The sequence below is a fragment of the Podarcis pityusensis genome (genome assembly GCF_964106645.2).
Source record: "Podarcis pityusensis genome assembly, chromosome: Z".
Taxonomy (NCBI): Eukaryota; Metazoa; Chordata; class Lepidosauria; order Squamata; family Lacertidae; genus Podarcis; species Podarcis pityusensis.
In genome coordinates this window covers 6731496-6803584 of record NC_138044.1, presented here as the reverse complement: position 1 = coordinate 6803584, position 72089 = coordinate 6731496, and the positions used below count along the sequence as shown (strand labels likewise).

The window sequence follows — 72089 nt, the reverse complement described above, 5'->3', positions numbered from 1 at the left end:
GAATCAGTGTGTTTTTACATGAGTAGAATGTGTCATTTTATTTAAAATGCATCTCTGGGTTATTTGTGGGACCAGTCTGATGTTTTTACATGAGTAGAATGTGTGTTTTATTTAAAATGCATCTCTGGGTTATTCGTTGATCCCCCCCCCCCAAAAATATAGTCCAGCCCACCACATGGTCTGAGGGATGGTGGACTGGCTCATGGCTGAAAATGGTTGCTGACCCCTGATCTAGAGTGTCATGCCCTCTTTCAGGTAGGAATGGATGGATCTGTCAATTTTGGTTCTCTTGGTTTTCATTTTTCCAATCTTATAGTCACTCCTCCACATTTCTGCAGCAATTTTTTGATTAATAAAGGGAAAAGAATGAAGATTTCTTAGCATTTAGTGCAAAGTTCACGTAATGAACACATCTATATAAGCAAATTTTGCTTAACACACATTCTTTTGCAAATAATTTCCCCTAATGTACTGCATTTTTGTATGTTATTTTCACTAATATCAACATTTTAATGCACAATTTCCCCGAGTTATACACACTTTTGTACACAAGGTTTGGGCTGAGGAGCTGCACTGCAATATTCAGGGAAGTGCAAATTTCAAACGATGGCTGCATTTCGCTTCACACATTATGTCAGGAAGTGTAACTTTGGTAGGTTATGGGATACTCCCTATCCCCCTTCCCAACTGACATTTTTGTTGTTGTTTAGTCGTTTAGTCGTGTCCGACCCTTCGTGACCCCACGGACCAGAGCACGCCAGGCACTCCTTTCTTCCACTGCCTCCGACAGTTTGGTCAAACTCAGGCTGGTAGCTTCGAGAACACTGTCCAACCATCTCGTCCTCTGTCGTCCCCTTCTCCTTGTGCCCTCCATCTTTCCCAACATCAGGGTCTTTCCCAAAGAGTCTTCTCTTCTCATGAGGTGGCCAAAGTATTGGAGCCTCAGCTTCACGATCTGTCCTTCCAGGGAGCACTCAGGGCTGATTTCCTTAGTACCCACCTATTTTAGGGCTCCCCCCTTTCCTGCTGTGTGTAGACCGATTACTGTCTTGTGGCCCTCTAGAACGGTTGGACACCCGCTCCCAACATTCCTGACTACTGGCTATGAAGTAAAGGTAAAGGTAAAGGGACCCCTGACCATTAGGTCCAGTTGTGACCGACCCTGGGGTTGTGGCGCTCATCTCGCTTTATTGGCCGAGAGAGCTGGCGTACAGCTTCCAGGTCATGTGGCCAGCATGACTAAGCCGCTTCTGGCAAACCAGAGCATCACACGGAAACGCCGTTTACCTTCCTGCCAGAGCGGTACCTATTTATCTACTTGCACTTTGACATGCTTTCAAACTGCTAGGTTGGCAGGAGCAGGAACCGAGCAACGGGAGCTCACCCCATCACAGGGATTCGAACCACCAACCTTCTAATCGGCAAATCCTAGCCTCTGTGGTTTAACCCACAGTGCCACCTGCATCCCTTCTGGCTATGAAGTATGAGGCTGATGAAAGCTGGAGTCCAATGACATCTGGAGCACTGCAGGTTCCCCACCTCAGGTTTATACTATACTGAATTCAGACAAACCCATGGTTTCAGTACCCCTTTGCACACCTATGGTGCAATGGACAAGTTCCCACCTGCCAGCTTAGTCTACCTTGCAGGTTAGTTGTGATGATAAGATGAGAAAGAGAGAGAACTGTTTACTCCCATTGAGTCCTAAGAGCCACTTGAGAAGATGGAGGGGAGGGGAGTGAGAAAGAGAAGTGGAAACAGCTAATTAACTTGGATAGGTGGTAAAAAAAAAAATGCGCACAGATAGATGCACAGGCCTCATAATTATAGAAGAACAACCAGGGCTTAATGAAGAAGCCTGTTGGGAGGGCACCAAAGAGGGCAGTTAGCGCTTTGTTCCATTAATTACACACCTCCCCCCCCCCCGCAATGAAACACCAACATCTTTTAAAACATTGTGGATGAAAAAGAATCACAGCCGCTTTTATTTAAATAAATACGATGGATGAAAGCAAACAAGAACCTGACGCGAAAGCAATAAAAACAGTTTCAGGACATTAGATTTTCTGTTTGGGATGATGAATGGTTAGCATTATTGGCAAAATGAATTGTGGAATTTTTCATCCTGGATTTTTCTTCTTCTGAGAGAGAGAGAGGGGGAGAGAGAGAGAGAGAGAGAGAGAGAGAGAGAGAGAGAGAGAAACGAAACACCAAACCTGACAGTGTCCCTTGAGATCCATCTTTGTTTCCTCTTCCCTCCATTATTGGGCAGCAGGGTTTTTTATTATTACTATAAAAAAAGAAAAGAACTGGCACTCAAGTGGTCTGGCCTGCATCAAGTTATTGATCTGTTTTTGTTTTTTTTTAAAATGCTATCCAAAAGTATTTGACTATTTTTAAAATGGCTTGCTTTGGGAATGCTACATGAGAAAGTGTGAGATGGTAGCAGTGGTGGAGGTGGAAAACCCACAGGTTTTAACTAAGGAATTGAGTTTTCCAGTCCCTGTCTGTTTCTCTCTATTTATTGGCTAGATAGTAGGCTATACACTTTAGAATACAACTGCCATTGTTGGTTGGGTGGTTTGTTGTCCTTAGGGCAGAAGTGAATTTAGGAAAGTGCAACTGGTTTGCCTACACTGGGCACTGAGCCAAGAAAGCGCTGCAGAGTGTGCTGCAGCAACAACGAACAATGGAAGATGGAGGCAGGGGGCGCCAAATTTAGGCATCGCACAGTGCACTGCCGAAACTTTAAGGCCCAAAGTCTGCCACCCCTCAGGGCAACCAGGGATTTAAAGTAGACTTGTTTTGCATGTTTACTCAGAAGCAAGTACTTCTCCCAGATAGATGTGCATACCATTGCATGAAGAACGTCTCAGGCTGTCTACACACCATATATTGAAAGCACACACCCCTAGGAGAAAAATATTCCTCACAGAGCTGCAATTCCCAGCATCCTTAACAAATTCGTTCCCAGGATTATTTAGGCAGCGTGTGGGCAGAGTACAGTGGTGCCCCGCAAGACAAATGCCTCGCAAGACGGAAAACTCGCTAGACGAAAGGGTTTTCTGTTTTCTGAGCTGCTTTGCAAGACGAATTTCCCTATGGGCTTGCTTCGCAAGACGAAAACGTCTTGCAAGTTTGTTTCCTTTTTCTTAAAACCGTTAATACAGTTGCGACTTGACTTCGAGGAGCAACACATTGCACGCGGTGTGGTAGCCTTTTCTGAGGTTTTTGAGGACTTTGCTGATTTTTGAAGCTTTTCCAAAACTTCTTTTGCAGCTGTTTGGTAAGTTAAACTTTTAAAACTTTTTTTGGGGGTTTTGGATTTTGGGTTGGGGTGTTTGGAATTCAAGGACTTGGTGTTGGGGAGAGGTTTGCAAGAATCTGGGAGCTTGTGTGGTTTTCTTCTGCATTTTTATGATTTTTTGTGACCATTGGGGCACTCTGCTGGTTTTTTTAAAAAAAAATCTGGGTTTGAATTTCTGTGTGGTGGGTGGCTGGGAGGACAGCTGAGGAGGGGTTTGCAAGAATCTGGGAGCTTGTGTGGGTTTTTTTTTTAATTTTTATGATTTTCTGTGACCATTGGGCCATGTTGTTTTTTTTAAAAAAAATTCTGAGTTTGAATTTCTGTGTGGTGGGTGGCTGGGGGGACAGTTGGGGAGGGGTTTGCAAGAATCTGGGAGCTTGTGTGGGTTTTTTTTTTAATTTTTATGATTTTCTGTGACCATTGGGCCATGTTGTTTTTTTTAAAAAAAATTCTGAGTTTTAATTTCTGTGTGGTGGGTGGCTGGGGGGACAGTTGGGGAGGGGTTTGCAAGAATCTGGGAGCTTGTGTGGTTTTTTTCTTCATTTTTATGATTTTCTGTGACCATTGGGCCATGTTGTTTTTTTTAAAAAAAATTTCCTGAGTTTGAATTTCTGTGTGGTGAGTGGCTGGGGGAGCAGTTGTGGAGGGGTTTGCAACAGTTGGGGAGGGGTTTGCAATTTCTGTGTGGTGGGTGGGTGGCTGGGGAAACAGTTGAGGTTTTTGAAGACTTTGGTGATTTTTAAAGCTTTTCCAAAACTTCTTTTGCAGCCATTTGAGGATTTGAAGACTTTGGTGATTTGCAGCCATTTCGTAAGTTAAATTTTTAAAACTTTTTTGGGGGTTTTTGGATTTTGGGTTGGGTGCTTGGAATTCAAGGACTTGGTTCAGGGTTTGAATTCCTGTGTGGTGGGTGGCTGGGTGCTTTTGAATTTTTTGGGTCTGAATCACTGATTATTATTTTTTTTCTGAGTTTACGAACGTAGGAGCTGTGCTGCCATGGGACCCAAGAAGACTGCTGCTGCAGAGGCCGGCGAGAGGAAGAAGGAGAAGGTGACGCTGGAAATGAAGAAGGAGATCATCTGGAAGCACGACGGTGGAATGCGTGTGACGGACCTCGCCAGAGAGTACGGCAGGAACCCATCGACCATCGGCACCATCCTGAAGATGAGGGAGAAGATCCTTGCGACTGATGCAGCCAAGGGAGTCACCAGGATCGTGAAGAACCGCCCAGCTGTTCTGGAGGAGGTCGAGAAGTTGCTCCTCATCTGGTTAGAAGAGAAGCAGCGTGCAGGGGACACAGTGACTGAGGCCGTGATTTGTGAGAAGGCCAAGGCCTTGCACGCAGACCTCATCCAGGAACAGCCAGGAACCTCAGGCGAGCCAGAAGTCTTCAAGGCAAGCAGAGGCTGGTTTGACTGGTTCAAGACGAGATCTGGAATCCACAGCGTGGTCAGGCATGGAGAGGCTGCCAGTTCTGATGTTCCTGCGGCTGAAGACTTTGCTTTGGAGTTCCTGGAGGTTGTGAAGACGGAGGGCTACGTTCCACAGCAGGTCTTCAACTGCGACGAGACCGGGCTGCTTTGGAAGAGGATGCCCAAAAGGACTTTCATCACTCAGGAGGAAGCCAAGTTGCCTGGCCACAAGCCCATGAAGGACCGTCTGATCCTGCTCTTCTGTGCCAACGCAAGCGGCGACCTGAAGATCAAGCCCCTGCTGGTGTACCACTCGGAGAACCCACGGGCCTTCAAGAAACACAAGGTCGACAAGGAGCAGCTGAGTGTCATGTGGCGATCCAACAGTAAGGCTTGGGTCACACGTGTGCTGTTTGTGGACTGGGTCAATCTTGCTTTTGGCCCTGCTGTCAAACAGTACCTGCTGGACAACGACCTGCCGCTGAAGGCTTTGCTTCTGATGGACAATGCTCCTGCTCATCCTAAAGGCCTTGAGGAGGACTTGTTGAAGGAGTTCAGCTTCATCAACATCATGTTCCTGCCGCCTAACACCACGCCACTGCTTCAGCCGATGGATCAGCAGGTCATCGCCAGTTTCAAAAAACTCTACACCAAGGAGCTTTTCAGGCGATGCTTCGAGGTGACTGATTGCACCACCATCACCCTGCGGGAATTCTGGAAGGACCACTTCGACATCGTCACCTGCTTGAAGATGATCACCACGGCCTGGAAAGGGATCAGCCAAAGAAATTTGAATTGCGCTTGGCGCAGCCTGCGGCCGGACTGTGTGGCACCAAGTGACTCTGATGCACCAGAGTCAACAGTGGTGCAGGACATTGTTGCCTTGGGGAGGACCATGGGCCTGGAGGTCACAGAGGAGGACATCAGCGAGCTGGTGGAGGAGCACGACCACGAGCTGACCACCCAGGAGCTGGTTGAACTGCAGGCAGAGGCTGCACAGGAGCAGGCCTCGCTGGAAGAGGAGGAAGCAACTGAGGAACGGCTGTCCTCCAAAGAACTGAGGGACATTTGCCTGAAGTGGAAGGATGTGCAGGCTTTTGCAGAGCGGAACCACCCTAACAAGCACGTGACACGTGACCTTGCGAACACTTTTGATACAAGGGTCATGTCGTCTTTCAGGGAGGTGCTGAAAAGGCGGATGAAGCAGCAGACAATGGACAGGTTCTTAAGCAAGAAGCAAAGAGTGGAAGAGGAACCTTCTTCGAGTGGTCCCCCAGAGTCTTAGAAAATGTAATGTACACTTTGTTGATTTTTAAATGTTTTTCCTGTCATGTTTAGAAACTTAATTTATTGTTCCTTCAATTTTTGAAATGCTCTTTACAGTATGTGTGACTTAAAAGAGCAGTTAATAAACTCTTGTTGTACTAAATTTGGCTTTGTTTGGACTTTTTTTGACCATAAGAACACATTAATTGGATTTCAATGCATTCCTATGGGATTTCGTGCTTCGCAAGACGAAAAATTCGCTAGACGAAAAAACTCGCGGAACAAATTAATTTCGTCTTGCGAGGCACCACTGTAGCTAAACTGCAGCTAGGAAGCCAAATCATGTGCAATACTGACTCTTTTCTTGAAACTAAAACAATGTCCTAACACTTGTTAAAATATTCAAAAGCTATTACTTGCATAACATATAGCTAAAGAAGAATATGTGCAAAGTATTTTCATTTGGATACAATAAAGGAACTGGAGGCCCCTTGACTGTCCTTGGGTCCAGTATTGGACCACTTTGACCGGATATCCCCAGCCGATGTGGACAGACTCCTCCGAGCTGGAAAGCCCACCACCTGTCCTCTCGACCCGTGCCCGTCTTGGCTGATTAGAGCGTGTCCAGACGAGGTGCGAGCCCCCCTGGGGGATATCATCAATTTGTCCCTTGGCACCGGGATATTCCCAGGGGAACTGAAGGAGGCAGTGGTGCGCCCACTCTTAAAGAAAACATCATTAGATCCCTTAGATCTATCCAATTACCGCCCGGTTTCAAATCTTCCATTCCTGGGTAAGGTGATTGAGAGAGCGGTTGCTGAACAGCTTGGCAGGTTTCTGGATGAAACATCGGCTCTGGATCCATTCCAGTCCGGATTCCGCGCTGGCCATGGGACCGAGACGGCTCTGGTTGCCTTAACAGATGATCTACGCAGGCAGCTGGATCGAGGCTGGTCGGGGCTGCTGATTCTTCTAGACCTGTCAGCAGCCTTCGACATGGTCGATCACGAACTCCTGGACCACCGCCTTGCCGACCTGGGGATCCAGGGCACAGTCCTTCAATGGCTGCACTCGTTTCTCTCTGGTCGGGGACAGAGGGTGGCGCTTGGGGGGGAATTGTCATCGCGCCACTCTTTGGTGTGTGGAGTGCCTCAGGGTGCGATACTCTCCCTGATGCTTTTTAACATCTTTATGCGCCCCCTCGCCCAGCTTGTCCGGAGTTTTGGGCTGGGTTGCCATCAGTATGCCGATGACACCCAACTCTATCTGTTGATGGATGGCCATCCTGACTCGGCCCCAGACACACTGACCAGATTTCTGGAAGCTGTGGCTGGATGGTTACGTGGGAGCCGGTTGAAGTTAAATCCTTCGAAGACAGAGGTCCTCTGGCTGGCACGGGACGATATGGGATTGAGGGGGCAACTCCCATCTCTTGCGGGGGTGCACTTAGTGCCAGCACCGTCCATCAAGAGTTTGGGTGTAATCTTCGATACCTCCCTCTCTATGGAGGCACAGATTACAGCTATAACAAAGGCGGCATTTTTTCATCTCCGCCAAGCTAAGCAGTTGGCTCCTTATCTCTCTCGCCCTGACCTAGCCATTGTGATCCACGTGGCGGTCACCTCCAGACTGGATTATTGTAACTCGCTCTACGTGGGGCTGCCCTTGAGACTGACCCAGAAGCTCCAGCGGGTGTAGAATGCTGCGGCGAGACTCCTTATGGGGTCTTCGCTGCGAGATCACATTCATCTGGTACTATACCAGCTGCACTGGCTCCCGGTGGAGTATAGGATCAGGTTTAAGGTGCTGTTTTTAACCTTTAAAGCCCTATACGGCCTAGGACCCTCGTACGTACGGGACTGCCTCTCCTGGTATGCCCCACAGAGGAACCTACGGTCTGCGAATAAAAACATCCTGAAGGTCCCAGGCCACAGAGAGGTTAGGCTGGCCTCAACTAGAGCCAGGGCTTTCTCGGCTGCGGCTCCAACCTGGTGGAACGCTCTGTCACAAGAGACTAGGGCCCTGCGGGACCCGACATCTTTCCGCAGGGCCTGCAAGACAGAGCTGTTCCACCAGGCCTTTGGTCAGGGCGCAGCCTGACTCCCTCCTCTGGCAACCTTGCACAGAATTTTGCTTAACGGTTGCCATCAATTTGATTTTAATTAATTTTTATAATGAAATGTTTTTAGAATGTTGGATTATTTGATTGTTGTTAGCTGCCCTGAGCCCAGCTTCGGCTGGGGAGGGCGGGATATAAATAAAAATTATTATTATTATTATTATTATTATTATTATTATTCACATGCTTATACAAGCATGGGCTTATTTTTTCTTAGTTGAAGATTACAGCTTCTTCCTTAAACCTTCAAACAAATGGTGTACAGTATTTCTCTTTTTCCAGACTTCTGCACATGACCCAGCCGGGCCATGCAGTTCCTTCTGAGACGTTCCCAATTTCTCCTTCCAGCAGACTTCTCCTGACTGCTTCTTTGGGAGAACATCAACTTCTGTCCTTCTTTCTGTCACATACCTTTCACACAGAAACATTAGCATTCCTTACCTCTATTGCATTTAGAGAGAGTTATTTAACATTGTCTCCTCCTCTGAGTTCATGGAAATGCAACCATTACAGTCAAGTCATTAAACACAAAACATAATGGAGAATGTAATAAGATACCCCCCCCCCATGTGACCAGAGTTAACCAATCACACAAGAGCAACTGGGGAACATTCCAGAATTAAAGACACAGTAATGCATTTAAGCATTCCCAATTTCAGTAAATTAAATCACTATACTTAATAGGGAAGCATGCTTTAAATGTGCCTCAAGCGTTTAGTGAGTATGCAGCCCCAGATTCAGTCTTGGTATCATCAGGTACAGATGGGAAAGACTTTGTTCTGAAACCCTAAAGCTCTGGTCCTAGTCAGACTACTAGACTAGCAAGATGCCTTCCAGATGTTCCGTTTTTAAGAACTGTGATCAAGAGGATTGTGGTGGAACAGTTGCAGGTATTTTTTGGATGAAATCAATTATTCAAACCCATTTTGATCCTGGTTCGGGCCTAATTATAGGAGAGAATTAGCCTTGTTTGCCTGGATGGATGGCAACTATTGGAAGGAGGACAGGTGGAGTGTTATTCTTACTTGATCTCTTTATGATTTCTGATACCATTGACTATGGTACCCTTTTGAGCCAATTTAGGAGGATGGGTATTGGTGGCACTGCTTGACAGTGGTTCTGATCCTGTATCCAGGGTTGGTTTGATAGGACAGCAGTGGGTGATTGTCTTTCGGCTTCTGGGCAGCTGTGTTGTGGGTTGCCACAAGATACTATCCTGTCCCCAATGCTTTTTTAATGTGTACATCAATGGACTCTCCTTTACTGGAGGTCTTTAAACATAGGCAGGATGGCCATCTATCAGAGATTCTTTACCTGTGATTTCTGCATTGCAAGGGATAGACTAGATGACACTTGGAGTCCCATCCTGCTTTAGAATTCTGTGATTCACTGTGGAAGGCAGCAAGCTGGGGAAGGGTGCTATAAGCAAAGTCGAGAGTGATGATGAACCAATGATCTGATTTGGTAGATGGAAGTTTCCTTGTTGCACTTACACCCAAGTTACTGTGCAGTTAGCAGAGCTACCCCTAGCTATGTTAGTTGACGATACTGTTAAGTGGAAGTGGGAGACCTTTTAACCTGAGGGCTGCATTTCCTTCTGGGCATCCTGCCTCTACCTCTAATGAGTGGCAAGAGTGTCTAAAGTGAGTGGAGTCAGGAATGACCCCCCCTCCTTTGTACAGTAGGCTGGTTTCTATACACGCCCATGCCGCTCTCTATCTTCCACCCAGGCAAGAAACACTTGGGCTTCCAAACAGTGAGGAAGTGTGGCCTTTGGAGAGAGGAGTGGGCTGCAATGAGTTTTAAGAGGACTGGAGTTCCCTACTTCTGCTGCTAACAGTATTGAAGGACCAACAGTGTGACTCTGTATAAGGCAACTTCCTGTGTTTCTCTCCGGGATATGTCCTCCTACAGTGTCCAGCAGGCAGTTTGTAGTCTAGCATGCATTGCAGGCTACTTAAGGCTTTCAAAGCCAATACGAGGGATGCCTGCTGCATGCATCATTGCTGCACAGAGCAGGGAGAATTCCAGCAGGAGTAGTTTCTCCCAAAGTGTAAAAGAAGAAAGGCAACGGTTAGATAGATAAAAGGACAAGGAGAAGCACATCATTTATGGCCAGCACCTTCCTTTGTCTACAGCACCTGCCTCAGCACTGCAGACACCACAAGCCTATCTTGTTTCCTAATGATGAGAATTACTTCTGCACTGGATGGATTTTCCAATGATTTCCTTCTGCTGAGCTGCTAAGCCTGCAAGCGATCAAATTAAGATTGCCTCCCTGTGTCCCAGCTGGCAAAAGCAGATTCTTCCATGTATGCCTGCCATTTCCCTTGCTTGCAAACCCAAAGTCTTTACATTTGTCCAAGTGCCACAGGCACCTCTCCCCCACCCCCCACCACCAGGTCTTGGACCCCTGCCAGTGTTAATTCAGTTCCTGGCATGTCCCCCCCTCCCCTGACACATTCTCTGTTACTAGTGGCAAGAGGGAAGAATTTGTATCTGAGAGGTTAGTGCACTAGGGGAGAAATTATTCCGAAGCCACAGAAGGTGATGGGATTAACACTCTAGGCCTGGGATAAAGGGCTGTCAGCATCTAGTGATGGAGACAGCAGAACAGTAAATGCCCATTCCAAGCCATCTGGCTGGAGCAGTTACAGACTCATCAATTTCTTGGGCTTGCAGCAGATGAGGGAGTGATCGCCTGTGATTACCCCCTCCCCTACCCAATTTAGTAGATTTAGGATAATCTTCAGGATTGCCAGAGGGTTAAACAGTAACATCAAATTCTGAAAACTGTATGGGTTGCTGTATATATATAATACCCAGGGCCAGCCTTCTCCCTGACTTTTTAAGCCTCTAGCAGATTCACTAGCTCAGTGAGGGCTTTCTAGGCACAGGCCTGTGCTTTCCTAGTTAATGTCTGAGTGTGTTTTTTTGGGGGGTTTTTGGCCTGCCGCTTTCTCCACAAAAACCCAATCCTTACCACTGAACTGGAGCAAATAGCAATTTGGGTTTTCGATGGATTGACATTTGCTCCAGTTCAGCAGTAAAGAGCATTTTTTGGTGCAGAAAGCACCAGGGCAAAAAGAAAAGCTTGAAAGTACAGACCTGTGTCTAGAAAATGCAGGGCAAAGATATATGTGGATGAGCCCAGAGCCCTTTTCCCATTTATTTTCATGATGCTAGCTGGGCTGCCTGAATCAGGCATGACTTCCAAAATTGCTCTAGAGCCATACAGGAGACTTTTTCCTGCCACTTCCCACAGCAGCAACACACTGCAGAAGGATCTCAGAACTGTGTGGACAGGCAGTTAAATGGCAAATGCAATCCAATGCAAGTGCAAAGAGATGTACAATGGGGCAATAAAGAAATAAATCTGAATTTCACATACATGCTTGTAGGTTGTAAACCAACAGAGACTAACCAGGAATAAGACCTTGGGGGTTGTGGTGGATAGTTCAGTGATGTTGTCAACCCTCCATCACAGTAGATGTGAGAAAGACAAAATCCATTTTAGGGGTTTTCTAGGAATAGGATTGAAACTACTGATGCCACAAAGCTGCTTTACAAATCTATGGCACAACCACACTTGGAAACCGTACACAGTGTTGGCTGCCTCACTTCAAAGAGGATATTTGAGAGCTGGAAAATGTTCAGAAAAGGGCAACACAATTGATGAAGGGATTGGAGCAGCCCCCCTAGGAGGAAAAGGTACATCTCTTGGGGCTTTTTAATTTAGAGACTAGATGAGGAATGTGTATAAGGGTGTATAAAATTATGCAGGGCATGGAGAATGTGGCTGGGAATTATTTTTTCCATAATCCTAGAATTCATGGACATTCTATGGAGCTGAATGGTGTAAGATTCTGGACAGACAAAATAAAATACTTCCTCACACAGGACATAGTTAAACTATAGAATTTGCTCACATGACATAGTGATGGCCAGCAACATGGATGGCTTTATATGAGGGTTAGAAAAATTCATGGAGGAGAGGGTTATCGATGGCTACTAGCAATGATGGCTTTGCTCTGCCTCCAATATCAGAGGCAGTATGCCTCTGAATACAGTTGTACCTTTATTAAAAGAAAACATTATGAAAATGATGTATAGATGGTACTTAACCCCGGTAAAATTAGCAAAGATCTACCATACGAATGATAATTTATGTTGGAAATGCAAAGAAAAAGAAGGCACCTTTTATCATATGTGGTGGACGTGTCCCAAGGTGAAAGACTTCTGGGGAAAGATTTATAATGAGTCAAAAAAAATGTTGAAAAATACATTTATTAAGAAACCAGAGGCCTTTCTACTTGGAATAATAGGATTGGAATTGCCCCCAAAAGATGTTAGATTGTTTTTGTATGCCACTACAGCGGCAAGACTTTTATTAGCCAAAAATAGGAAATTGCAAGAAATACCAACGATAGAAGAATGGCAGATGAAGATGTTGGACTTTTTGGAGCTGGCCAACTTGACTGGAAGAATCCGCGATCAGAAAGAAGAGGAGTACCAAGAAGATTGGAAGAAATTTAAAGATTATTTAGCCAAATATTGTAACATAAGATAATTAGAAGACACTTGAAAGTATCAAATAGGCTTAGAATTAGAATAAGAATGAATTGTAAAGAAATATGGAATTAGATTATTAAGAAAAGAGAAGATAGTAAATTGAAGGAGTTAATTTTATTAGAAAGATGATTTTGGAGAGCTGTTACAAGGTGATACAATGAAATTCAATTGGGAGAATTCGGGGAAGACAGTTAACAATGAAAGACAAATTGGGTTTTCAAGTAACATGTGTTTATATTTTTGTTTCTTTTTCTTTTTAGTATTGTAATGTGTTTTCTTTTGTGTGTGTTTTTTATGTTATATTTTTTATAAATGTGGAAAATCAATAAAAAAGGGAAAAAAATATGAATACAGTCGTACCTTGGTTCTCGAACGGAATCCGTTCCGGAAGTCCATTCGACTTCCGGAAACATTCAGAAACCAAGGCGCTGCTTCCGATTGGCTGCAGGAGCTTCCTGCACTCAATCGGAAGTCACAGAAGCTGCGTCGGGTATTTGGCTTCCAAAGAATGTTTGCAAACCGGAACACTCACTTCCGAGTGTGCGGCATTTAGGAGTCAAAATGGACGAGTACCAAGGTGTTTGAGAACCAGGGGTAACTTACCCATAGAGGCTAGTGGCGCAGGGTGTCAGGGTGCCAAGTTCTGGAGGGCGCCAGGGAAGAGGTGGAGGCTGGACGTGGCACCTTCCAGCATCAACTTGCCACCCTTGCTCGCCTCCTCCATGCCGTGCTGAAGCAGCGCTGCAGCCGGAGCCTCCATCTGCCATGGCCACCATGGCATGAAGCGGTCAGCTGAGCTGGGAGGCACCACGTCCAGCCTCCACTTCTTCCCCGCTGGAGGAGCTGCCCTCCAGCCGCTGCCTGCCTCTTCCAGCCCCTCTGGCAGTGCTGCTCTCCCTAAAAAAAGGTGGACAACTCTGGGAAATGGGGAGGGGGGCACCTGAGGGAGCTTTGCACCACGGCACCAGATATGCTTATGCCCTGTTGAGAACCAATGTATGACTGTACTAGTTTCTGGGAATCACAAGGGGGGAGATTTGCTGTTGCACTCAGGTTCTGCTTCTGGGTTCCCCATAGGTATCTGGAGAGCATGTCTGATCCACCAGGGCTCTAACATTTCTAATGTCAGATGTGTGCACTCTGATTCTTAACCCAGTGAATCCACACTGTGAGAGCAGAGGGTCAGGAGAGAAGTCAAGCCCATTTCCAGCAGCCAGCTACATGTGGAGTTTGCACATACATGCATGTACAGAGAAACAGGCAAGTCTTAATATGGATTCTATGGGGTTCCTCTCTGAGGTATCTTTCCAGTGCTTCTGTTCAGCATTGGATTGAGGGAATTAATATTAAAGATGGCTCCTGTGCATGTACTGAGGACCACATCACTGGGTGACCCCACCCAGCTCCCTGAATATTTTTAATTTGAGGGAAGAGATTTCAGCTCTAAAGGGTGTGATTCCCCCCAAACACCAGGCCCTTTCTTTGTACAAATTGTACACTAGGAAGAAGGGGGTAGCAGGAGAAGAACCAGCAGAGGATGTGGTGATGTGTTACAAAGGGGACAGCTCGGTTCTAGTTGGTCTTGTGCCAAGTGGAGATGTAGCAACAGATCAAACACAGTCAGGTTAATGAGAATGTCATTCCTTAGGCTTTGACGAAGCCCAGAGAGCAAGGGGCGGCTGGCACGGATGGACAGTGGGCTCCAAATAATATTCTGTAATTAGCTGGCAAATACAAGATGATGCTTAGTGTAATTGCTTGGAATAATGTCTTGCTGCCTGAATCTGTTCTGTGGCAGCCTGCATGCGCTATATCTCTGTTTCCCGTCCCCTCTGTCATTTCTCATTTCATTCTTCCCCAAATTTGATTGCATCGTCTTGGAGGCTACAGTTGCCAGGGCAACACCACGGAGCCATTATGCTTATGCAGCTGACGTCTCACCCCCTCAAAGGACTGGCTATTTGACTGTCCATCCCTTCTCACACACTCCCTTCCTCAAACAATACAAAGCATATATTTCAACTTGTTCTTGGAGGGCTTGTTGCTCAGTTGGATAGCACCTACCCTGCATAGACAAGACCTGAGGTCCAGTTTCTGGCAAAAACCTCTGACTGGCACCCTGACAGCTGGCCTTGATACCACACTGCAAAAACAGTGTTGGAGCTGTATGACTGGCCACTAGAACAGAAAGGAATATAAGCAGAGCCACCCACCCCCTCAACTTCCTGTTCTTGCAGTGGCCAGTCAGATGCCTATGGGAAGCCACAAAGCAGAGCCTTAGTTCAACAGCATTCCACTTGAAACAGGCATTCACGGATGTACTGCCTCTGACAGTGCAGGCAGAACATAACAATCATGGGTAGTACCTAAGTGGGAGCTTGAGGGACCAGACCAAAGTTCCATCTAAAACCAGCATTAGATGGACCAATGCTCTGACAGCATAAGGTGGCTATGTCTCTATGCCCAAGAACATGCTCAGTATCATTGCCATTCTGACACTCTCCCCAATACATTGTTCCTGGTACTTGGGTGACCAGTTAGAGGATGAATTCCTTATTGGAAAAATGAATGAGAGGGAAATTCATCCAAGTCTCCTACAGAGACTTGATCATCTGTAATGGATGTCATCTGCCATGGATGCTTTAGTTGAAATTCCTGAATTGCAGGGGGTTGTACTAGATGACCCCTGGGTCCCTTCCAACTCTACAATTCTATGGTTCTAGGGTGGGACTCAAAAACTTCTGTTATAAGATGGAGGCAAATGAATACCCACAGACAACAGTGTTAATTGTCTTACATTTATCTGCTCCTTTATATGCAGGGGGTGGTGGCAGGCTCTTGCTGATCCTGGACCTGGGTTACTGCCTCAAAGTCCTGCCCTAATGGTAGATATCAGCTTGTGCCAAGGATAAACCCTGTTCTCTTTTCTGGCAGGCTAAAGTTTGCAAGAGAGCTGTTGCATCAGCGATGAAGCAGCCCAAACTGGGAGCTTATATAGCAGCTGGAGGCTCCACCACTTACTGGCTTTCAACCAGGCCCTGATCTGGGAGATGCTGCCATGTACTTCCCCCTTCTCCTGAGCAGCCCTACGTGTAGCTAACAGGGCTCATTAGTGGCAACCCTGAATCTCCTTCCTGGCACAGGCACCAAGTTGCCCTCACAATTGATGGGACCTGGTGCACACAAGTAATGTGTGACATCAGGCACGTCTCCTGATGCTGAGGAGGCTGGTGCGGCCTTCTGCCTGACAGACCCCATTCGCAGCCACAGGAAAGCCCAAGGGGGCCCAAAGCAGGCTGCAGAATATTGAAGGGACCCTGTTAAGGATAATGATTGAATTTCCTGAAATTTGAATGTTTACTTGTGTTAAATTACTATGTACTTTCAACATGGGTTCCCTCCCCCCTCTGGCAGTAGCTCTCTGTGATTGGCTGACTGAGTCACATGAGACACACATTCCATTCTGTTGTGACTGTTATTCCAGTAACTGTTGTTTTTAATTGCTCTCTGTCCTCTGTGTGTGTGTGTGTGTGTGTGTGTGTGTGTGAGAGAGAGAGAGAGAGAGAGAGAGAGAGAGAGAGAGAGAGAGAGAGAGAATGGCTGCTGAGAGGCTTCCCACTGCTGAGGGCAGTGTTGTTTTAGTGTGATCTGTCTGAAGTGAAACATACAGAGGAAGATCCCTAAACATTAATTGGGAGAAACCTGTGCAGGAGCTCTCTGTAAGGAACAGATAAAATATTGCTGAGGTGAAAGTAAAAACTTCTTATAAGAAGCTGTAAGGCCTGAGTGAGGTAAAACTCTGGTGCAAGTCTCACCACAGCTTTTATTTATAAGTCTAAGGAAGAAGACTTCCATCTACAAGTGAGAACATACCCATGTTTGAATAAATATATTGTTATCATTTATATGTTTATGAAAGTAAAGTTTATCTGAATACAAAGAGTCTGGACATTGTATAGTCTTTACAAAGAAGCTATCAATCACCTAGAAGAATTACTTAGCTTCCTAGCTGTAAGCTACTCTGCTTCTTCGCATATCATCAAAATTTATTTTCCTATACATAACAGGCCTGACCCCCTCTTTGAAATTTTTTTGGGGGACACTGCCTTGCCCCCCCCAGATGGTGCCACTGCTTGGAGAAAGGGAGATAGTCAGAAGAAGGCTGATCAATCGCAAGTGCAAACCCCCACCTCCCCCCTACCATAACTTTCACTGGAGGCCCCCAAAGCACTGGGGTTTTAGTCAGTATTTGTTGTTTGCATGTGCTAGTTTTCACTTATTGACTCCATACTGGCCACATATAAAGCCTTTATGCAGAACGGCTTAGTTTGTCATGAACGATAAACCTTGGGTTTTCTTTATCCTTTCAACCAGCAGTCTTACCAGTTTTTTTTTCCTTTCTGCACACAGCTGCAATATATTTACAAAACTCCAACAGGAGCCAGACATATGCACATGCATCACCCGTGCCTTACAGAAAATTGCTCTGTGGAAGTTTTGCTGCAGCATGATGTGTGTAATAGGTGAGCAGCCTCTATCTTGCCTCATTTTCTGTGCAAGCTTTCCTTTGACTTGATCCAGCAGGGCTCTTAAGCACCATGAGGAGAAGCCAGGTTTGAGGTCTGGGCAGGGCTGAACCTACACATGTAGTGTGGAGAGTTTGGGAAAAGAAAACCAGAGAAGACTGATTTGATTCAGCCTCCTGAATCACTTCCCACCCTACAGTCATTCAGAACCCCAGTGCTTTGGGGGCCTCCAGTAAAAGCTATTGTAGGGGGGAGGTGGGGGTTTGCACCTGCGATTGATCAACCTTCTTCTGACTCTCTCCCTTCCCAGACATCTCACTTGCATGTGTGAACCTGCCACCCCCCTCAGATTGATGTGTTCTCTTGGCCCTGCGAGGATGCAGGGGGAACGCAGATGAAATATATTGTTTTTCAGGTAGAATAGCTTCCAAAATGGTACATTTGCTTTCAAAGCACTGTTTGGAATGCATATGAACCGCTGCCTCCAGCTACAAGAAACTAAGCCATTAAAGTTCAGATGGCAGTGGTTTCTGGGTTTGTTTTTTTCTTTCCCTTCCACCAAATGATTCAGTCTTTCCCTTGTTGCTCTGAGCAAGAAAGGAAGAGAAAGTGAAGGGAAGCTTAGGCTTTGCAGGTTCAGATTGCATTGCCCCCATTGGGATCTCTGCTGCAGGCTAAATCTGAGTGCTGTGTTCCATTTAATTGTGCCTAGGAAAGTTATTCGAGCCCTGAAGATCCTGGGGGCAGGGGGCTTTATTGTCTCTTTCCCCCATTATATCTCTTTCCGCAAACTTATTGAACAGAGTTGACACAGCTTGGTGTGGTGATGGAGAGGCAATGCATAGGAGCTGTGCATACTTGTTATCACTCGGAAGAGTAGCTTAGGAATGGGAGGGGGAGGGGCACCCTGGACAGCACTGGGGCTGCAGGGGACCCCAGTCACTGCCTCCCCTCCTGGTCGCCCTCCAGCAGGCCCAGCACTGCCTGAAAAAGCAGTGTGAGGCACACTGTGGGACAAGCGAGCCTTCAGGGCAGGATCCAGTAGGGGTGAAACTGGGCTTTCTGTCACCTGGGTCAAAAACCCAGTTTGGCATCCCACCCCCAGATGTATGTTTGTGTACATACAGTACATACACATACATACATACATACATATGAACACACACACACACACACACACCTCAACACATTTATTCGTAAAGAGCATAAAAAGCAGACAATATATCATTTGAACATAAAGTAATCCTAAGAAGTATTACAACCGTATGACCAAAGGGAAAATGAGCATCTCTTCCAGTAAAAAGTAGAACTTCAATGTGCAACAATTGTCTATCCAAGGTCAGGTTTTGAATTGTTTGTTTGGTCACAGGATCATTAAGAGACTGCATTTTCATATGATCAGCCTAGACCCTCTGGTTTCCTTAAAAAATTTTTTTTTTCATCTTTGAGACTTTATGCCACCCACCCACCTTCTTGGTTCTGTGCAAACCCTTTCAAGGAGTTTTGTCGTGTAAATTTACTCCTGAGTAAGCTTCAACAAGATTCCTTTCAATTTTATTTTTGTTTGATTACTCATTTTAGGAAATGATAATTTTGTAGTCATTTTAGGTTCCATGTTAAGGGAAGAAATGCTTTTTGCAAGTCTAAAGTAGAAAGTGCCCTTCCATTACAATCCTAATGCAGCCAGGCTGACCAAAACTTGTCAGGGAACTGCCTCTGGCAGGAAAAATGCTCACACACCCACCCTTTACTTTCCTGTGTGTAGATCATGTATACTTTGTAAAATGACCCAACTTTAGCTGTTTAAACACATTCTAAGCTCTGAAGTGTTCATAGAATCACCCCAAGGATCATCTAGTCCAACTGATTCTCTTCCACAGCTTCCCACCCCTCCCTCCGTCCCTCCAGAGTTTCTTTCACATACAGTAGCAAACCCACAGGGGATCTTATCTTTTGCTTCATTGGGAAGAGCCACACAGCCTCTCCAGATTTCCCAACTCTCCTTCTCCTTGCAGATGAGCCTTCTTCAGCTTCATGGGGAAAGGCGAAGAAGGACGGAGTTTGCGGCTACCATTCACTTTTTCATCTTTCTCTCCGGCTGAAGCCCAGACATGCTGGGAGGCTGGGAGCCTCAATGGCGCCCCTCTGGAGGCTTCACCTGGGACAGAAACCCTGGCTAGAGCCCCCCCCCCCAGCTATGTCTCTGGCTGACACAGGTCACTTCAGAGGTGGCTGTGCTTTGCATCACACCCATTCTGCAAGTTGCCTCTTTTCCATAGGAAGAAAAGCTGATCAGCATGTTGAAAAAAATGTTTTCCTTTGTTTCTGGTTTTCTTTTGCAACATAGCATCCACTCCTTCATAGTGGCTCTCCCGCAGTAACTCTTGGAGAGCCTGGAGGAGCAAGAGCTGCAGAGGTAGCGTGGGGGCAACACAGAGGCACAGTGTCAGCTCTGCCCCTCCAAGTCCCCCTCCCCCTCCAAGGCTGGCTGGCAGCTCTTGGGTGGCACCTATTTCCTTCCTGGCCTCTTCCCAAAAGTTTAGGTCTAACTTTGGGTTGTTCCTGGGAGGGAGGGCTGGCAAACTGCACTGGAGCAGCTGGCAAACTGTGGAGCCAGGTGAGTGAGTGGAGGGGTGGGGCAGAAGAACCCAAGAAGAAAAGTTATTTTGGAGAGAAAATGTGTCAGGATGCTGCCAGCGAATCTTGGCTGGTTGCCCAGGAATGTACAAAGACAAGGGAATTTTTCTTACTGTCCGCTTTTTATTCAGTATTTACAGAGAGAGGTTATAGAACCCAGCCTCTTAGATTATGGCGCTATCCCGAGTGAATTTACATCCTGCCATCTCTCCCAATTCCTCGTTTGTGGAACGGGTGCTGCTATGTGTCCTCTGCCTTTGAGCTCTTTGCTCTCCTACTTTCAAGGCCTGCTGTGTTCTAGGAGGGGGGTCTGGAAGGCTTTCTAAAGACACTGTGTCCGTCAGCTGTTACCCACCTGGTGCTTCCTCCTTCTCCTCCTCTCCCACTATTTCCCAACTTCCCCCCTCATCTGTCTCTGAGCTATGACTTCCCTCAACCCCCTGTTGTAAATCTACACTGTCTTCCTCTTCCTCTTCCCTGGAAGGGACAAGCTGGGGAGGCAGTCTTCACCATTCCTCCTCTTCCCAGTCCCTGACAAAATGCCAAACCACCTTCTCACCTGGTGGGGAGAGGGAAGCTGTCCCAAAACCAAATGTGGGAGGGATGCATTTGCTTGGGTGGCGCACCCCGTGCTGCTTGCCCCACCCACTTGGGATGCCCCACCCCCTTGGGTTGTACACCTGCAAACCACACCCCTCACACACTTCACCAGGCACTGGTGGGGGGTGCTATGCTATTGACTTGGAATGGTGATCGAGGGGAGCAAAAATTACATGTTTGCTCTTAATTTGTACATGGAATTGTGAAGAGGGCAATAAATATGAGCTGCTGTATATGCTTGTTATCCACATGGAAAGGTGATCAAGGACAGCAAACTATTATTATTATTTACATTTATTTGTTGCTTTTTGTAAAAGTCTCAAAGCAACTTCCAATTCCATAAAAATGCAAAAACAATTAAAAACCAGTTAGAAACCAGATACAAAAAAGGAAAGGAAACACTATAAACTGAATTCCTAAAGTGCTCATCCAGCGATACTATAAAAAGGACAAATCCTACAAAATATTTTCTGTGCATGCTAAATTTGCACTTGGAATGGGAATTGAGGGTAATAAATATGAAGTGTGCATGGTTGTTTTGCACATGGAGGTAACCGAGGGCAATAAATATGAAGTGTGCATGGTTATTTCACACACAGAATGGTAACTGGGGGCAATAAATAATAGCAATTGCTCTAACAGTACCAATTTCCAGAGGAGCAGCCATATTAGTCTGTTGAAGTAAACAGACTATCAAATGTATTATGACTAAAGCCTTCATGTGGAAGGACCATCACTCAGTGGTGAAGCATCTGCTCTGCATGCAGAAAGTTGCATCTTGAGTCCTCAGTAGAGAGAGAGAGAGAAACCGCTTCCTGAAACCCTGTAGACCTGCTGCCACTCAGTGTAGACAATACAAAGCTAGATGGACCAAGGATCTGACTCAGGATAAGGCAGCTTCCTGTGCTCATGTTGTCAGATGCAGGAAATAGAATACCCAGTCTGCTTGGCAGATAGCTGCAAGGCAGTCTTTACCTGAATGAGCTTGCCCTGGCTCAGATGAATGATGAAGGCCCTGCTCAAAGATCTGTAAAATTGGTTGCCTCACACATGTGGAGCTCCCTCCCAACCACTGTGTGTTTGGCGCTTTCAATATGGCCTTTAAAAGCTCTCCCACGGAATCATAGCATCATAGAGTCTGAACAGACCCTGAGGATCATCTAGTACAGGCTTCCTCAACCTCGGCCCTCCAGATGTTTTGAGACTACAATTCCCATCACCCCTGACCACTGGTCCTGCTAGCTAGGGATCATGGGAGTTGTAGGCCAAAAACATCTGGAGGGCCAAGGTTGAGGAAGCCTGGTCTAGTACAACTTGCAGCCTTGCTTGGCGTTATCAGCACCACACTCTAATCAACTGAGCTATCCATCTGAGTATCCATCTCATACTGCTTCATCTTAAAGGTCTTATTGTGGTGCTGATTTAATTATTTTATTGTGTTTTTTAGCTTATTTCAATGGTGCTGACCTATTACTGAAATATACTGCTTTTTAAACATCTCCTTCGGGAACAATGGGGCCATGACCTTCAAATTTGGAGGGGTCATTTATTTATTTATTTATTTATTTATTTATTTATTGAGGAGTGGTGGATACTGCAATGCATTCTTCCAGTCTTTTATTGTGCCCTAATCCAGAGGGCATCAGGATGCCACGGCAGGATTAAAGCCTGCTGAATGAGAACCTCAGCTCTGGCAGGTTAGAAAGGTTGTCACGTCTTGTTGTTTTTCTTTTTACTCTTCCCATTCAGAGTTGCAGGTTTCTGCAATGGTTGGCCAAAGAAAAATAATCTGAGCACAGATTCCCAAGCCACTTTTGCAAATTTGAAACCGGGGGAGCTCACAGCTGGAGCAACTTCCTTGATGGTTAATAATTTTCCAGGGGCTGAAGTACCTCTGACACACAAATTACTATCTGTGCTTTGAAGATGCAAAGCTGCATAGCCGGGGTAAGTGTTATTATTACTGCTGAAAGATTTATGCCCTGGCTAAATTGTAATTTGGGTAACTGTATTCTATCTGCCTAAATTGCCCCTTGCGGTTACGATTGTATACAGTAGCTTTCATTACACGCCTTGGCCTCTGTTCTTGGGGAGCTTTGCAATCAGCAGTGGTTGAAAAGCCAGATCATCCATCCCCACTGATGGCAGAAATCCAGGAGTGAATTATAATGTAGTTCAGGGTCAAACACAGCAGATAGCCCAGGAGTGGGGAGAAACAGGTACAGGTTACCAGATCCTGAAAATCCATTGCCATTAGAATAATACTGAAACTAAACGATATTTCGCAGTATGCATATAGAATGTCCAGACCTTGTAAGATAAACTAGAGCCAATCAAAAGCAGTGTTAGAACAGATTGAGAGAGAGAGAGGCGGTGTGGAGGGTTGTGTGTGTAGTGGTTAGAAATTTGGACTAGGATCTTGGGAGACTGGGTTTCAAATCCCCACTCAGCTATAGAGCTCACTTGGGCCAGTCACTCTTTCTCTGCCTGTCCTACCTCCCATGGTTGTTGTGAGAATGAAATAATAATAATAAATTTTTATTTATACCCTGCCTTTCCTGGTTCAAAAACTGGGCTCAGGGCGGCTAACAGCAAATTTAAAACACTTAATTGTAAAAGCAACATAAAATACTGTATAAAAACATGAATAACAATAAAATTCAAAGTTCAGAAATCAATTTAGGGGAAATCCATCTAATAAGCATTAGATAATCACCAGGGCTAGCTGGCTGAATGAGTCCTACTTGGGCCAGCAAGGAGGCCAGGGGAGAATTAGCTGTGGGGTCTCAGAGCAGGTAATCTTCATAAAAGGGGAGGGGAAGGGAAGAGAGGGGAATAAAAGATCAGGCTAAATTCAAATTGAAAGCCAGGTGGAATAGCTCAGTCTTACAGGCCCTCTGGAAGGAGGTTAAATCCTGCAGGGCCCTAGTCTCATGGGACAGAGCATTCCACCAGGCCAGAGCCATCACTGAAAAGGCCTTGGCCCTGGTGGAGGATAGTCTGACTTCCTTAGGGCCCGGGACCTCTAAACTATGGTTATTCATGGACCTTAAGGTCCTCTGCGGGGCATACCAGGACATGTAAATGAGGAAGGAAAGAACCATGCACATCACCTACAGTTCATTGGAAGAAAGGTGGGATAGAAATGTAATAAAAGCAAGTAAAGTAACATTTTTGAACACTAAGGTTGTATCGGGCCAAGGGAGGTATGATGATTATAACACAGTTGAAACCAAAACAAGGCCAACAGGCAGAAACAGGAGTACAGGTAAACACTCATTACAAGGGGGCAGGGGGCAGAGAGATCTTGTAAAGGAAACTCTAGGGCAGAGGTGGGGAACCTTAGTTTCTGGGGGCAGATGTGGCCAGCCTTCTCAAGACGCACTCCTTGCCAGCCTTGATTCACATCTCTCTTGACTTCTTTTGCCTGGTTCAGTGTTCCCCATCCAGGTGGTACTTGTCCACAACTATTCACTTGGTTGAGCGAGTGACTGTGGACCTGAACTTGCCTGAGTGCTTTTTAGACAGTGGGAACCCCATTTACTTTGTCCTGGGGTTTGTTTCTGTTTTTATTCTGGTGGTGCTTTAGTGTGTTCAATTTTATGTTTGCATTGCATTTTTTAAAGACATTTTACGGTTAATAATAATAGCGTTTTGTAGGTTGCCCAGAGGATTTATTGTTAAAGGGATGGCAGATGAATAAATAAAGCCAAGCTTCTCACACAGAAATACTGTAGTCTGCAATGCTTAAGCAGTTCAACCCCACCTTCTAACCAATCGAATGAGTCAACCCAACTTTCTAACATAGTTCCCTTTTGTTTGGGTGCCAAAGTCACTGAGTTCTGTAACCGGGGGCTGGTGAAGGGGAGAAAGAAATAGATTTACTGAAGAAGGGGTATGCTAAAAAAATGATAAGTAAAGAGATCTATTAAAGGGTAGGTAGAGGCAGAGAACAGTGTGTTTATTTCTGTGGCACTACTGCACTTTCTCGCTCTTCTTTCTCCCCCCCCCCAACTCCATTTAGTGTTCTGGACAAACTATTCCCCCCTCCACAGTCAATTCAGCATTTTTCAGGAAACAAAATGTGACCTCTCTTAACTCCCAGGCACTTGTTATTTCATACCTTCCTGCCAGGCTGGATCCTAATCAACCAGAAAAACTCAAAATGACAAACAAACAGGAGACAGCTTTGCTATCCGAGGTTCATTAGCTCCTGGCGACCTTTTAAATTTCCAAGAAATGCACAAAAAGAAGAAAAGGGGGGGGGGGACACACACAGTGGGGAGGTCTTTAAGTCATAGTGTTCCTTCCTCCATCCTTGCCTCTCCACAGATTGCACACATTTTCTATGTGCCTTGTAATGAGTCGTGTGTCTCTGCGGTATTCTCAGGGGCTGCACTTAGCCAAGCAAACGCAGAGAGGAGCTCTGGACCAGAGGCAGCTCTGTTAAGGGATGACAGGCAATATATTTGCAATCTCTCAAGGTCATTCATCTCCCCAAGGTTATTGCTGGTTTTGTGCAAGTGTGTGTTTGGCTGGGAATGAAGGCAAAGATTAACGGGTAAGTTTGCCACACCATAGCATACATGCCAGCAGCTAGTAGAAGCCCCCCGCCCCCCAGCAAAGTATGGGAGGATGACTGTGACTGCATGGCATCCATGGCCTCTGTTCGTGTCAAATATTAGATTGTAAGCTCTTTGGGGCAGAACTTATCATCTTGCACACTATGAAATACATTGAATATTGATTTGCTACTGTGTAATATTAGAAGATGATAGTGAAGTATTGCAGGCCTCCCTGCCCCCTAAAAGATGAGCACCATAGAAAAGACTGCCATCATACCAAGGTGTGATCCAAATTAACAACTAAAAGCCTGGGTGAAGCCTTGTGGTTGAAAACTGACAGTGAAGGCACCAGGCATGTTCCCCTGTGGAGACCATTCCACAAAATTGAACCCAGGGTGGTGACAACCCCCACAGCCTTCCAAGCCTGCACAGCAAAAATGATTTTTTAAACCAGTGCAGATGTTATAGCTTTGATACCAAGGCAGCTTTCCCTACCTCATTCACCCCACCTCTGCTCACATCTAGCCTGATGGAATGTTCTGGTGGACTCACAGATTTGCTCACTCTCTTGTGACATGGCTGGTCAATTATAATATACAGACTTAGTGGATTTTTCAAAATATCGAATGTAATTATCCTTAGCATTGCATGCTAATGCAACCTCCCTCTTCCTCTGCTTATCTTAGATGACTAGGTGGGTTTCTCTCTGGGAAATGGTTATTTATTTGCTATGCAGAGGACTGTCTTAAAGCGCCCCAGGAGATGACATCATAATCCCTGCTGTGGAATAATCAGTAGTACTTCACCCCAACTGACCCTGCTGCACTCCATCACTTGGAATTGGGAGCTTTGTCATGCAAAGCAGTATGCTTTGTTACTGAGCCATAGCCCATCCCCAGCCATACTCTATGATTCCATGATTCCATGAGAGCAGGCTCACTAGAACCTACATTTAACAACTGGTAGGGACGCGGGTGGGTGGTGCTGTGGGTTAAACCACAGAGCCTAGGACTTGCCGATCAGAAGGTCGGCGGTTCGAATCCCCACAACGGGGTGAGCTCCTGTTGCTCGGACCCTGCTCCTGCCCACCTAGCAGTTCGAAAGCACATCAAGTGCAAGTAGATAAATAGGTACTGCTCCGGCGGGAAGGTAAACTGCGTTTCTGTGCACTGCTCTGGTTCGCCAGAAGTGGCTTAGTCATGCTGGCCACATGACCCGGAAGCTGTTTGCTGGCTCTCTCGGCCAATAAAGCGAGATGAGCGCCACAACTCCAGAGTCGGCCACGACTGGACCTAATGGTCAGGGGTCCCTTTACCTTCACCTAGGTATTGGAAGGTTTACCTGGCAATGATAGCAGGCGCCAACAGCAGAGCTGCAAACAGGACTATGTCAGGGGCACTGTGGGAACAATTATTATTCTTAGATTCCGTAACCAGCATTCACCATGAGGTCCCAGAACAGGTCATAATTTAAAAATACAAGATGAATATCAGTTAAAACAACTTACAACTAGACAAACAGGGAGGGTCTTCTTGACTCTCTATTGCTGTAGTATATACAGTAAGAATTTAACATCATAAGAAGAACCCTGCTGGATCAAAACAAAGGGCTATTTACTCTAGCATCTTGTTCTCAAAGTGGCCAACTAGTTCCTTCTGGGATACCTGCATGAAACATTTCCACTGCAGTTGCAACAGAGATTTACTACCCTTGATCTGGACAGTATATTTCTGCTGATGCAGCCTAGAATAGCGTTAACTTTTCTCCCTTGCTGCATCACACTGTTGACTCATGTTAAGTTTGTGGTCCACCAAGACCCTAGATCCCTTTCACATGCCCTGCTAGTAAGCCAGGTGTTCCCAATCCTATATTTGTGCATCTGGTTCTTCCTGTCTAAGTGCAGAACCTTACATTTGCCCCTACTGAAATTCATTTTGTTAGCTTGGACCCAGTTCTCCAATCTGTTAAGGTCATTTTGAATTCTGATTCTGTCTTCTGTGACATTAGCTACCCCTTCCAGTTTGGTGTCAACTGAAAATTTGATGTGCATCCCCTCAGTTCCTTCAAGTCATTTATAAAGATGTTGACCAACAGCAGGCCCAGGACAGAACCCTGTGGCACCCTATTTGTCACTTTTTTCCAGTCAGTCAACCGGCTACAAATCCACCTAACAGTTACCTCGTTCAACCTTCATTTTACCAGCCTCCTCACAATAATATTATGGGGGACTTTGTCAAAAGCCTTATTGAAATCAAGATACACTATGTTCACAGCATTTCCCTGATCCACCAATTTTGTAATTCCATTAAATAAAGAAATCAGATTGGTATGGCATGACTTATTTTTGACAAACCCATGCTGGGTCTTCATAATCACAGCATCCTTTTCTAAATTCTTACAGACTGACTGTTGAATTACCGTATCTGTTCTAGGACCCTCTGTGGTATCATTGTCAGCTCACCAGTCAATAGTTACCTGAGTCTTCCTTTTTTCCCTTTCTGAAGATGGGGACAACATTTGCCCACCTCCAGTCTGTAGGGACCTCACCTATTCTCCAAGATTTCTCAAAGATGATAGACAAAGGCTTTGAGATTACATCCGCAGGTTCCTTTAGTACCCTTGGATGCAGCTCATGAGGCTATCACCAGGTTTAACATCACTTTCCTTTTGGGTGAAGACAGAAAACCAAAGACTGAAACCTCGCAAAGTTTTCTGATGCTTTGAAGGAAGCAACATTGCTCTCCTTTACCATTAAACAAAGATTGAAGATGTTCTGAAGATTGATTTATATGACACTTGAGCATGGATGTCCCATTATCTTGTGACCTCACCAAACTCAATGAGAAATACATCAGTGGAACCTTTTCCAAAACCCATTTGAGCCCCCCTCTTCATAGCAATTAGACTTGCCTTACAATGTGAATTACTGATTACGTTCTGTTTTAGAGTCATTTCATTATTGGCAAGAATGGCTTTGAAATTCAGTTGTGTTGCAGACAGCCTTGCTGTCAGTTTCATTTTAGCAGAGCCACATATCTTACCCACCCAGCTCTTCTGCCACTGGCTACATGAACTAGGAGGGAAAAGAATGGGGGAAGGACCACAACTCAGTGCAGAAAAAGGGAACATATTGTAGCTCAAGGGTAACATACCTGCTATGCATACAGAAGTCCCCAGGTTCAATCCTAGGCTGGAAAGGATCACTGCATGTAACCTTGGAGGGTAAAAGCCAGCCAGTGCATATACCAGCCCTCCTGCAACCAAATGGCTTGGACTATAATTCCCATCATCCCTGACCACTGACTGTGCTGGGCTGTGCTGTGCTGTGCTGATGGGAATTGGAGTTCAAAACACATTGAAGGCACTAGGTTGGGGAAGACTACTGCACAAGCTGCACCAATAGTCAGAGCTGGTATGAGGCAGTTTCCTGTGTTCTTCTTATTTATTCATTTTATTTATATACGACCTTTTCCTCCAAGGAGCTCAACGTGGTGCACATGAGCCTCCCCTCCCCATTTTAACCTCACAGCAACTCTGTGAGGCAAGGTAGCTTGAGAGACAGTGACAGACCCTCCTAGGACAGTCCCAAATTTACAGAAACTATCCCTGTTTCTGATTTGATCCCAGAATGCCCCACTTTTCCTTACGATGTCCCTATTTTCACTGGATAAATGTTGAAGAGTATGGAGTTATGCGATCCCCAAGCCAAGAAGATAAGTAACTATACAACCTTTAGAAGACATCTGAAGGCAGTCTTGCATAGGCAAGCTGTTAAATGTTTAATGTTGTGTGTGTGTGTGTGTGTGTGTGTGTGTTGGAAGCCTGCCAGAGTGGCTGGGGCAACCCAGTCAGATGGGTGGGGTATAAATAATAAAATTATTATTATTATTATTATTATTATTATTATTATTATTATAGAATAGGACATCCCTATTTTCATCAGAGAAATGTTGGGGGTTATGCAGTGGCTGTTACTCAAGGTCACCCAGTGAGCTTCATGGCTGAGTTGGGATTCAAACCCTGGTCTCCAAGTCAAACACACTAACCCTTACACTTCACTGGCTCTCACCTAGGTATGGAAAAAGGCACAACCATATATACATAAGAGAAGTAAGTCTGATCTTTCTACTAGGCAGTCTGCCAGTAGTTTACATTTTTGCACAGACTAGGAAAATAAATTCTCTTACCAGGGGATGGTTAAGGTAAAAGGTAACGGTAAAGGGACCCCTGACTGTTATGTCCAGTTGCGGACAACTCTGGGGTTGCGGCGCTCATCTCGCTTTACTGGCCGAGGGAGCTGGCGTACAGCTTCCGGGTCATGTGGCCAGCATGACTAAGCCGCTTCTGGTGAACCAGAGCAGCACACGGAAAAGCCGTTTACCTTCCCGCTGGAGCAGTAGCTATTTATCTACTTGTACTTTGATGCGCTTTCGAACTGCTAGGTTGGCAGGAGCAGGGACCGAGCAACGGGAGCTCACCTTGTCGTGGGGAATCAAACCGCTGACCTGATCGGCAAGCCCTTCTGTGGTTGAGGTGCATATGTCTAACTTTGCATGTAGGCAGCAGGCCAGACAAGCTCTTGGATCTTCTATATCATGGGTGACACAGTATGTATCTTCTACATCTCTCCACCTCCTATCATCCTTGAACATTTGGAGGAAGGGCTGTTTCCCAGCAGTAGAGCATTTGTTTTGCATGCAGAGCATCTCGAGAGCATCTCGAGCACCACTAACAGTTAGTGTAAATGATACTGACGTAGATGGACCAATGATCTGACTCATGTCAGCTTCCTATGTTCCATTGGCCATGGTGAATGGGGCAGATGCAGGCATGCCAGCTTGAATAAAGTATGGGGAGGCAGGTAAGCCCCACCCCACAGAATTGATCAAATGACATGATGCACATTGCCATTTGAATGGCAATGACCATCAGCTTGGGGTGGGGGGTGGGCCCCTCAAATATTTTATTTGTGGGGAAGACCTCTTGGCCCCTATGAGTTGGCTCATATGGGTAGGTGGGAGTTGAATTACAGCACCCAGAGGGCCACAGTTTCCCCATCCCATTCTACGGTATATATTTTGACTGCAGCAGTAGGGTAGGGTCCCTTTGCAACACAGCACAGTAGATAGCCAGTAAAATGAGCTGCAGGAAAATGGGATAATGTTACTTTCCCTGTGCTGGGATGTCAGAACAGTGGGTGTACTTTTACTGGACATAACTTCAATTTGCACATGCAATTTTGTGCTGCCAGAAAGCACCTTTGATGCTCTCTCAGTGTGAATGTGTGAACAACAAGTCTGCTATTTTAAATGTACTGGGGTTTTTAATCATTTGAGGATCCATGTAAGAAGGAGAGTTTACAAACTGCATTTTGAACTTCCTTCTTCTTTTTTGTCACTGTTGAACAAATGCATTCTATCTGAAGTGCATTTTTAGACTTCAGCGCCCCCCCTCTAAAGTTCTACACATCTGGGAATAGCTCCCTTCCCTGATTTTAGCCTCTCCTCACTGTTCAGAAATGTTTCTGTAACCACTGTTTAAACAAGTGTGGCCCAGTCACAAAGGCAGGAAACCCTTTGCCCAAGTACTATCACTGTCACTGATCCTTGGATCAGAGTGGGCAGCTTCCAAACCTTGCAGGGGGCCAGCAAACTCACTTCCAAGGGCCCTGCACTCCATGGAGCGGTGTGCCAGTAAAGGCAGCATGCCCAGCATGAACTGCTTGAGAAAGGAGGGTGTGCTAGGCTCCACTGCTGCCCTCACTGACTGACAGTGGGTCTCCATGGTTTTGGACACAGATTCTTTCCCAGCCCTACTTGGAGATACCAGGGATTGAACCTGATGCTCTACCACTGAGCATGAGGCCCATTGAGAGACACCCGTCCCCCAAGACAATTATCAGATATCAGACGTCTCTACAGGTGCCTAGATTGTGTGTGTGTTTGTAATATTGAATTTATTCTGTTTGCCAATTTTTTTAGATTTTCGCCGTTTAAAAAATTACTGATAGGTTCTGTATTTTGCATATCTGTATTTCCAATGCTCTGTATTTTGACATTTGGGCTGTTTGCTGTAAGCTGCTTGGGGTACAGTTCATTGTGGAAAAGCCGTGTACAAGTAAACTCAGTCAGTAAATTTCACCTCCCCCATCCTGCTTGGACCCTCCCTAGGGTTGTCCAGCTCCAGCCACTAAGCTCCTTCCATTCCTCCTCATGATCTGACCATCTCCTTCATGACATTTCCATGGGACTCATGACATGGATGCTTCAGATATTTAAGGGATTCCTTCTCCACCTAGCCATCTGCCCTACCCACCCCACTTGGTGCTTTTGCACAGTGGCTCACTGTTCATATTACTCCATCCTAGAGCTGTTGATGCCTGCAGAGTTGGGAGCATGGGAAAATCCCACCCCCCATCTCTGCTTTCCCTTCTCAAACCATTCCTTGTCTGAATAAAGCAGAAAATTAGCAAGGAATGCTCCAGCCATCGCTGAGATATAATTCATTCCTACCACTGTCCATATGTCAGGTTTGATTTTAATTTCAGATAAAGTCACTGCTCGATTAGAGGACTATCATCTTCAGAGAAAGGACCATCCCTTCCTTACTTGTAGCAGTGAGCCGCTGGAGCAATGTGTCTTTCTTTCCCTTCTGTACACACTTGACTTTTATGCCTTTTAATGACTTTTATGGTCCATCCACCATGCTGATACCTCAACAACATGGAAAGAAGCACTCGCCATCCTCTCCTACCCTTAGCTCATCCTGTGATTAATTCCACAAATGCATTGGGCATTAAGAAGTACATGTGTAAACTCTGCCCCTTAATGCTATGTATTATAATAATAAAAAAGGAAAAAGGCTCTTTTTTTTTTTGGTCTTTCATAAAAACAGGGATGCGGGGCAATTTTTAGTCCAGGGGGTACATTTACTCATGGGAAGGTTTTCCAGGGGCCGTATGCCAGTAACGAATGTAGCAAAATGCAAAAGTGGATGGAGCAATGGATGTGACTGCTATTTTTGCACAGTAGGCTGCATTCTAGCCATGCAAAACCAGAGGTCTCTGCAAGCAGTCACAATCACACCTGTCCATCCTCCAGGCAAGCAGGTGACAGTTCAAAAATTCATTCCAACCAGGGAAAAGCAAGGTGTGGCCTGATAAGAGTTTTTGTGGTCTGGCTAAAGACTCATAGAATTGTAGAATCAGAAGGGACCCCAGGGTCATCTAGCCCAACCCCCAGCAATGCAGGAATCGTGCCCACAGCTGTCTCTGGGTGCTCGAAACACCAACCTTCTGGTTAACAGCCAGACACACTGATCCATTGTGCCACTGGAACTCCTAGCCTGGGCCCGGGCAGCTGCATTTGGTCCCTGGGTCTGAGGTTCTCAATCCCTTCACTAAACCCCCCCCCCCCCCCAATTTCAAGGTAGCTAACAGTGTTTTTTAAAAAACTCAGCTAGTTATTTGTATGCAGTGGCGAAGCTGCATGCTCCACTACCAGGGGTGGAGAGCAGGTGGGGGCATGGCTGGCCAGTGTGGTGTAGTGGTTAAGAGCGGTAGACTCGTAATCTGGGGAACCGGGTTCGCGTCTCCGCTCCTCCACATGCAGCTGCTGGGTGACCTTGGGCTAGTCACACTTCTCTGAAGTCTCTCAGCCCCACTCACCTCACAGAGTGTTTGTTGTGGGGGAGGAAGGGAAAGGAGAATGTTAGCCACTTTGAGACTCCTTCGGGTAGTGATAAAGCGGGATATCAAATCCAAACTCTTCTTCTTCTGGGGGCATTGCACACTGCCTCAGGGGGCATGGTATGCTGCCTGCGAGGTCATGGCACGTGTTCCGGGGGTGTGATGTGCTGCCTGTGGGGGTGTGGCGCCCAGCGTGCAGGGGGGTGCATGGTGTGTGTCCGGGGGTCCGCCGCGATGGCACCCTACCAGAATAGTGGTGCTGGGGGTGGTCCGCTCCCTCCGCAGCCCTGTTCCTCCGCCAGTGTTTGTATGACATGAAAGCCATAAACTATTAAGCACCACAGAAGGAAAACCAGAGCAGCAATTAAACAGAAAATCAATTAAAAAGCACATGATGACATTATTGTCTTCACCTGGTGTTGCAAACAAGGCACCTGTCAAGTGTCACTAGGGAGAATATTCTGCAGTTGGGGTGTCACCACTAAAGAAGCCCTAAATGCCACTGTCTATCTCTGAAGGCAGTGGCATGCAAAACAGGCTCATATGCTATGTGGCAAGCTGATTAAAGTGGCCAGGGTGAACTGAAATGCTGCCCCATTTTTGCAGTTCCATTTGCATGTAGTGAAGAAAATGACAAAAGAATGGTTTGCGGTAGATGAAATGGGGTGAAAAAGGGGGGCTTTACAGACCCCAATTTCTTTGAGAATACCCTGCTAAAACCACTTTCCTTCCCCATAAAAACTTACTTGGTAGTGCTAGATAATGAGGTCTGCTGCAGTTCGAATAGTTCCCAGAATGCTGCAGGAACAGTATCAACATTACTCAGATAAAAATAGGAACATTTTTCACTCCTCCCACGTGCATTTCCTCCCAGCAGAAGGGCGAGTGCTACCACCACTACGCCAACGGGACACAGCACACACAGCCTCCACCATCCTGAGGAAACCCCCTAATCCTGATTTCATTTTATCTTATTCTTTGGTAGATTTACAAAAACAAAAGAAAACCACACTAATAAATAAATTTCAGAAAGGGGCAAGATTAGACATGGATGCACATAGCATTTTTAGAAAACAAAATCAAGACAGCTTGCACTCAGTTCCACTCCCCCTTTCTTCCCACCCAGAGTGGCCCTGCCCTCTGTCCGCCCCTCAGAGCCAGCACATTACATAGGGCTGGGCCTCAGTGACAGCAGCCTCTCCTCCTCCCTGCCTTCCTGCCACCCAGCAGCCGCTGTGAGCCACCCAAGGGAGGAGGCTAGCAGTAGTAGCCATGGAAGGTGCTCCCTCACAACCACCACTGCCATCACTCAGGACAAACATCAACTCACCTTCCTCCCGGAGCTTGGCAGCAATGGTGGGCAAAATAGGGACATTCTGGGATCAAATCAAGAGCCTGAAAGGCTTTCATAATTCCGGGGCTGTCCCTGGAAAATTGGGACACTTGGAGGGTATGCAGTATCTCATATGCTAATATCTCTGGGAACTGTAATTACTTTCCTAGGGCTTCTGGAACACCAATTCAAAGTGCTGGTTTTGACCTTTAAAGCCTTAAACAGCTCAGGACCACAGTACCTCAAGGACAGCCTCTCCCCATATGACCCAACCCAGACCCTACAATCATCATCTGGTGTCTTTCTTTATATTTTTCCTCCATGAGAAGCCTGGAGAGTGGCAACAAAATAACAGGTTTCCCCATTTATGGAGACTTTCCCCAGGGAGGCTCACCTGACGCCTAAAGATATGTAACATTCCTCTTCTCCCAGGTGTTTGGCTAATTAGTCTATGGTCTTTTTAAACCATGTTAAGTATGGGGAGATATTGTTTTGTTGGTTATCATGTTATGTATTTTTGTGTTTTTATATTATATAACTACCCTGTGATCCTCAGATGAAGGGCAGTATATAAATTTTAACAACAACAACAACAATAATCACCTGAAATGATTTAGGGGCCCCGGGGAAATGGCGTTCCCCAGGGTCTTTGCATCCGCAAAGCAGTTGCATGGCTCAGTAAAGGATGCAGTAGTAATCCTTCTCATTGCTGCTACTGTCACCAAGTAAATTTCATAGGAAAGGAGAGAAGGGAAGCTGTAATGGGAGGGTGGGCAGGTCCTGGAGATGAGGCCAAAGAAATTGCAACCTGAGCTTGGATGTTGGAGAGTTACGGCTTATAAATTGCCCAGAAATTTTGAACTAGGGAAATGTGTGCTCTGGAGTTCTTAATTCTGAACATCTGCATCACTGTGCTTGATGGGAGACAGCAAGGAGGGAGGGGGGCAGGACCTGGGCTCAGTGTCCTCGTCTGAAGGCATGCAAAACCTTTGTATGTGTGCATGCAAGAACCACATTGTTATATTTCCCGCTCATCACCCTTCAAGCTTCCTTGCTCAATCTGTTTCCTGGGTTTGTTTCAGTGAAGTGGGAGGAATGTAAAGAGAGTCACCAGGTGATCATATCTTAGCTTCCCCCTGCATTTGCCATACCAAGCTCTGCTCTCCTTTGCTCACTTGCTCGTCACTTGATCTGTCCCACTTAGCTTCTTCTTGATCCCTTAGTCTTGAGCATAAGACAAAAAGTCTATTGATCGTCATTCTATTCTTGGCTCTATCAGGAAAGGCAGACCAGCATGTTGCCTGAATAGTGTGCTGTTGAAATCCATACCTACATGCCCAAATTAGAGTGACCTGGTTTCCATTGTGCAGAAGTGGGTGCTGAGTACCGTACTTCTGGGAATGAGATCACTTCTTTCATCCAATATTGTGATGGGTCAAGGATACAGCTGTTAACACACCACCCCAATCACCAAGCAGTGAGGGACGGATTCCAGGCACTTACGCAGAGTTCTGTTTCTTTGGAATGAAGGTCCACAGAGACTGTGGTGTCTTTAGGATAAAGGCTTTATTTATACTCATATACAACCTGAGGGGCCCACTGAATGAACTCCCCAACAGATCTTGTTTCTCCATTGGTCACAGCTTTAGATCCAGCACACAGAAAACATGTCTATATATATCCAGCTTCCAGCCTGCTTCCGGCTTACTGAAACATAACTCTCTGGCTTTGGCTCTGCTACCAGTGGCATGTGGTGGCCAGAGGCACCAGCTTGCGAGGGTGATGAGCGGGGGGAACATCCTGACATCCTGATGCCATGCATGTGAGCATTGCACCTCCCTCCCTAAGCCAGACAGAAGCTTCATGGGCTTTGGGAAGGAGGTGTCAGGCTTTAATACTGTAATACGCTAATTTACCAGGAACATTTAGGGGACTAGCCTAGTCCCCCAGTCCACTGACCACATGTTACTGTCCCCTATCTAGCACCTAGGTGAGGGGTGGGGAAAGGCATCATTACTAGCTCATTCTTTTGGGAATGAAGACACTTAAGTGGCCAGCTAAGGTCATGCTTTACAAATAAACTTGTCTGATAAGTCCAGCAACTTCCTCTCTTATATTCTAACCCTCACTGGGTACAGGACTCCAAGAATTGGAAGGGACTCAGCCCCCCCCCCAAAGAAACCTACAACACAGCTTTAGGGCACTGCCTGACACATGCCAAACCTTTCCAAAGATAAGCTCTTTGTTCATTTCTCTATATCCATTCTCTCCTGCATTTCAGTGACTTCAGACAGGAGATTGTATCCAGCTAAGTAGAACCATTGAAATGGCTAGAGATGAATTACTTAGGTACATTAATTTCATGGAGGCAAGCAGGGATCATCCCTCTAGTGTGGGTGGGTGGGTGGGTGGGTTCAACTTTACAGGGAGGGGTCGTCTCTCTGGAGTGTGTTCGTGTGCGCGTGTGCAACTTTGCAGCCTCCCAGAAGCAGAGAGGCAGGAGGGGGGGCTGAACCTCTCTCCTCTTTTCCACCCACACAACTTGGGTGCAACCACAGAGGCACCATCATGGAATCTGTGGATTTGTTATCTCCTAATCTGTGGATTTGTTATCCCAAACTGGCTACCCTGCCATCCCTGCAAAGCATAATTATTCCAATGGAGTTTTGAGGCTAGATCTGTACAGAGTAGCAAAAGATCAGACTTCCACTACACAGATATGGGTAGAATAGGTTCAGACCATGTGCAAAGTGCATTCTGTCAGTGCCTGGCAACAGCTGGGCTTAGGGGCTGAAGTGTTGATGTGAATGAGGCCATTGTGGTTATATTTAGATAAATGTGGGGCACATGGACAAAATGATACAGGATAAAATATTCTGGGAGATTCATGGAAAAATATGTTTCATGTCAGCTTGGATAACTTTGGATAATGTGTTATTATAAAGTGGTACATGCTTCTGTGGGCAACAACCTACTTCTTCAGATGCTGTGTGGCGATCTGTGGAAAACAAGGTGGGGAAGTCACCGACACATGTAACTCAGAAAGGGAGGTAGTCAAGGCATGTATGTGTGTCCCACTGCTCTTCCAGCTGCTTGTTGTGCTTCCAGAAGCAGAACACTTTTGTCTTTCCAATGGGCTCTTTGTTTGTCTACAGAAACCAGGTCATCACTTGCAGTTCCCAGAGAGCAACTCTAGCATGAGCAATGCCCTTGTGGCTGCAAAGCAGAAAACACAGGACAGGGGGCTCATTCACACAGCACTGAGGGCAGGCCTGCATGTGCCCTGGCTGACACTCAACAGGGAGCCATCACCGGCCATGCCTAAGGACTGCATACTGGCTTCTCAAACACATGATTGCTGCCACACACACAACTTTCCATGTCAAAGGCAGGGATCCCGAACACACTTACTGAGGATACAATACATGTGCTTAGGGGGGAGGGGGGTAAGGGGTTCAATACTGGAGTTCAGTAACTGGACTGGTCTTTCCACAGACTCAGGGAGTGCTAATGGTCCACGGGTTAGGGGGTGCAATACATGCCTTGCCCAGGGTCCTGGCAACCTATGCTACATCACTGATCCTGGCCACATCCATACTATATACATTTAAAGCACTATGATACCACTTTAAACAGCCATGGCTTCCCCCAAATAATTCAGGGAGTTGCACTCTGTTAAGGGTCCTAAGATTTGTTAAAAGACACCTACCCCCTCCCAGAGCTACAGTTCCCAGGGTGCTTTAAGAGTCAACCCCTCTTCACAGGGCAGTCTGGGAACCGTAGCCCTGAAAGGAGACCAGGGGACACCTAAAGAGCACTCCTAACAAACTACAATTCCCTTACTTCTTTTTTGTGGGGAGGCATGACTGTTCAAAGGGATATCATAGTGCTTTGAATATATGGTGTGAATGTAGATTTTATAAAGTGGGGAAAAGGAGTGGGAGAGTGGGCTCAAGCTCTGATGGAGCCTGGGGCCTGCCACCTGTGGGTCACTCCTCCTTGGGTCTCTATGGGCCACTAGTTGTTATAACAAGCTAACCACTTAGCATATATATAGAATGTTCAGGGCTGCTCACTGCAGCAGGAAGGTTCCAGTTGGAGACTTCCTAATTCTAAACTTCAGTCTTGTAGCCACTACATGGCACCACATTTTTGTTATTTAAATGCGCTACAATGTTTGTTTCCTGAAAAGTGCTTCAGAATCCACTGTGGACATTGTAAGTCGTATTCATTTTCCATGATCACAGCTCCTGCAGTGTTTAACCCCAAATGTTTCCAACAAACAAGACAGCGGTGAAGTTTATTAAAACAAGCCCTCCCTTGATCTTTAATCCCCTGTAACAATTATTTGCTCTTTGTCATGTTATTATGAAGTTGTATTACACTCCCCCTATGGAACCTGGCTCTATAGCAATTGTCCCCCTCTCCCCTCCCCGTATTATGGCAACGTCCCTGCCTGTTCAGCAGGCACGCAGACACTTTGATGTTTATCGTCCCTCGGAATTAATGTGCTGCCGAGTTCTTTTTCATTAGAATGACATTGTATCAAAGACAGAGTAAATCCATCCATCCATCCATCCAGCTAGGCACCGATAAAACATCAGAAAATTTGATTAAATGGAGTTTATATAAAGACAGAAATGGTTCTGTTCGGGTGTTGTTTTTTGTGTGTGTTTCAGAGTTGTTGTTTCAACATATAGCTGGGCTTGGGAGCTGAGCATTAATATCCTGCCCCCAGCTTACCTACATAACCATGAAAGTGTACAGGAAGGATTGCTATTTATTTAAATTCCAAAGCACTAATTCTTTGCCCTGAGGGAGGAACCAGGGCATTAAGGTTAGAGGTGGTTTGCGATGTCAGACAATTCTGATGAAAACAGAAATGGGAGTGGAAATTGCCCCTGTTTGCTTATTCACCCTGTGTCCAGAATGGAAATAAATCCAGCAAATACGGTCCTGCTTTCAGACTGCAAACAATACATATTTGGTTGTGTGTCATCATCCCACACTGTTCACCGTTTGCATTGCATTTCCCTTGCACTGAAATGAATAGGATGGAATAATGTATTGACTGTGTAAGTAACAAAATTTTGCCATAGCGGACAGCGAAGCAAATAATGCAGGCTTTTTTTCTTTTTTTTAATGGAAGATGAACTGCAGTGCAATGGAAACAGTGCTGTATTAAATGAATACAGGGTAGAATGGAAAACCATGCCTTCTTATGTTGCCCTAGTGGTAGTAGAAGAATACGGGAGGTTGGGGATGGAGCCAGAACAGAATGTGGAATGTTGAGAGAGACTCTGGTGGGTTATGGGGGCCGATGGTGGCTGGTTCCAATCAGGGCTGGTTGGTTGAAAGGTAGGGAGGCCAACAGTAGCTGGAGTCAGAGACAATAACAGGCAGAGCCAGCTAATCCTAGGTCTCAATCCTGCTTCCTGCTGAGCTCTAGAAGGGCAAGACTAAGGAGGGGGAAGCTGACAACCCGGTCCACCTGCTGGTTGGACTGTAAGTAAAGAAGGTGGGCAGGTGGGGACTAACTGAAGTTAGATGGAGGTTGGTAAGGAAGTGCCCTATCTGCCCCAATTGACCAACCTCCACTGTGAATGAATAGTGCTCATGTTGCGATTGTAACCAGCTTTGCAGAAGTATCTGTTTTCTCATAACTGGAGCAAGGGCACCCCATGAGGCGCTGGCACAGGAAAGCATCTCAACAGGCCAGAGTTCTGGGACCTATTTCCCCACCATTATTAACTCACATGGCAGTGATAATGGTGATACACACAGGGCCATTTGGAAATGTTCCTATTGATTGGAAATGAATAATTACTCCCTTTCCTCATTCTCCAAGACCATCTTGGTAAGCAGGAGAGCTGAAGCACTAAGTGGGATTAATAACTACTTTTCATTACTTTTAATGCAAACTATTGATTTTAAAGTGTTGTAGGGGAATGACAGTTTATTACAATAAGACAATAAAACAGACTATATGAAATAATTGAGAGTAATCTCTTGCCTTTTCCTTTGCGACACTGGGACATTATGTTCTGTGCACTTCGAGACATTTATGGCAAAGTCTATCCAGACGATGGCAGCTTAACCACTCTATAAAACAGCACTTTGGAGCCGAAGTGTTATAAATAATAGGCCATAAAGCTACTAAATGGAACTTTAATTTGATTCTGTTCTGTCATGGAATGACAGAGAGAGGATGGGGCAGAGGGTTGTGTGAGGTGGGGGTGGGCTTAAAGTGATGCCAGGTTCAACTTGCACACACATATGGCAGTGGCTAGGGTGCGATGGCAGATGACTTCCAGGTAAAAGGGGGAGCTTAAAAAAAGGAGCAGTCCCTGATTCTAGGAATGGAGTCACTGTGAGTCATAACATGTAACTTTGCTGTATATCAGGGGTGTCCAACAGGTCGACTGCGATCTGCTGGCTGACCGTGGGTTGTCCGTGGCAGATTGTGGTTGATAGTGAGATCCTGATGCGCCCCCCCCCAAAAAAAAACTTTGGTAAATCCAATGGGTAGATCACTGCCAGTTTTTTTTTTTAATAGTGGGAGTAGATTGCCGTCTCTTGGGAGTTGAACATACCTGCTGTATATCACTGGTGGAGAACCTTAGGCCAGGGGCTGAATGCGACCCTCCAGGCCTCTCCATTTGGCCCGTATATATAAACACCTTTGTACAGTAGGCTCATACACACCCACCCACTTCTGCCTCTGCTCCAGCCTACCATGGGCACGTGGCCCCTGGAAAGCTGTGCAGAAAGAGATGTGGCCCTTGAGCTGAAAAAGAATCCCACTTAGCTCAGCTGGTAGAGCATGAGACTCTTAATCTTAGGGTCGTGAGTTTAAGCCCCACCCTGGGCAAAAGATGGACTAGATAGCTCTTGTGGTCCAATCCAACTCTACACTTCTACAATTCTGCTGTATAAGAGGCACATTCTAAGCTGATGGTCAGAACAGATCCAAATATCTCTCTCCCACCCATCTTGCCAAGCAGAGAGGGTTAGATAGGTGTTTGTGTATTAAGCAAGGGACAGTTTTTGACTGAGATTTTAAAAGATAGATGAATTTGGGCATCTTGGGGTGCTGGCTGCCTCCCTGGAGACCTGATGTGGGAACAGAGAAATCTCTAAACTGTGTGGCTCACCCATGCCCAAACTGGATATTTGTAAATAAATGTTACATAATGTTTGATATGCCCCCAGAGATTCCACTGGGTAAGCAACTGTACTTGTGGAATGTTTCCCCTCTAAGTGAAGTGGTGATGAGAAAAAGCATCATGTTCCCTTTCATGCTTTAGATTTATAGCAAAGGCATGACTTTTCTGGTTAGCATTTGGGAAGTTGCAGCTGCTCTTAGGGTGCTTCAGGACTGCTGTTTTTTGGGGGCATGAGTCAGTCTCATTGGCAAACCTGCCCTCTTCCCCCATTGGACTTTTTGCAGCAGGGAAAGTGAAGGGGAAATGCACGGGAAACTGTGGAATAACATTTGCTTCCTACAACACCATCTAACCTACTTGCAAACAAATCCAAATTCTTGTTCAATAAATAGCTGATGTGATTTAATCTCTCTGCAAACTGTGCAAACAGATCAGGATACATGCTCTGTATGCACGTAATCTGGAATTGACTGTAGTCAATGCCGTAGACTTATTGTCTTGCTGTCAATACCATTTTGATTTCTTTGTTGTTCTAATTATTGGTGTATGTCTGTGTTTGTGATTTTTAAATCAAGTTGTTAGCTTCCTTGTGGATTTTCAAGTGGAAAGGAAGGATATAAACAATTGAATAAATAATGTGTAAAATCAAACAATCGGCCACTGGGGGAAGAAAAACTCAAGCAATTCATGGTTCAAAGGCAAATTTCAATCATGTAACACCAAAAGCAAAAGTTGGTTTCAAAAATTACAACAAAAGGCTTCTTCTGCTATACTCCTAGGAAGACATTAGCTGTCTGCAATTGAAAGAAAATGGGTTTGCTCCATTTTTTTCCTTCATAATCAAGCTGCTGTTCCATTTTTTTTTAATTTGCAGATTCTTGCTTAGTTTTTGTTTGAAAGATTCAGCAAAAAGAAAACTCAGCATTAAAATGCCTTAACAAAAATCTATGGAGAGATGACACTTGGAATATTGTGTACACCTCTGGTCACTGCACCTTAAAAATCAAGTCAAGTAACCTTTATTAGCATCACATAGGAACATTCAGAATACATTCAGAATAAATAAGCCAGTGTGATCCCGTCGCCATCCCAACAGCACAGCTACCCACCAAAGGGAAGAAGAGGCAAGCAATCTGTTTCATCTCTGTGGGTTTCCAGCAAGGGCAGGATCCTGTAGCGTACTTTGGCGACAAAAAATTTAAATAGAGGAACTTAGCTATTGTCTTGGTGAACTCCTGGTCTCTCCCCTGTAATAAGAAGCGTATAACCTCTGTCTCTGGTTTCCATGTTGGAATACACAGATTGTCTAGAAATTGATGGCAGAGCTCATCATACATTTTACATTTAAGGGCCATGTGCACTAGAGTTTCCACCAGGTGGGCATAGGCCCAGAGCAGGCAGGGTTTAGACCAGGGAAATCCTAAATGTACAGTGCTATCCCATTTAGCTGCCAAGTACACGCAGCACCATAAAGAAGGCCTATTTGTGGCCATTTTAGATCTTAAGGCTGCTTTTGACTCAGTCGACAGGGGGCTGTTATGGTCCAAACTGGAGTCACTGGGCTTAGACCCCAGGTTACTTTACCTGATTAAAAAGCTTTACTCAAATAATACCTTATAAATGATATTTTAGAAGCGGAAAAAGCTTCAGAAAAGGGCAGCCAAAATTATCAAGGGGTTGGAGGAGCTTCCCTACAAAGTTTAGGTGTAAGTAAGAGTGAGGGCATGATAGAAATGTATAAAATTATGCATGTTGTGAAGAAAGTGGCTAGAGAGAAGATTCTCTCTCTCTCTCTCTCTCTCTCTCTCTCTCTCTCTTAAGACTAGAACCTGGGTTCATCCAGTGAAACTGAATGTTGGGAGGTTCAGGACAGGCAGTAGGAACAATCCCTTCACACAGCACATAGTTAAAACTATAGAATTTGCTAAGAAAGCTGGTGACCAACTTGGACAGTTTTCCTATGACCTTGGAAAGTAAAGGAAGGATTGAACTCTGATTAATAAGAATACACACAGAGACTTGAACCAGCAAGACTCTGGGAAGGGTGCGTATAATCGTGTCTCTCTGTGCCTGTCCGATGTGCAGCCCCTGGCCCAGGCCGTTTTTATTCACAAAAAAGCTTTTTACAGAGTGTTCGTAAGAACCAATCAGATTTCTTCTGAGCATTCAAACAAACCTCAAGTGGGGACAAAGTTAAACTATAAACACTAGTTATCCATGCATACTTTTGGGGTAAATGAATGAATACTACAAAGGAGTGAATACAGCAACCCCAGAGGTCATAAACAATCAGTACACATGATAAGAAGGATGGCCAGGAGGACCAGATCACTACCACCTTCATGTGAGATCTGTTTCCTGGCTCCAAGATTAACATTTTAAGATTATATATAAGAAAACTACATCAAAGAACTTGCCTACTATCTTTATGGCCCAGGAAGCCTGCCTGGCGAAGCAACTGCTGTGTACGCTGTGTACATGACGTGAGGAGAGATAAATGGGCAGTAGGGTCAAAAGGGCCAGAGATGCAGAGGTGTAGATTGATCAAAAATCATATCAAAATAGTTTAAACCCAGTCAACGCAATGCTTTCATTGCTGACACAGATGGCTTACTCTAGATCTGTTATAATTCCTCATAGCAATCCCACCTGATCACTACATCTCTGGATATTTGCACTCATACACTTGTTGATACAGCATTATCACTTATGAGGAAAGATTACAGTATTTGGGGTTTTATGGTTTAGACAAATGGTGTGTAAGTGGGGGGATAGAATTGTCTAAAATTATTCATGGTGTGAAGAATGTAGATAGGGCTCCCTTATAACCAGGCATCATCCAATGAAGGAAAATGTTGGAAGATAGCACATAGTTAAATACTGTGTTTCATGACCACAAGATGCCATCAGTTTGAATGGCTTTAAAAGGGGTTTGGAGAAATTCATACAGGGCGTCAGTTACTTACGGAAAGTAATACTCCCACTTTAGTCTGCCTTGGTCAGGCCACATCTGGAATACTGTGTCCAGTTCTGGGCACCACAATTTAAGAAGGAATGTGTGCAGAGGAAGGCAACCAAGATGATCAAGAGTCTTGAAACCAATCCATCTGAGCAATGGTTGAAGGAGCTGTGTGTCTTGGAAAAGAGGAGACTGAGAGGAGATATAGCCATCTTCCAATATCTAAAGGGCTCCCCATGGAAGACAGAGCAAACTTGTTTTCTCCTGCTCTGTAGGGTGGGACTCGAATCAATGGCTTCAAGTTGCAAGAAGAGAGATTCCGTCTAAACATCAGGAAGATGTTTAGCTCTTCTGACAGTAAGAGCTGTTCAGCAGTGGAACAGATTCCCACGAGAGGTGGTGAACTCTCCTTCCTTGGAGGTTTTTAAGCAGAGGTTGGAGGTTTTTAAGCAGAGGTTGGGTGACCATCTGTCATGGATGTTTTAGTTGAGATTCCTGCATTTCAGGGGGTTGGACTAGATCACCTTTGGGGGTAGCTTCCAACTTGATGATTCTATGCTGTCTCCTTGAACTATGACAATGCCTCTAGTGTCCCTGAAAGGAGGACAGAGGGGTGTGTGGGTGTGCGCACGCAGAAAAGCCTGCCTTTGCATGGCTGAAATGTAATCTACTGTGAAGGCCTCTGGGAGGGTGTGTGACCACCATCCTAGACAGCTTTAAATGAGGATTAGACAAACTCAAGGGCAGGTGGGACTCTTCAACCTGGAAAAGAGATTCCGACTAAACATCATGAAGAACTTCCTGGCAGTAAGAGCTGTTTGACAGTGGAACAGACTCTCAAGAAAGGCGATGGACTCTCCTTCACTGGAGGATATTGACCAAGAATATTGACCAAGATGACCAAAGGTCTGGAAACCAAGCCTTATGAGGAAAAGTTGAGGGAGTTGGGTATGTTTAGTCTGGTGAAAAGGAGATTGAGAAATATCATAGAATCAAAGTATTATAGAATTTGGACCACAAGGGTCATCTAATCAAACCCCCTGCAAGGAATATTTTTGTCCAACATGGGGCTTGAACCCACCACCCTGAGCTATTCTGTTATGAATGTTCTAAGGTAAGTGTCAGGCTTGAGGAATTCTCTCCCTCCCCTCCCGATGGTTTCAAGGAGGTGGGAGAAAACAAAAAAGCTTTTAATTTAGATTTATTCATTCACTGTGATAACAGATGAAGAATTTCAGTCTTTTTCCATGATGTTGATCACTCTGGCTCCTCCTCTCTTACCCTTCCGCAACAGCCCCAGCCCCTATGGAAGCCTCCCGTTGCCAAACATCGCTGCGTACATTGCTCTTGTACCCTCAACGACCGCCGTGTCCTAGGGGATGGAGGATCTTCTACATTGTCTATTGAAGTGTTCGTTGGCTGCTCTCTCCCTTCCCTTAATTCTCCTAACTCAGCATAGCTTGGCTGCTCACCCATCTCTGTCTCATTATCTCCCTCATAGCTTGGCTACAATTCAATACTGTCTCCTCCCTCCCTTTGCCTCTTTATGCCAGTCCCTGACCGTAGGAGTGGTTTGACAGCAGAATGGACTCCCTTGGAAGATGGCCACCAATCAGAAGCTGTGCCTTGGTTTCCGAACATTTTGGAAGTCGAACCGACTTCCGGATTCCATTCGACTTCCGAGGTACCACTGTAACAACAACAACAACAACAACAACAACAACATTGAGGGCCCCACATCTGCTGCCCCTAATGCAGGCAGCCAGCCAGTACTGAAATGGATTCAATAGTCTGACTTGGTATAAGTCAGCTTCCTTTGTTCCAGTAGTATTTTGTATCAGCCGTAATCTCCAAGAACAGACCCACAAACTAATCTGAAGATGTCACCAAAACATAAATATATATCTTGGGCTGCTTTGTCTTTTAACCAAAATTATCAAGCAAGTTTGTATGTCTGTAACAATTTGTATTTTCTTCTCTCTCCCTCTCTCTTATATCTATGGTAAACTTTATGTAAAAATATACTGTATATACACTCTTGATAAAACAGTTTCCCCAGCTGTGCACAAATAAAGCTTAGAGATAATGCAAAGCTAAAACAGATATAGGTGACTAAATTATATGTCTTGATAGGCTTGCTGAACCAAAAAGGTTTTAGCAAGTATCTAAAACAGTAAAACAGGGCAGCTGCCTAGGAGTTCCCAAGCACAGTTGCTCCCATACCAAAGAACTGAGCTCTCACAAATATGGAATGAGATTTTGCTACATAAAGAAAATAATTTACTACATTTTCCTGATATTTCCATACCAGATAATTTCCACATTTTATGTGATTTTTCACATTATGTAAAGGTCACTTCTGGAAATCTAGCGGACGTTTAGCACTCATTTCCCTGCTAATTGTTTCCAGAAAAAAGTCAATTTGCAACTGCATTAACTCAGAAAATTGTAGGAGTTTTACATTGCAATTTCATGGGCAAAATTTGGGGCTATGTCCTCGCATACAGTTATATTTTGCTGTTTAAAATTTAGCACTATGTGCTGATATGTTGATTAAAAAGTTGCAGTTCTGTAACCCAACAGGTACTGCAGTGTAAAAGGAGCATTAGAAATCAGGACAGAATTGCTAGCATTATAATCAGGAAAACTCAATAAACCCCATGTTGGAATGCAGCCATTATGTGGCACTTGTAAAAAGGCAATTTCAGCAGTTCAAATTGATCAAATACTACATTGTTGCATGCCACTCTGAGCGGTCCGAGACTCCAGGATAGCTTGCCATATCTTGAAGAGCAAAAAAGAGCGCAGCTCAAGCCGTTGCCAGCCTGAGCTGGAGAAAGGCACGTAGGGGCGCTGCTGTGCCCTCATGCCTCTTTCCCTGGCTCAGGCTGGCAGCGGCCATGGCAGGCAGAGCAGGCTGAGCCTGAGCCACCCAATCCCAAGACACCTTTCCCCAACCCAAACTTGGACATTTCCTTTAAAATGTAAAAATGGGCATGTTTGCTCCCCAAAAGAGGACATGCTCAGGTTTCCCTGGACATATGGCAACCCTACTCCAGGGGTTCCAGGTGCTTACTCAGGGTTTGGTTTCCTTGGAATGATGGACAGCAGGGACTTTGGTGTCTTTAGAACATGGGCAGACAAACTAAGCCCCGGGGGGCGGATCTGGCCCAATCGCCTTCTCAATCCGACCCGCAGACGGTCTGGGAATCAGCATGTTTTTACATGAGTAGAATGTGTCCTTTTATTTAAAATGCATCTCTGGGTTATTTGTGGGGCCTTGCTTGGTGTTTTTACATGAGCAGAATGTGTGCTTTTATTTAAAATGCATCTCTGGGTTATTTGTGGGGCATAGGAATTTATCCACCACCACCCCAAATATAGTCCGGCCCCCCACAAGGTCTGAGGGACAGTGGACCAGCCCCCTGCTGAAAAAGTTTGCTGACCCCTGGTTTAGAATACAGTGGTACCTCTGGTTGCAAACAGGATCCGTTCCGGAGGCCCATTTGCAACCTGAAAAGAACGCAACCCGTGTCTGCGCGTCTGCGCATGTGCAGGTTGCAATTCGCCACTTCTGCGCATGCGCGATGTCATTTTGCGCGTCTGCGCATGCATGAGTGGTGAAACCCGGAAGTAACCCTTTCTGGTACTTCTGGGTTGCTGCGGGACGCAACCTGAAAATGCGCAACCTGAAGCAAACGTGACATGAGGTATGACTGTATATGTTTTATTTACACATATATACAAAATGAGCCTGCAATGACATTAACATCCCGATCACAGCATTAACACCCCAAGGTCTCGCTTATTCCATAGCCGTAGCTTTGGATTCCAGCAGAAATCAAGCATGTTTCTACCTCCCAGGCTTCTGCCTGCCACCTGCTTCTAGCGACTAGGTCTCTCTCACACACTCAGCTCTGGTTTGTTACCTTAACGATTCATACTTAGAGGGCCATGATCAAGAACCTGGCCTTGGTTCCAGGAATTGAAAGGACTCAGGCATGCAGACTAAACCGTGCCCCACCCCCTACTCATAACAATGCATTTCTAAATTGTTCTTCATCTAAACTACTCCCACAGCACTGTGATATTGAAAAAAGACAATGAGACACAATAAAAGCCAAACATAAACCATCACAAACTAACAAAAATTAAAGACAACAAGTAAAAACCAAATGTAGCCCCTTAAAAATTCCTAGAAAAGCATGGAAGTCTAAATCAGGGATGAGGAGCCTGTGGTCCTCCAGATCTTGCTGGATGATAATGTCAGGAGCTCTGCCTACACTCGAGTAGCACCCTGGCAGAGACACATGCTCAACTGGAATGTTCTCTCCCTCCTGGTCAATCGTTTGGGAGCTTCAATAGCTTTCTTCATCCCGAACATCACAGTGACCGATGCCAACAGACACCGGCACACCTAGGGATCTGCAGAGTCTTTGCAACTTGCGTGACAGACCTCAGCAACTCAGCATTTTGGCTAATCTACTTTATTTACATAAAAACACACGGAGCACTGCAACGTGGCTCCCTCTCTCTCTTGCATCAGACAGCAAGGAGAAAAAGAACAAAGGACAATAGTCCCACTTCACGGAACACAGTAACACAAACATCCTGTCTCCATCACTTCCCACTCTGTGGAGTCAAAACAAACAATCCCATGACTGCAATCATGGAGCAGGAATTCCAACCCATAATTCCCCTCACACTTCACCATTGGTTGCACTGATTGAGGCTGGTAGCCCTGGCAGACTATTTGAAAGTGCAACAAGCAAGCAAAAGGAGATAGGAGGGTGGAAAATAGGCATCTGCAATGTGTTCAAAGTGTATTAGGATTGATCGAAGAAGGGGCAGAGGGCATAGCTCAGTGGCAGAACATTTGGTTTGTGTACAGAAGGTCCCTGGTTCAATCCCTGGGCAGGGCTGAGGAAATCTTCTGTCTGAAACCATGGAGAGCCACTGCAGGTCAGGGCAGAGAGTACTGAACTAGATGGACCAATGGTCTGATTCAGTATAAGGCAGCTTCCAATTTTTATTTTTACATACAGTCTTACCTTGGTTCTCAAACTTAATCCATTCTGGGAGTCCGTTTGACTCCCGAAACTGTTCAAAAACCAAGGTGCAGCTTCTGATTGGCTGCAGGAGCTTCCTGCACTTAAGTGGAAGCTGTATTGGACATTCGGCTTCTGAAAAACATTCGAAAACCGGAACACCTACTTCCAGGTTTGTGGCGTTCGGGAGCCGAAACGTATGAGTACCAAGGCGTTCGAGAACCAAGGTACGACTGTATTTGGAAAGGAATGTAGCTCAGTGGTAGAGCAACTGCCCTGCATGCAGAAGGTCCCAGGATCAATTCTTGGCATTCCCAGGGATTCCCTGTCTGAAATCCTGGAGAGCTGCTGCCAGTCAGCACAGACAAGACTGAGGGTTCATCCACACTTCCTCTTGTCTTGCTGCTTTTCCCCAAGGAAAACCACTCTTTCATGCTCAATTGGAGCAAAAGGCAATTCAGTTTTTCTCCGGATTGCTGTTTGCTCCTATTTAGAGTTAAAGGGTAGGTTTTCCCTGGGAAAGGAGCAGGACAAAGGGAAAACTGCTCTAACCTATGCTTTATAGGCATGAGACAAACGGAAGTGTGGACGAGTCCTGAGCTGGAAGAGTCAATGGTGCAACTTAGAATAAGGCTGCTTCTTATTTTCAGATGGACCACCCTGAGTATGGTTAATCTCCAACATGTAGATTAGACCCTTTCAGGCATGCTTTGGTTGAGCCTGCCTAGAGGGAAGACACTTCAGAGGAAAAGTGAAGGTAGGGCAGTGAGGTGCTGGACTTTGTTCCTGTGGCTATGTGGTTGAAAAGCTGGCAGCATTGCCATGGCAACCTGAGAAGCAAAGGGGAAATGGTTGCAGAAGCAAGAAATAATGGGGGGGGGGGTTATTGGTTGTTTTTAATTAAAATAATAATAGCCAAAGATGTGTATATTTGAGGAGAAAAAAGGAAAAGGAAAAAAGGGGGTAGGGGGAAGGGGGTATGTGTGTGTATGGGATATCTATATCATCTATATCTATATCTATCTATATCTGTTAAGGAAATTCTGGGTTGAGAGACTACTCAACAGCCCAGTTCGTTGGGGTACCAGTCCCCCGTGGGTCCATGCGGTCAGTAAAAGTAGGAAATTCCAGCCAAGTAAATTAGAGCAAAGCAGCAGTCAGTAGACCTAGATCCTTTATTGTTGTGCAACAGGTTCAACATCAGCGAGTGAACCCAGAACATGGGGCAACATTGACTTTTAAAACTTCCCACCACATCCCAGAATACACTTCGTACAGCATCATTGGTACATCATCTTTACATCACTGACATGTCACCAAAGGGGAGGGGTAGACAGGGGTTACACTAGTTCAACCTTGGCGAACATGTCCAGACAAGTCCTTGGTCCAAGATTAGTATAGGCAAAACATGTCAGGGCAAGACCCAGGTATAAGATTAGCATAGGCAAACACCTCTGAAGTCCACCACCCAAAGTACGATAGAACTTCCTTTGCATGTCTGGACCCCTCGAAGTCTGGTGATGGGATTAGGTTTTCCTTGGCCAACAATCAGCTCAGCAATTGTCACCTCTGGGCACTTCCTGGAGTAGGAGGTGTGTAATACTTGTCTTCAAGCTTGGGGAGGGGGCAGGGAAAAGAGCCCTTTTTCCAAGAGCAAATAGTGTTGAAATGGAGGAAACTGGCAAAGGGGTTGATTTTATATGATTTTTAAAGCTAGGTATCTTCCCTGAGCTGTCAAGTTGAAAGGATACATTCAGGCATAATATTTGTAACATTTAACAACTTTAAAGATGTGCCCCCCTTTGTCATTTCTGTTACATATCTATCTATACACACATACATTCTGGAATCAAACGGTAGTGCCCAATCAATGTTAAAAATCAAAAGTTTTTTTTAAAAAAGAAAATCAAGAATTATAAGGTCGAATGAATGTTAAGGATCAAAGGTAAAGAAAATCAAATAAAAAAATAGACATACAATTTAAACTTGAGGGTGTTCCAAGCTGCAGTAGGAAGTCTATGCCCCACAGTTGGGGGGGGCTGATCCCCCCACAAGCAGCCAGCCCACAAAGCAGGGTGAGGAGGGGAGGCCTGTCTGGCCCTGTCCAAATGTTGCTCAGAGGCTGCAGCTGGGGGGGGGACTCCCTTTCAGTGTTGCCCTACTCCCCAATACTCACCCCGCCCCCCGTCATGAAGGCTGCTGGGCTCCCACTCCCACCCAAGTGGTGCCCTGAGCCACTGACTAGGCCTCACCAGGCAGCCGGTCCATCTCATTGGCCTGGCAAGGTGGTCTTGCCACACCTGGAGGTGGGCAGAGGGCTCGACGAGGAAGAGTCCACTCTCGTGGAATCTGCCCCAGCCGTTCTGTTGGCTGGGTCCCACTCCCAGGCAGCCCTCCCCCCTTAAAACAAAATAACAAAAAAACAAAAAAGCTATAATACAATACAAGCTAAAACAACTATACATTAAAGACAACCTCCATACAAATACAAACCCTATCCCCTTTAAAACAACTTTAACATGGGAGGCTGGCCCATGCCCTCATCCCACCCACCCACCCACCTCAACATCCCCCCACTGCAGCAGCAGGAGTCCTGCAAATCCTCAGAGGGGAGTGTGGAATAAGTAGCAGTCACGTACAACATTCCTTGTTTTCCTAGAGTGGACACGCAAAGGGGATGTTTGGTCCAGCCAGTCGAAAACTTCCTGTTTCCTCCTGGGCTGGGGCATCCTTCCTCTTGCATGTGACTAGAGGTGGGCATGACTTTACCTGTGCAGGTAACAAAAGCACAAGGCACACGGTAGACTCTTTGACTTCCTCTCGTCATTGGAGCAGCTTTTAGCTAGAGATGCCCTGTTGGCTTTCAGCCAACAGTCTATCCATATGGGATAGACTCACATGTATATATCCGTAACTAAGTCTGCCTTCAGGGATCCAACTGTGAACTGATGATGCTGTGAGTAAACTTCTTTTATGACTTTAAATAAGATTGTTGTGTGTTCATTCTTTTAAGAGGGAAATAAGGGATCTTACCAGGAATCTATATTGAGAAGTTTAAATAGCTACCTGATGTGCGTTTAAAGAGGAATGTTAAAACTCTGCTAAGTTACAGAACTAGCGCAAGTTAGGAAGGACATTAATAAACAATATTTCCTCTCCTGCCTCCCTAAACATTCCCACAGGGAGATGGCAGTCCCCCCAACAGCAGCAGCAGCAGCAGCAGCAGCAGCAGGAGTCCTCAGAGTGTGGGGAGATTGCAGTATCCCCAACAGCAGCAGCAGCAGCAGCAGGAGTCCTCAGAGTGTGGGGAGATTGCAGTATCCCCAACAGCAGCAACAGCAGGAGTCCTCCAGGTGGGGTAGATGATAGGCCCCAAGGGGGGACTGAAGGCCAGGTAGATGGAATTCAGGGCACACAGGCTATATAACGGTGCCCCAACATCTGGTCCACTCCATCAGCTGTTCAAAGCATGGAGGAACTTTCTTGAAGGGGCACAGTACCAGGTGGAAGTCCTCACTGATCACCTCAGTCTTGAGTACTGGCAGACAATGTGTTGTCTCAAAGAGTGGCAGATCTGCAGGACACAGTTCTTTGCTCGGTTTGACTTCAGAGTCCAGTACCTGTCAAATACTATGCAGCTTATGATGATAGAGAGGTTTTAAACAAAATAAAGATACCGTATTTTTTCGCTCTATAGGACGCACTTTTTCCCCTCCAAAAATGAAGGGGAAATGAGTGTGCGTCCTATGGGGCGAATGCAGGCTTTCGCTGAAGCCTGGAGAGCGATAGGGGTCAATGCGCACCGACCCCTCTCGCTCTCCAGGCGTCAGGAAGCTATCCGCAAGCCGCAGGAGTTCCTGCTGGGCTCCCTAGGCTTGCGGAGAACTGCCTGCACCCCGAAGCCTGGGGAGACCAGCACCACTTCCCGCCGGGCTCCCTAGGCTAATGGATAGCAGCTTGTTCTGGGGGCTGGGGTCGGGGGAAGCTCGGGTTTTCCCCATCCCAGCTCCGCACCTGGGGGGGAGATGAAAAAAAAATTCTTTATTCCCCCACCCCAAAAAAACTAGGTGCGCCCTATGGGCCGGTGCGTCCTATGGGGTGAAAAATATGGTACCATACAGTGGTACCTCTAGTTGCGTTCCGCTCTTGTTACGGACTTTCATCTTACGAACCCGGTGTTTACTTCCGGGTTCGCCACGCGTGCATGCACAGAAGCGATCTGCGTGCTTCAGACATGTGCAGAAGCTCTCAATTGTGCCGCTCACATGCACAGAAGAGGCACTCTAGTTGCAGACTTTTCAGGGCAGGGTGAGAATGGCACCCCAAAACGCATTAAGTCCACAACTAGAGGTACCATTGTATTTAGATGATTCACAGAAACAAATGTTAATAGCAGCAGTATCGGAAGCAGAAATTAAGCAAATAATTCTTAAAATGAGAAATGGTAGAACACCAGGATTGGATGGATTTCATTTTGAATGGTATAAGACATACATAGATCTATTAACTCCAAAACATTGTCATTTGTATAAAGAGATATTTGCTAAAGGCAGTGCCTTTTTTCAGGGGGTACTGCCACCTCTTTTATTTTGGTTAAAAAGTGTGCCACATACTGTAACAACTTCATGGTTGTACTGGTACCTATTTTTCTAGAAAAAACATTGGCTAAAGGTAGGGCATTTAATCAAGCTTATATTACATTCATACCCAAACCAGATAAAGATCATACTCAGTGTGCAAATTATCAGCCTATATCATTGATCAATGTTGATACAAAAATTTTAACAGTGACCTTAGCAAACAGAATCCAGCAAGTAAAAGCACTGGTCATTAAGAGTGAACAGACAGACTTCATAAAAACAAGCAGTAGATAATATTAGATTAGAAATGGATTGGTAGATTTAAACAAAAATAAAGATCAATTTCTAAGTTTATTACTAGATGCTGAAAAGACTTACAACAAATATATAAACAGTATAGAGAGGTAGCTTTAACTAAATTTGGATTTATTTATTTTTTATAAAATGGATTAAACTATTGTATGACTCACCTACATCTAGAGTTAAAGTGAATGGTATTATGCTTTTTAATATTTGCCTAGAACCATTGGCTTGCACTATTAGACAACATTGCAAGATTTACAGAGCAGTCCATGATTCAGTTCAATATAAATTGGTTTTATTTGCAGCTGATATTCTCTTGTTTATTTTGAAACCTCATACTAATATTCCTATGTTAATGCAAACAATTTATGCCTTTGGTAAAATACCAGGATACTTTATTTATTGGTACAAGCTGGAATTGATGCCAATAGGTAAAAATTTCATTGCTCATTCATTTAAGTAATATCAATTCCGAATTTGTCCCAAATCTATTAAATCCTTAGGTATGCTAATACCAAGAGATATAACTCAGCTAGTAACAGTCAATATAAATAAAATAATGAAAGAGGTTTATTTGGATATTGACTGATGGGAGTCATTAAACCTTACCCTTTTGGGAAGGGTGAATGCTTTCAAAATGAATATTATTCCCATAATTATATATTTTCTGAGAGCTCTGCCAGTTTTTATACCTGGAACATATTTCCAAAAGATAAACATGTGTTTAGGAAATGTCTTTCGGGTTCAACAACACCAAGAAAATCCTTGCAGGTAGATTTGGAATTCTGAATTTGGAACTATACCATCATGCCTACTAATTGTCTAGTATCAAATAAGGGGAGCAGATGGCGCTGTGGTCTAAACCACTGAGCCTCTTGGGCTTGCTGATTGGAAGGTCAGCGGTTCAAATCCACACGACGGGGTGAGCTCCAGTTGCTCGGTCCCAGCTTCTTCCAACCTAGCAGTTCTAAAGCATACCAACTAAAGTAGATAAATAGGTACCGCTGCGGTGGGAAGGTATACAGCATTTCCGAGCACTATCACACTCATCACAGTGTCCCATTGCACCAGAAACAGTTTAGTCATGCTGGACCCATGACCCTGAAAGCTCTCTGTGGACAAACACCAGCTCCCTCGGCCTGAAAGCGAGATGAGCATTGCAACGCCATAGTTGCCTTTGACTGGACTTAACCGTCCACGGATCCTTTACCTTTTTTTTTTTTTTACCTTAAAGGTAAAGGTAAAGGGACCCGTGACCATTAAGTCCAGTCATGACTGACTCTGCGGTTGTGGTGCTCATCTCGCTTTATTGGCCGAGGGAGCCGGCGTACAGCTTCCGAGTCATGTGGCCAGCATGACTAAGCCACTTCTGGTGAACCAGAGCAGTGCACGGAAATGCCGTTTACCTTCCTGCTGGAGCGGTACCTATTTATCTACTTGTACTTTGACGTACTTTCGAACTGCTAGGTTGGTAGGAGCAGGGACTGAGCAATGGGAGCTCACCCCGTTGTGGGGATTCGAACCGCTGACCTTCTGATCGGCAAGTCCTAGGCTCTGTGGTTTAACCCACAGCGCCACCTGTATCAAATATTGGAAACCTTCCTTTTAACTTTCCGACCTGGGCAATTTTGGAATACACATTTACAGCACCTTTATTTGGTTGGAGAATATTAGGAAGCCACCATGGTAGAGCTAGTCAGATCAGATGGAGAGGTGGCAGTGGGGTTGCCATATTTTGAAAAGCAAAAACGAGCACACATTTGCTGACTCACCAACTTTTAACTATGAATCACTATGATTACTCTCATTTTAAATACCCCTACTATATGTAGACTATAGAAGTTGTGACATATTGCTAGAACATTTCATTTTCTGCTATAGGAGAAAGGATGTGGGTGGGTGTGGAGAAAGCTATTTGAACGTCCTGCTCCTTAACAAACTTTCAAACCAATTATTTCAGAATAAATGTGATTAAGAACTCTGTCCCCAGAAGTATCAGGAGCATAGAATCATAGAATCATAGAATCATAGAGTTGGAAGAGACCACAAGGGCCATCGAGTCCAACCCCCTGCCAAGCAGGAAACACCATCAGAGCACTCCTGACATATGGTTGTCAAGCCTCTGCTTAAAGACCTCCAAAGAAGGAGACTCCACCACACACCAAGGAGACTCCTTGGCAGCAAATTCCACTGTCGAACAGCTCTTACTGTCAGGAAGTTCTTCCTAATGTTTAGGTGGAATCTTCTTTCTTGTAGTTTGGATCCATTGCTCCGTGTCCGTTTCTCTGGAGCAGCAGAAAACAACCTTTCTCCCTCCTCTATGTGACATTCTTTTATATATTTGAACATGGCTATCATATCACCCCTTAACCTCCTCTTCTCCAGGCTAAACATGCCCAGCTCCCTTAGCCGTTCCTCATAAGGCATCGTTTCCAGGCCTTTGACCATTTTGGTTGCCCTCCTCTGGACACGTTCCAGTTTGTCAGTGTCCTTCTTGAACTGTGGTGCCCAGAACTGGACACAGTACTCCAGGTGAGGTCTGACCAGAGCAGAATACAGTGGCACTATTACTTCCCTTGATCTAGATGCTATACTCCTATTGATGCAGCCCAGAATTGCATTGGCTTTTTTAGCTGCCGCATCACACTGTTGGCTCATGTCAAGTTTGTGGTCAACCAAGACTCCTAGATCCTTTTCACATGTACTGCTCTCAAGCCAGGTGTCCCCCATCTTGTATTTGTGCCTCTCATTTTTTTTTGCCCAAGTGCAATACTTTACATTTCTCCCTGTTAAAATTCATCTTGTTTGTTTTGGCCCAGTTCTCTAATCTGTCAAGGTCGTTTGGAAGTGTGATCCTGTCCTCTGGGGTGTTAGCCACCCCTCCCAGTTTGGTGTCATCTGCAAATTTGATCAGGATGCCCTTGAGTCCATCATCCAAGTCGTTGATAAAGATGTTGAATAAGACCGGGCCCAAGACAGAACCCTGTGGCACCCCAGTAGTCACTCTTCTCCAGAATGAAGAGGAACCATTGATGAGCACCCTTTGGGTTCGGTCAGTCAGCCAGTTACAAATCCACTGAGTGGTAGCATAGTCAAGACCGCATTTTACCAGCTTCTTTACAAGAATATCATGGGGCACCTTGTCAAATGCCTTGCTGAAATCAAGGTAGGCTACATCCACTGCGTTCCCTTCATCTACCAGGCTTGTAATTCTGTCAAAAAACGAGATCAGGTTAGTCTGACATGACTTATTTTTCAGAAATCCATGCTGACTATTGGTGATCACAGCATTCCTTTCTAGGTGCTCACAGACTGTTTGCTTAATGATCTGCTCCAGAATCTTCCCTGGTATTGATGTCAGACTGACTGGGCGGTAATTATTTGGGTCCTCTCTTTTCCCCTTTTTGAAAATAGGGACAACATTTGCCCTCCTCCAGTCTGCCGGGACTTCGCCTGTTCTCCAGGAATTCTCAAAGATGACTGCCAGTGGTTCTGAGATCACATCTGCCAGTTCTTTTAATACTCTTGGATGCAGTTCATCTGGCCCTGGAGACTTGAATACATCTAAACTAGCCAAGTATTCTTGTACTATCTCCTTAGTTATGCTGGGCTGTGTTTCCTCTGCTGAATCATTTGCTCCAAATTCTTCCGGTCGGGCATTGTTTTCTTTATCGGAGAAGACTGAGGCAAAGAAGGCATTGAGGAGTTCAGCCCTTTCTGTGTCCCCTGTTTGCATTTCACCATCTTCTCCTCTGAGTGACCCCACTGTTTCTTTGTTCTTCCTTTTGCTACGAACATACCCATAAAAGCCTTTTTTGTTGCTTTTAACCTCTCTAGCAAGCCTGAGTTCATTCTGTGCTTTAGCTTTTCTGACTTTGTGTCTACACGTGCTGGCTATTTGTTTGAATTCCTCTTTCAAAGTCTTCTTGTACCCTGATTTACACATTCTCAACTGACCCATTACCAAAAGCAGAGCAGGAAGCTCTTTAGCCAGCTCAGAAATTATGCAAAATGGCACTGCAAATAAATCACTATTGTCTGGGGGCTAGTGTATGAAAGAAAAGCAAACACTAATTCCATCAACTTCCTCTATTCACTCCAGCACAAGGAAAATAATGATATTATAATAATGACGTTATTGTCCCTCTCTTTAAAATCGCACTCAGACCCTAGGAGAAAAGAAATCTAGTTTTGGACCTTCTATGTGGGGGTGGGGGCAGGTTGTCCACAGAGGCAGATGTATTTCAGACCATTATCCAATTCACTTTATTCAGAAAAGAAAAGGGATTTTTCACATTGATCCACTACAAAAAGATGGGATTCATCATCCCATCCCCTCCAAACCCAGAAGATCACCAATGGAAATTCTGCATTTCACACACTACTGGGAAATACTGAAGAGGTACAGAGCTGTCTCCTACTGGGTTCTTTTGTAACACACTATGGAGAGCAACCCTGGTTAAATAAATTATGGGGGAAGAGATGCAGAACAGTTTTCTGTCCAAGTTACATAGAGAACAACACCAACAGAAAAAGGAATTTCTGGACTAGAACGCAAAGGAATTACACACTCACTACAAGTCTAACACCTACATCAACACGAGAGGATATATGGCACCAATGCGAGTGCCACTCAGGTGGAACAATAAGTTACAACTTACCACATCCAGCGAAGGGAAATGTTATGCTGGCGTATTCATTTCTTTGCCACATTGTGCAGAGGAAATTATGAAACACATGTAACTTCTGCATGTCTGGATAGTCATGCCTAAGAAAAAATAATGTTCTAAGCAAGTGCCAAAAGAAATACTGTGAAGGAAGGCAATTACCTGGTACCCAAAGGCAGAGAATCCAAAGTGTAGGTGCTGCCACACTGAAAGACTGATTTATTACACATGTGGAATGAGTATTACACAGCACTTGTAACAGTTCTGCAGACTGCGTGTACATGGGGTAAGGTGATCCTGCAATATTATCTGAGTTCAGTGACACATTCCAGACAGGCAAAAAGGAGGCTGCAAATAAGGGATAGTCAGAGGTTTACCTGGGGAAGGTGTGTGGCTTTGGAAGAATCCCGAGGGCCAGATGGAGAGGGCAGAATATGATTCCTGGGACTGAGGATCCCCACACCTGCATTTACAGATTATGGATGACCTCAGTCGACCTCAGAAAGGGCTTTTAGATTTTGCTCAGCTGCATTTAAAAAATCTTAATGCTCAGCAAAACAGCATGTCAGCAATCGTTCCAGCCTCTTTCCGTAACTATATATCTCTAAGTAAACAGCAACTTCACTCATCTTGTTTCTCACCACAAAGTCAAAGCATCTCATCACTGGCATCCTGTCCCCCCCCCCCCCAATCCCAAACCTACACTCCAGTCAGGAATCATTTGGTCAGCTTCTTCTACCTGCCTTATGTGACCTGCTGTTTTTTTTAAAAGAAGTTTGCACTCTAAGTGACTAAAAAAAATTAAAAATCAACACAATTCTAAAAAACGATATCAACACAATTAATAGAATTATGCTGTAAACCACTGATGTAATGCAGTAGCAAAGATGGCAAATCTATTTTTTTAAATGTATTAGATGTGGCATTGCCAGTAGACAGAAGACAGGATTCATATCATAGATAAAAGCACTGGCACACCTGGATGAATGCAGTTCACCACCAGTCATGAACGATTATGACCATACTGGGTGCTAGATAAATCTCTCATTTTTGCTGCTTGGGAATCAAAACATCCACAGACAAGATGTCAGGCACTTGGCATTTCACAGTAACTTACACTCTCCAACATTTCACAGACTGATACAGGCACAAATGTGGAGTGTCACTCTTCTTATTGTGAGGATTACTTCCCATTAAATAATAATAATAAATAATAATAAAATTAATTAATAACAATAAGTAATAATAATTTATTAATAACAATAATTAATAAGTAATAATAATTTATTAATAACAATAATTAATAATTAATAATAATTTATTATTAATAATAATTTATTAATAATAATAATAATAATAATAATAATAATAATAATAATAATTTATTTATACCCCACCCATCTGGGTGGCTTTCAACAGAATATTAAAATACAATAGTCTATTAAACATTAAAAGCTTCCCTAAACAGGGCTGCCTTCAGATGTCTTCTAAAAGTCTGGTAGTTGTTGTTCTCTTTGACATCTGGTGGGAGGGCATTCCACATTACTGAAGGTTCTCCTGCAGAGTTTGGGGAGCCTGTGGCCCTTCAGATGTTGTGGGACTCCAATTCTACATCAGCCCCAGTCAATGTGGCTAGTGGTCAGGGATGATGGGGTTTGGAGCCCCGCGACATCTGGAGGGCCACAACTTTCTCATCCATTCTCTACTGTCTGATGTATTCATTTATACCAGAATAGCCTGCCCTGCACTGATTTCAAATTATAAGAAAGCAGATTCTGACTAAACTTCAGGAAGAACTTTGTGATGGTAAGAGCTGTTTGACAGTGAAATGGACAACCTTGGGAGGTGGTGGACTCTCCTTCACTAGAGGTTTATAAAGAGAGGTTGGATTGGTCACCTGACAGGGATTATTTAGCTATGCTTCATGCATTGCAGGGGGTAGCGTTTCATGCTGCCGCCATAACCTTTCCCTCTGCTAGCATAGCCCTTCTTCCTTGTATTTAGCATTAGGAAAATATTACACCTCTGCTTCACAGAAATGGAATCCTCAATGACATTTTCCCCATCAAGAACCTGGATATTAAAGTGCCCTGTGCGTCAACTGGAAAATTGGCCTGTGTACTGTGTACTTCTTGGTCTATTTCTTTGATTGAGTATGTTTTTTCTAACTGGGGCATCTGCCTTTGGGTGGGTGAGAGCATGTCTCACTTTTGAGAAATAGTCTAGTGGCACTGCAATAACAGTAAGACACACAAAAAACCAGCTCCTAGTTTCCATTCGTTGGTCACAATCTCCCCCTCCCTTTCTGTTTTTCTAAACAAAAAAGCCCCAAAGGTTGCAACATTTCCTTCTGCTGTCTTTTAACAAGGCTTGAGATTCAAATAGTTCTACAAGTATTTTAGGATGCTTCCTGTACACTAGGCCAGACTATTTGTCCATCCAGCACTATAACTCTCTCCTCTGACTGAGAATGCTGCTCCAGTGATTCAGGAAGAATTTCCCCTCCTCCATTCACTGCATGAGCAGATTAATTTAACAGGCAATACAGGGAATTGGTTCTGAGACCTTCTGCATGCTAAGCATCTTCATTGTCATATATATATATATATATATATATATATATATATATATATATATGGGTAGCAGATAGGAGAGAATACCTGACACATGGTTTATAATCCAGGACTGGATTCTCCTTGCTTCCCCACCTGATGCTCACTTTTACAGCTGCCAGGTGATAATTAGTAGCCTGATAGGATTGCCCCTGCTCTCTCTCAGCCATCAGGATGTGGCAAGTGCATGTTAGCTGAGAAGGTTATTGGATTATCAACTGATTAGAGGTGCTAAGAACCCACTCTTGCATAATCAACATCATGCCAATTTGGGCTTCCATGTGGCACTGACTATTAGGGAGAAGAAGCAAAGGAGGCAGGCAGCACAGCTGAGATGCTTGACAAAAGAGTTGAGCAGAGTGTGCTGCTGGGAAGGTGAAGGGAGAGATCTGTACAGAGGGAAGGTGCCAGGCACTGAAAGGAAGAACTTCTGGGTCCTCCTTATGTGGTTGGATTCCACCTCCCATTAGTCCTCAGTTAGTGTGGCTAAAGGCTTTGATGTGTAAATCAAACAGGCTAGGTTTGAGGTACATAAAATAACAGGTGCAAAACCGAGTAACTAGAAGGGGTTAATTTTCTTCATGATTGTAAATCATCCCATGATGATACAGGTGAAAGTTCAGTTGCTATGGTAACAGTCCAGCGACCCAACTAGATCTGATTAATCATAGAATTGCAGTGTTGGAAGGGACCCAAGAGTCATCTAGTCCAACCCCCTGTGATACAAGAATCTCGACTAAAGTGTCCATGAGATTCCAACTAACCTCTGCTTAAAAATCTCCAACGAAGGAGAGTCCACAACCTCCTGAGGGAGACTGTTCCACTGTCAAACAGCTCTTCCTGTCAGAAAGTTCTTTCTGAAACTTAGTCGGAATCTTCTTTCTTGTAACTTGAAACCATTTATTTGGGTCCTAACCTCCAAAGCAGGAGAAAACAAGCCTGCTTCGTATTCCATGTGGCAGCCCTTGAGATATTGAAGATGGATATCTTAATGCCTTTCAGTCTCCTCTTATCCAGGCTAAACAGCTCCCTCAACTGCTGCTCATATGGCTTGGTTTCCAGGCCCTTGATCATCTTTGTTGCCCTCCTCTGCACACGTTCCAGCTTGTCAACATCCTTCTTAAATTGTGGTGCCTAGAACTGAGCACAGTATTCCAGGTGTGGTCTGACCAAGACAGAATAGAGTGAGACTGTTACTTCCATTAAACTGGAAACTATACTTCTGTTGATGCAGTCTAGAATAACACTAGTTTTTCTTTTTTCTTTTTTGCTGCTGGATCATACCTGACTCACGTTAAGTTTGTGGTCTACTAAGATTCGTAGATCCTGCTCACATCTTTTTATTACTACTGAAAAGGATCCTTTTCAGATCCTTTTACTACTAGCAAGCCCGGTGTCTCCCATCTTATTGTCTGGAGTGCATGAAGGAGCCAGGCCCTGTGACCAGTAGGGCTTCGCAGGACTGGGGCTTTCCTAAGTTTGTTCTGAAGAGGCAAGGCATGGCTGCACAGGTGAGGCCAATTGGTAACTCACAGCACCTGGTGGCAAGAGCTGGGAAGGGATATAAGGTCAGCATTTCCTTTTGGCTCTTTGCTACAGCGACACATTTCCTGCCTTGGGCTTTTTGATTTACCATAGGAAAAAAATGCCAGGTGAGCCCCAGAAAAGAGTGATGGTATTCTCTCATCCACCACCCCAGGGCGTAAACCCTGCCACCATACCTGTCACAGTAGCCTTCCTTCCCCCACCACGCACTACTCCTGGTCGATTCGGAATCACAGTAGGAATGTGTGTGGTGTGTGAGCTGACTGCACCAGTCAAACCAGGTACAGAGGAATAGGAAAAACATTCTAGGTAAGATATTCATCTTTATCACTTATATTCTACCCAGGAATGACAGTTTCAATCAACCCCATATATCTAGATCTTTCTTAATTTCTGTCCATGTACTCTCATAATAATCTTTGAACAAATTAATAGTTTTTGTTGTCAACCAGATTCCCAGATATTTCACCTTTTTAGCCACCATAAGATAATTGAAGACCCCAAGGAAATTAGAAAGACTTTCCAGAGATTCTGGTCTATAAGGAGTTATATGCAGTTCTTCTATTTCTTGTAGTTCTATTTCTTCTTTGTAGTTCTTCTATTTCTTCTTTGTTCATATTCTTTACTAGCATTTTTGTTTTAATTTTGTTGAGTTTAAACCCAGATACCTTTCCAAAAACTTCCACTTTCTTTAAGGCCTCTTTTACACTATATTTTGGGTCTTCCAAAGTTAAGACTAGATCATCTGCGAAAGCTTCCACTTTGTTTTATAGTATTTTGCAGATATGCCATGTGGGCCTGGAGCCTTTCCTATTTTCATTCTTACTGCTTTCTCAATTTCTTGTTCTGATATTTCCTGATTTAATTGTTCTTTCTCTTCTGTAGGAATTTGTTGCAATTGGTGGTTCTGTATATATTTTTCTATTCTCTTATTATCTTTTGCATATAACTCCTTATAGACCAGAATCTCTGGAAAGTCTTTCTAATTTCCTTGGGGTCTTCAATTATCTTATCTGCCTCTTTAATCTTACAAATTGTGTTTTGCTTTTGTCTTGCCTTTAATTGCCATGCCAAAATTTTCTACTTTTATTAGCCGAATCGAAGTTCTTTTGTCTCATTGCCTTTATTTTCCACTCAACTTCCTGACCCACCACCATGGAGAACTGAGTCTGCAATATTTTAATATTTTGTTTTATTGTCTCGTCTTTTGGGTTTACTGTTAGCATTCTCTCATTCTCCAAGAGATGAGCCAGAATTTCTTTTTTCTTCTCTCTTCCTTTTTTCTGGAAACTATTCTTTGGAATCAAAAAGCCTCTCATCACTGCTTTGCTTGCGTCCCATACTGTTTCAATGGGTGTTCCTTTATTTAAATTCCATTTGAAATATTCTGCTATTATCTCATTGGCTTTTTGCACTATCTTTTGGTCATTAAACAGACTCATTCATTCTCCATCTAAATGCTGAGGAGTCTTTCCCTTTTAACTCCCTTCTCTTGCGGGGGCCCAATTAGTGCCATTGCCTTCCGTTAAGAGTTTGGGTGTAACCCTTGACGCCTCCCTTTCCATGGAGGCACAGGTTACAGCAACAGCCAAGGCGACATTTTTCCACCTTCGCCGCATCAAGCATTTGGTCCCTTACCTTTCCCGCCCCGACCTGGCCACAGTGATCCATGCGATGGTCACCTCCAGGCTTGGCTACTGTAATTCGCTCTACGTGGGGCTGCCCTTGAAGCTGTTCCAGAAACTCCAGCGGGTGCAGAATGCTGCAGCGAGGCTCCTCACGGGGTCTCTGCCATGGGAGCATATTCACCCCGTGCTTTTCCAGCTGCACTGGCTCCCGGTGGAGTACAGGGTCAGATTTAAGGTGCTGGTTTTGATCTTTAAAGGCCTTCACAGCCTGGGACCCTCATACCTAAGGGACCGCCTCTCCCAGTATGTCCCACGGAGGACCTTAAGGTCCATAAATAGCAACACCCTAGTGGTCCCGGGCCCTAAGGAAGTTAGATTAGCCTCAACCAGAGCCAGGGCTTTTTCAACACTGGCTCCAGTCTGGTGGAACGCTCTGTCTCATGAGATCAGGGCCTGATTTCTTTCCGCAGGGCTTGTAAGACAGAGTTGTTCTGCCTGGCCTTTGGCTTGGAGCCAATTTGATTCCCTCCCCCTCTTTCTTTTTTCCTTTCTCCTCCTGTGATGAGGCTGCATTTTAATGTTTTAATTTGTATTTAAATCTTGTTTTTAAGTTGCATTCATTCAAATTGTTTTTATTATTGGTTGTTAGCCACCCTGAGCCCGGCCTTGGCTGGGGAGGGCAGGGTATAAATATTTATTATTATTATTATTACTTCCATATATAATGAATTATGGTCTGACACAGTTCTTGGGGAGATCTCTGTTTTTGAAACTCTCGGAATCAATTCCTTAGAGGTCCATATATAAGCTATTCTACCAGATCTTTGATTTGGTTTTGAGAAAAATGTAAACTGTTTTGTTGTTGGGTTTTTAAGTCTCCAAATATCAATTAGTCCCAATGTATTAACCATCTCAAATAATGTTTTCAGTAATTTACCTTCATTTGCATCTCGTCTTTTCTTTGATCTATCTAAATCTGGTATAACCATTCTATTACAGTCTCTAATCTCCTTGGCCTCTTTCCCATTCTGCTGCCAGGAAGGACGTCTTTCCCCTGGGGTGCCTATTCCCTTTTCCCCCCAGACATGTTGTTTATTTGTTGCCCAAAAGTACTGTTTGGCTCTTAAATTGTCCTATGTAATTTTTCTGACAACCCCCAGAGGTCACAAATCCAACCTTTCAATTTTTAGGTTGGATTCCCTCCTGTCCGATGCGATGGCAGCAAACACAGAAATGATGGTCCTTCAATACAGTTACTTTCGTTTTCTTTGTCTGTCCCACCATCTCATCCGAAGAAAGCCAGCAAGAAGCAAAGAGCAGAGAATCCAAACTGCTGTATATGAGAAAGAATAAAAAAGAAGATATTTGTGATCCAATTTGCATTCTTCTTTTTTCCGCCGCTTGTTGGCTTAATCCACTGGTGACCTCAGAAAAGCGCCACGTACTCCAAAAACATTAAAGAACAGGGTTTCCGGTGTCTTCCTCCTCACGAAGCAATGCTGGTGGAGTGGGGGGATTTTATAAATCCAAACGCCAAAATCTCCTTCTCCAACACTGTCTTAAGCCCCCCAACAAAGTCCGCATGTCAGCTTAGTCCACTGGAAACCTAAAAAAAAAGCAATAAAAAAGCTGTGTACTCCAAAAGCAATAAAGAACGGTGCTTCCGGTGTCTTCCTCCTCATGAAACAATGCTGGGGCGGGCGGGTTATAAATCCAAACGCCAAAGTCTCCTTCTCCAACACTGTTTTAAGCCCCCCCCCAACAAAGTCCGTTGTTAATCCCAATAAAGAGCTACAGTCGAATGTTTTTAGATTTTCCTATGTTCGGCATTGGGTCACTAATCCAGATCTTTAATATGTTCAGCCACTCATGGCTAGTACAACTTTTCTCATCTAAAAATGGTGGAGCGTGACGAATCAATTTATTTTAAGCCACAGACAGTTCAAATTCCAGCCAGTACTGACAGAGAGAAACCTCTAACTCCACTCGCCACAAGTTATTTTAAATAAAAACGTCGCCTCGACACTTTATACAATGTAATCGAGGTCTTAATAAGTAACACTCACTTAGCAGATCCTTTCTTTCCTCGCTCCTTCCTGCAACCTTCCGCCATACGCCATCTTCTCTCAGCTGCTGGGACGGACTCCCTTTTTGCGCCCCACAGCTCTCTAAATTTTAATAAGTTCAGTTTTGATGCGATGGTCAAGTAGACTCTGCCAATTATAATTCCAAATTGGTTTTTAATTTTCGGAAGCTCGCCACTTTCTTTAGAAGCTTGATCCCATCTCTGGATTTATTTCTAAAACCCGAAGAGCAGGAGAGCACGACTGGACACTGCTGGGTGCCACGTCCCCCAAGATAGCCCCTTGGGGTTCCAAGGTCCGCGTAGCCTTCGCTGAACGTCTAAAAACCCCCTGTGTTGCTTGAGATTCCCTGGAGGGCTATCTTGAGCTTCTTTCAATGGCCGCGGCTCCGCGGTAATTAATTCCGGTAATTAAAGGGACAGGACAACTCAGAGATTGGCAAAAATCATTATCAAAATTCGTCTGGCAAGGAAAAAGGCCAAGGATTAAATTGAAAATATTAATAGACAAAAAAGAAAGAGGCGGTTTTGCCTTGCCAAATATGAATTTATATTATGAGGCGTCCTGCCTAGTATGGTTGAAGGAATGGATGACATTGGAAAACACTGATCTCTTGGACTTAGAGGGTCATGACAATAGGTACGGGTGGCATTCGTACCTATGGTACGACAAAGTAAAAGTACACAAAGATTTCTTAAACCGTGTGATTAGAAGGTCGATATACGAAGTATGAGAAAGGAATAAAAATTTATTGGAAAGGAAAACTCCATGGTGGATATCACCGATAGATGTACTGACAATCAAAAAGGTGAATATGGAAGGGAAAAGGAAATCACGAGGAAATCACCAGAAGTACGGAACAAGGGTTAAAACTCAAACCGTATGACCAAATTGAAAGTATGTTAACAGGGTGGTTGCAATACCATCAGGTAAACGATATACTAAATGAAGATAAAAGGAAAGTTGGGTTTGAGGATAAAAAAAAATCAAAAGTTCAAATTGAACTAATAGAGTGTAGAGGTAAAACACTATCCAGAATGTATGATTTGTTGCTTGAATGGTTCATGAAAGATGAAGTGAAAGAAGCTATGATAAAATGGGCTATAGATTTTCGGCACAATATTGAATTGGATGCATGGATAAAATTATGGAACGAGGGTTTGAAATTTACAGCATGTACGGCTTGGAAAGAAAATTTAATGAAAATGATTTATAGATGGCATTTAACGCCAACTAAGTTGGCAAAATTGTTTAGGAAGAGGGACAGAAAATGTTGGAAGTGTAAAGAGGTAGATGGAGAATATTACGAAATGTGGTGGACTTGTGTTAAAGTAAAGAAATTATGGGAGTCAATTTACGATGAATTTAAGAAAATACTTAAATATACCTTCCCCAAAAGACCAGAGGCTTTCCTGCTAGGTCTGATGGGAAAGGAGATTTAGACAAAGGATCATGTATGCCACAGCTGCTGCAAGGACTTTGCTGGCCCAAAAGGGGAAATCACAAGAAGTTCCTACCATTGCGGAGTGGCAGGCGAAGATGACAGACTATGTGGAATTAGCCAAATTGACAGGAAGGATCCGGGACTAGAATGACCAGAGATTCCAGGACAATTGGAGTAAATTTATTGAGTATTTAAAAGAGAACTGTAAAAGCTTAAAAACACTAGCAGGGTTGAAGTAACACCTACAATGTAAAATAGATAAGATGTGAGAATAAAATACGTGATAAAAAATGTGATAAGGGATACCAACTGAAGGGACGCAGGGAAGTCACAGCTCGGCAGAACAAAAAGGTATATATCTTGAAAAAAGATTAAGTAAAGAAAATAATAAAAAAAAATTATGCAAAAATACAAACAAAAAAACAAACAAACCACCAAACAACCCAGGTACAGAGGATGAGAAAATTTCCACCGGGTATGACTGGATGGAGTGTGGTTCCCTTTGTAGGAATGCCCTGGCCTTGGTGGACACCCATGCTACTTGCTGTAGTAATCACTGTTCTGCTCTTTACTTTTTGCTATGTATATAGACACCCCCCCCAATGCTTTTTATTGAGTTTTCTTTAACATAAACAAACAAAATAAAGACTCTAAAATTCAGCAGTCATATGTCCACTTATTTTCTAAACACTCTACCGCATGCAGACTTCCCTCCCTCTCTTCAACAGGCTTTCATATTGAAGTATATAGACACTTTTTATTTGGTAGGGCCACCTAAGGAAAGTATACAGGTATATCTCTGTGCCTTATATATTGTTATGTCTCACTTTATCTTATAGTGCCTATGCTTGAAGTGCCTAATTCTGAAAATCAAATGCTCTCTCTCTCTGTGCCTTATTGCTGCGCTAGCAGAAAACATAAATATATTTAGCTGTGTTTGCAGTCTGTAAAGAAGGCATCCATCATAGTCATGAGATGGTCACCATGACCAGACAGTCAGCAGAGCAGGATGTCCAGTTTGGGTGCTTTCCTCATAAGACACAGGATGTCTGATAACAGGGGGGAATTTTGGGGCTTTGCCTGCCAAAAGGGGATTTTTGCTTTGCTTGCTGATAACAGTATATGAGTAATTAGTAATATAATGAGCAACTATATGGAAAGCAGAAGCAATCTGTATATGGACATAGGAGGATTTGGGAAGGGCAATGTCCATGCTTTTTGGTTTAATTTTGCTGCAGTTTATGAATACGTAATGCCTAAAGCTATCTGGAAAAAGGTATATAAGCCCAGAGCACAACTGATCGAGGTCCAGTCTTTGGTAGAGAACTCCACTGGACTTATTGCTGTCAGCAATAAACTTTACTTTCTATTTCTCCAACTGCTGCGTCTGTGGTCTTTGAGCACACCTTGAACAGGTGTCCAGGTGCTGCTGCTTCAGAAGCAGAGAAAGGTTCAGAGAGTTTACTGTTGTAGAAGACAAGGCTCAGTAAAACAGTTATTGACATGGATTATATACAGCTTCTAGGCTTTTGCAGGCACAGATATATACAGATACAGACAAGTACAAAGTATCTCTGTTGCTCTAAATGAGTTCAGAAATTCAAGACGTAACCCTAATCATACAAACAGACCAAGAGCAGACACTACTGAGCTTACATGATATTCCTGTGGAGAAGCTGGTAAAAAGTGGTAACTGTGGATTTGTAGCTGGTAGACTAACTGAATCCAAAGAGTGCTCACTAATGATTCCTCATCATTCTGAAGGAAAGTGACAAGTGGGGTGCTGCAGGGCTCTGTCCTGGGCTCACAGTTGTTCAATGACTTCATAAACAACTTGGATGAAGGAATTGAGGGGCTGCTCATCAGATCTTCAAACTGAGAGGGGTAGCTAATGCCACAGCAGACAGAATCAGGATTCAAGATGACCTTTTGGTCCTTCTCCTGGGTGTAGCTCTCCATTCTCTGGACTACTGGTATTCTTCCAAGACTCAGACACTTCCTGGGGTCCTGATTTCTTGTTTTTCACAATTTAATTCCACATTAACATCAGTAAAAAAGAACATTTTTACCCCCCAATCCCCATGTATAGCAATATCTTTTCAAACCCTTTTCTTCGAGATTCCAGGAAGATCTGGACTTCCCTCCATCCCCTCTTCTGATTCGTAATATAAACAAAATTCTCTTACATTTCCATATTCATTTACCCAATCTTCTAATAATTACACATAATTAATCAAAACTTACTAGCACTTCAAATCATTTACCATTATTTAACAGAGATATCATTTAAGTATTTAGAATATCATTTAAAACAACTTTCTGCATTCCACATCTGTGCTTAACTATTATTTTTTCTTCTAATTTTATCCCCATCTCTACTAATTGCAAGTGTTTAATCAAAGCCTGCTAATGTACCAATATCTATAAAATTTTACACATAAACAATAACCATTTCCAAGACAATTTCCCACTCTTTCCCCTAACTCTGGCATACTTAACTTTCATCAGAAGACATCTGTCATTTGAGGCAAGTTCCAGATCCAGCTCGCCTTCCCTCCAAACTTCTCACAGTCTCAGACGTTGTATTTTCTGCTTCGTTTTCTTCACCAAGGCCTCCTCAAGTGTTTTCTGCCTAAACCACAAAACTTCCAAATCTACCCTGTTCTTTTGGACTTTCTTCGTATCAACCATCTTTTCCCAGTTTTTCAGGCTTCCTCTCCAACTTTTGCCTAGGAACATCCCCTTCCTCAATTCTCCCTATCCAAGACTCTATTGTTTCAATCAGTTCTGTCACCCTTTTACAGCTTCGGTCCGTTTGGGTTGTAAACTCATCTGTTATTTTAGCCATAATTTCCCTCATGAATTCTTTTTTTTCAATTCAGAAAAAAGATTCACCAGTTCAGATTGAGATTTATCCCCCGGGTTCTGTAGGGCGAAGTGGGGCAGACTGATGCAGGAAAAATTCAATCACATATTTTATGTACCAAAATGAGTCAAATAATTAAAAAAATTGCTCTATGCATAACTAATCAATATTACAACAGCAATCAAAAGAACCATTAAAGTTAGAAGATAAGAATATAATGACTTGAGTGAAAAATGAGTTTGTATCATTCTGCCCCGCCTACGGGGCACTTTGATACATTTGATGGGACACTTTGATACAAAGCATAAATTGTATGAGAATGGTAATTATTTACAAAAAGTGAATGGGAAAAAACAATTTTTATTGTGAGGGATCATAATCAGCCTAACCATTTGTTTCTTTAGTTTTGATACACAACAGTCATACCCACACATGTATAGACACACTTTAGTGACGTCACAACACGAATAACGTTTCTCAATATTGAAATATTGTTGGTGTATCAATGTGCCACTTGCATCTATGTGCCCCGCCTCCCCCTACTTGGGCCCTTCTGTCCAGACTCAACTCTGTTTAATCATTGTCATATTTTCACCTTTCCATTGTTCTCAAAACAGCCAGTTTTCACCACCACCTTATCAGTTTCAAGGCCATTCAAGGTAAGTTCCCAGTAAACTGTAACAGTTTCTGTGCTTTCCCACTACCCCACTTCTTTCGACCCGTTTACAGTGGTGCCTCGCAAGACGAAATTAATCCGTTCCGCGAGTCTCTTTGTCTTGCGGTTTTTTCGTCTTGCGAAGCATGGCTATTAGCGGCTTAGCGGCTTTAAGAAAAAGGAAACAAACTCGCAAGAACTCGCAAGACGTTTCATCTTGCAAAGCAAGCCCATAGGGAAATTCGTCTTGCGGAACACCTAAAAAAACGGAAAACTCTTTCGTCTTGCGCGTTTTTCGTCTTGCGAGGCATTCGTCTTGCGGGGCACCACTGTACTTTATACACATATGCAATTTAACATAAAATCCAAAGTTTAAGTTGATATTCATATATAACAAATATCTACCTTAAAGAAGAGAGAGAAACAATATATCCATAAGAAGTACCACTTAATTGTCCAGGAGAGAGAGTACTAAACTCAGTATCCAATTTTCTAAAATGTCTCAGGG

At 44.4% G+C, this 72089-nt stretch overlaps 1 long non-coding RNA gene across 4 annotated transcripts; it reads left to right on the top strand.

Moving 5' to 3' along the window:
- The first annotated feature begins 16195 nt into the window (after positions 1-16195).
- On the top strand, positions 16196-66151 carry LOC308468663. Of its 4 annotated transcripts, XR_013981788.1 has the most exons (5): positions 16196-16537; positions 17087-17199; positions 22189-22386; positions 45703-45833; positions 65723-66151. It is a non-coding gene; the product is annotated as an uncharacterized lncRNA (long non-coding RNA). The 4 variants fall into 4 exon arrangements; XR_013981789.1 differs by lacking the exon at positions 65723-66151 and having other exon boundaries at positions 16196-16395; positions 45703-46145; XR_013981791.1 differs by lacking the exon at positions 65723-66151 and having other exon boundaries at positions 45703-46145.
- The last annotated feature ends 5938 nt before the right edge of the window (positions 66152-72089 follow it).